The 67,428-nt window shown below is 37.2% G+C and overlaps 6 protein-coding genes across 12 annotated transcripts in view; 2 read left to right on the top strand and 4 right to left on the bottom strand.

Moving 5' to 3' along the window:
• Positions 1-217: 217 nt before the first annotated feature.
• Positions 218-11,664, top strand: LOC121246018 (chloride channel protein CLC-d-like). 2 transcript variants are annotated; one of them, XM_041143983.1, is made up of 23 exons: positions 218-713; positions 805-877; positions 1,959-2,180; positions 2,280-2,326; positions 2,414-2,512; positions 3,922-3,996; positions 5,128-5,216; positions 5,453-5,593; positions 5,669-5,739; positions 5,845-5,924; positions 6,049-6,198; positions 6,778-6,837; positions 6,935-7,009; positions 7,578-7,729; positions 8,502-8,637; positions 8,708-8,836; positions 9,043-9,120; positions 9,211-9,266; positions 9,380-9,466; positions 9,547-9,703; positions 9,806-9,907; positions 10,015-10,056; positions 11,342-11,664. In XM_041143983.1, the coding sequence occupies exons 1-23, from the start codon at positions 537-539 to the stop codon at positions 11,354-11,356; spliced, it is 2,313 nt and encodes a 770-aa protein (XP_040999917.1). In that variant the 5' UTR covers positions 218-536; the 3' UTR covers positions 11,357-11,664. The 2 variants fall into 2 exon arrangements, with proteins under 2 accessions (XP_040999917.1, XP_040999916.1); XM_041143982.1 differs by having other exon boundaries at positions 254-713; positions 10,015-10,061.
• A 1,360-nt stretch (positions 11,665-13,024) lies between these two features.
• Positions 13,025-14,789, bottom strand: LOC121246020 (mavicyanin-like). Its single transcript, XM_041143985.1, has 2 exons — positions 14,420-14,789; positions 13,025-13,598 (listed from the first exon to the last, which is right to left on the bottom strand). Exons 1-2 carry the CDS (start codon positions 14,586-14,588, stop codon positions 13,216-13,218), a joined length of 552 nt encoding a protein of 183 aa, XP_040999919.1. The 5' UTR covers positions 14,589-14,789; the 3' UTR covers positions 13,025-13,215.
• Positions 14,790-15,533: 744 nt separating this feature from the next.
• Positions 15,534-21,600, bottom strand: LOC121246019 (sugar transport protein 13-like). Its single transcript, XM_041143984.1, has 5 exons — positions 21,465-21,600; positions 20,140-20,465; positions 18,157-18,281; positions 16,562-16,853; positions 15,534-16,429 (listed from the first exon to the last, which is right to left on the bottom strand). Exons 1-5 carry the CDS (start codon positions 21,598-21,600, stop codon positions 15,737-15,739), a joined length of 1,572 nt encoding a protein of 523 aa, XP_040999918.1. The 3' UTR covers positions 15,534-15,736.
• Positions 21,601-26,514: 4,914 nt separating this feature from the next.
• Positions 26,515-26,955, bottom strand: LOC121247384 (uncharacterized mitochondrial protein AtMg00240-like). Its single transcript, XM_041145744.1, has one exon. It carries the CDS (start codon positions 26,953-26,955, stop codon positions 26,515-26,517), a length of 441 nt encoding a protein of 146 aa, XP_041001678.1.
• Positions 26,956-37,376: 10,421 nt separating this feature from the next.
• Positions 37,377-44,365, top strand: LOC121247189 (protein TIME FOR COFFEE-like). Of its 6 annotated transcripts, none has more exons than XM_041145543.1 (12): positions 37,377-37,788; positions 37,898-38,311; positions 38,440-38,615; positions 38,709-39,018; positions 39,146-39,557; positions 39,649-39,706; positions 39,809-39,907; positions 40,055-40,322; positions 40,432-40,498; positions 40,603-40,672; positions 40,762-41,133; positions 41,221-44,365. In XM_041145543.1, the coding sequence occupies exons 1-12, from the start codon at positions 37,692-37,694 to the stop codon at positions 43,711-43,713; spliced, it is 4,836 nt and encodes a 1,611-aa protein (XP_041001477.1). In that variant the 5' UTR covers positions 37,377-37,691; the 3' UTR covers positions 43,714-44,365. The 6 variants fall into 6 exon arrangements, with proteins under 6 accessions (XP_041001477.1, XP_041001479.1, XP_041001482.1 ...); XM_041145545.1 differs by having other exon boundaries at positions 38,712-39,018; XM_041145548.1 differs by having other exon boundaries at positions 38,712-39,018; positions 40,606-40,672.
• Positions 44,366-53,448: 9,083 nt separating this feature from the next.
• LOC121246674 (vacuole membrane protein KMS1-like) overlaps positions 53,449-67,428 on the bottom strand; it is a 14,109-nt gene continuing 129 nt past the window's right edge. The window contains exons 1-8 of the mRNA XM_041144906.1: positions 67,140-67,428; positions 66,054-66,268; positions 63,639-63,717; positions 63,031-63,330; positions 55,584-55,741; positions 54,989-55,105; positions 54,075-54,254; positions 53,449-53,943 (exon numbers count right to left, since the gene is read on the bottom strand). The exon at positions 67,140-67,428 is cut by the window's right edge and continues 129 nt beyond it. Of these exons, the coding sequence (XP_041000840.1) occupies positions 53,764-53,943; positions 54,075-54,254; positions 54,989-55,105; positions 55,584-55,741; positions 63,031-63,330; positions 63,639-63,717; positions 66,054-66,268; positions 67,140-67,197 (1,287 nt within the window). The 5' untranslated portion in view covers positions 67,198-67,428 and the 3' untranslated portion in view covers positions 53,449-53,763. The remainder of the gene's footprint in view (positions 53,944-54,074; positions 54,255-54,988; positions 55,106-55,583; positions 55,742-63,030; positions 63,331-63,638; positions 63,718-66,053; positions 66,269-67,139) is intronic.

Raw genomic sequence — 67,428 nt, forward strand, 5'->3', positions numbered from 1 at the left:
TTTACATTTTTTTAATATTAAAGTTTTTTTTTTAAGTTTGCGAGTTAACAGAGCAGCGAGGCCACGCCATCATCCACTGCCGCGAATTCACGTTATTGTGCTGAGTCATCGTCAAATGAACATGACAGACTACAGTTCTACCGGTCATCAGCGTGTTGGGGATGCGAATGCACGAACTTACTCTAAGCCTCGATGTACCCGACTGGGCCCGTGGTGCGCCCACCCCACTCCTTCGCTGCAAGGAAATGGCAAAGCTCGAACTCTCGAAGAAACAAATAGACAGAGACAGGGAAAGACTAGAGAGCGACAAACAGGGTTCAACGCTGCAGTCGGCAACAATTCTCAATTTCCCTCTCTCTTTTCTAAGCAATTTAATCTCAGTTTCAAGTAAAAGATTCTCAATCTCTGATCTGCTCCTCTTCGATTCTCGGGAATAACAGACTCGACTTCTTGAAGAAGACTTTGGAAATTAGATTCTAAGGGTGGTTTTTTTTTTTGTCAAACTTGGGTTTGGAATTGATACGGACCGTTAAATCATGCTCTCCAATCACCTGCAAAATGGGATCGAGACCGCGAAGATGGTTTGGTCTCGGATCCCGAACGCCGAGGAAGGTGACCGCGAGGACGCCGGGCTCTTGCGGAAGAGCGATGGGAGCAGCGTCGAGAGCCTTGAGTACGAAGTCGTCGAGAATCACGCTTATTGGGAAGAGCAGGTGGGGTTTCTGAGTTAGTTCAGACGTTGTGATTCGGTTCGTTTTCCCGAGTTGATTTCTGAGTTCAATTTGTGTGCTTTGCGATCTACAGGACCAGCGAGGGAAGCTTTTTCTCGTATATTATGTGGTGGTGAAGTGGTTCTTTGCTTTGCTCATTGGCATTGGTTAGCTCTCAATTAAGTTTTTGGTTCTATCTACATATTACTTGGATTGATTTTAACGAGGATTGAATTCCGATCACTGGTCTAATTATTTTCGCGGTAGTTAATATATTATTGATATAAGTGTCACTGCGCTGGAGATTTCTGTTTTTAGTTTAATGATGGTGAGTAAGGACCGAAGACACTTCGGATGAAACGCGTGTTATAATTGCAATTGGTGTTATCATGTAAATCGAAGCACTTCAGCCTGTAATCAGATTTCCATTGGTTCTAATAAGATTTATAAATGACGTTTTTTCCCAACACTATTTTCCAATCTGTATGGAACCAAAAGAAGAGAAGAAAAGGCACAAAATGTGCAGAGAGTTTTCACACGGGAGGAGCTGCCAAAACTGTGCAGAATCTTTCTGTAATTACATAAGGAATGTACAGTGCTCAGGTCCTCATATACACGTCCATCTCAACAAACTAACAGAAAAATATTCCTAGTATAGAATACAGCTCATCAGAAAAGGGACAGTATTTACAACAAATAAAACAACAATTAAATGTGTAGAGGAAAGAAACAAATGAATAAGTGATTATCCTTTTCCATTTCTTTGTGTTGTGACTGAGCAATCCGTATTTGGTGTTGCTTCATTCTGGGCTTGAGTAATTTGCTTGTGGGCTTTGACATCTTGAACTTGGGCTGGATGCATACGATGTAATACAATCAAAGCGTCAGCATTTGCTCTGTCAGCCAATGATAGAAAATGATATAATGGGTATTTAGGTTGGAAGAACAAAGATGGAAAGACCCCCCCCAAACACACACACACACACACACAACTCCCGCATTAGTTCAGAGTGAAATTCATGATGTTTTTCTAGTTTTTGAGTTATCATTTCATTTTGGCTTTTAGATTATCATGAGGGTATCAAAGCCAAGTGTATAGTTTTAGTTACTAGTGATGAATACCATGTTTGTTTGTTCCTTTTTTGTTCTTTTAATGTTTGTACATTCACTAGTGCAGAGCTATTCATATCTTTTGGCGTTCATCTGATATATTGGGCTATTTTTCTGATTTCCATTTTCATGTTCCAGGTACTGGATTAGCTGCCGTTTTCATAAATCTTTCTGTTGAGAACTTCGCTGGTTGGAAGTTTGCATTGACTTTCTCTATAATACAAAAATCATATGTGGCTGGGTTTATCGTCTATGTATTTATCAACCTAGTTTTAGTCTTGTCCTCTGTGTATATCATTACGCATTTCGCACCAGCTGCAGCTGGATCTGGAATTCCCGAAATCAAAGGTTATTTGAACGGTAAGCTGGGCCTGTCTCAATTTGCTTCTGAGATCTATTCATTAGTCAACTATCTCAATGTCATAAATGTTGACCATGCCATGTCATTCTAATGTACAGGAGTTGACATTCACGGGGTTCTTCTTTTCAGAACCTTGATTGGAAAGGTATGGTCTATCTTGGGATTCTCAGCTATTTGTTAAGGTTACACTTGATATATTTTTTGGTTGTGGTCTTCCCCTTGCAATTTACAGATATTTGGAAGCATTGGCTCAGTTGGAGGTGGTCTAGCTCTGGGCAAAGAAGGTCCTCTTGTTCATACTGGTGCTTGTATTGCTTCTTTGCTCGGACAAGTAAGCACATGTTCTACTCAATAAAGATTCTTATTTACTTAACCAAAAAAAAAAAAAAAGTAAGTACATGTTGCTGAGAATTAACTGCGTGTTGTAATTGGGCAGAACATTTTTCATTTTTTAATTTCTTTTGTGCCAATGAGCTTTTCTCAGATTGCACTTACTCCTATAGGAATGGGATAAGGGGTGAAGTTGTCGGTTTAAGATTCATTGGTGCATGTGTGACTTACCCATAAGAAATATAAATAAATTCTCATGTCCTCTCCCCACCCTCCCCCTTTTGTAGAAAAATAAATAGGGTTTCTATGGTCTAAATAAAAGATTAAAATTAAAAATATAATGCAAAAATACCATGGGTTACATGGTTGTAATATCATTTGAAAATTATTTGCCCAAGAGCCTCACATGAAGAAGAAAACCAAATTTTTTAATGGGCAGCTTATGGTCATTATCAAATCATATCTAATACATGGCTCTTGATTTTGTTGTCTGGGAGGAATTTCTCATGCCAACACCACACAGCTGTGGAATTAAGGCACCAAGTGATGGACTATCACTTCACTAGGAAGCTACATATATTACCATATAACTGTTTTGACTTTTTCAAATTATGTGTTCATTTTCATTCCCCCTTATGAGTTTTAAATCCGTATCCAACTCCTAATTTTGTTGCAACAGCTTGAAGGTCAAATTTTTAGCTTGGAAATTATTTGTCTGAGTGAATGGTCCTTTTCATTGATACAAGTCATCTGGCTGACTCGTTGGTATCAATATTGTATTTAGGGTTTAATGGGTTGCCTTTACTGTTATGGTTACTCAACCTAGCTTTGCCAACATGAGTCTTGGTTGGTTTTATAAGAGCTGCTCTGCATGATTTTTGATATCTAGACTTCCAGACATATTTGCTTCTGCAACTTGTTGTAGAAGAAAAGAACATTTTTAAACACAACCATTTGTCATGTATAGTTCTCTTAAGCTTATCGTTGTGTTGTGGTAAAAGATTGGCTTTTGGTATGCTTGAAACTTGGTGGAATGTGTGTTCATGATTTTCTTGTTTCCGTTTCTTCTTCCTAAATAGGTGTTACATCTTGTATACGCCCTTGTGTACTTGGGCTATGCCTATTCTTATTAATATAATCGTTTACTTATAAAAAAGAAAAAGAAAAAAAGAGTGTTGCTGGTCCTTAACAGTTAGGTCAGGAGTATGGGTAGATGGAAAAACTTACATTCTAAAACTTTGGTGGTGGTGTATGTTATCTTTCTATGGCTAATGCTAATAACCAAACCTGCTGGCTAGATTGACAAAAGGAAAAATCTTACCTAATGCATCTTAAAATCATGTGTTACAGAAGCCTTCGTCTTTTCCTTATGAGCTAAAATTTTCATTTTCTATGTTGTGTGTAATTCAGGGTGGATCCACCAAGTATCATCTAAGTTCAAGATGGTTGAATATTTTTAAGAGTGATCGAGATCGCCGTGATCTTGTGAGTGGCTTTCACCTTTATATTTGGTAGTCTGAACATCCATGCACGTCGTGATTTCCAAATTCAACCGAGTCTCTGGTATAAATATCATGCATTCTTGTTGATGATAGAAGAAAAGGAATTTTCTTTATTCTTGTCCAAAGAGTAGGAGATGGTATATTCTGGATTTGTGCTCTTGTCAGGGGTGTAACTTAACAATATTTTTTCATACTTCTTAGCATTTTTGTCCAGTGATGCTGTGCTTTGTCTAATTGCTTTTTGAGACAGCCATATTAATGATCTCAATGATTTATGTGAGTTTTATGGATATTATTGATATACCTTTGGATATTGCACTCTGAAATGTATTTGGATTGGGTTTACGAAAAGAGAGAGGTACTGCATGCCATAAGAAACATGAAACTTTTTCCAGTTCAAATTTCTCTAGATGTTTCCATTGTTAGGTTATCTCTGTGTTAATATTTATTACCATGGTTGTTTCCTGCATAACGCAGTAAGGTTTAGTAATGTTGGATATCAGGGATTTGCCAATGGAATGTGTGTTTGGATTATTCGTTGGTTAAAGGGGGGTACTACTGGAGGTAGGGAAGTGACTCGTTTGAATAATTCTATTTCTCTATCTGGATTTCAACTCCAAAATGATGGTACAAACTTTGATACTTCTCATTTATTTCATTGCAATCCATCAGTTTGGATGCATTATAGAATGTCAATTTTATAGCCCACTTCCCTCCCCCCAACCTTACAACCATTGGGCAGAAATCCAGTCCATAAGAAACCTTTTCTATCAAATGTAAAAGCTAGTCCTTTTTTAGAACTGATACCTTATTACAATGTACTTTGGCTTCATATGGGTGTATTCTACATGGTTTTCTGTGACAAACTGCTCCAAACAAATAATGATGTTGAAGTTTAACATTTTAACCCGATAATCCTATCTTTCCTTTCTCATAATCAATTGTGCATATATTAATTGGCAGTACTGCAACCTCTATTAGTTTTATGTTGACATGAAGACATTGTAACTCAATTGTCATCTTATTATTTCTCACTGTGATTTGATATTATCTGACTATAGAGATGGCATAGCTCTGAAGTTTGCTCATTTTATTTGTCTGATGTTTTGAAAAGGTTACGTGTGGGTGTGCAGCTGGAGTTGCTGCTGCTTTTAGGGCTCCAGTTGGTGGTGTATTATTTGCATTGGAAGAGGTTACATCTTGGTAAGAAGATCTTGTTCTTGATTGCATAAGTAATGTAGCATTAAGGGTATGTGTGGGCGGGGTGCCTGTTCATTTCTCATCTATTTCTTTGGACTCATTTTAAGTGCTTCAGCACCTGCATTGGTTACCTTGGAATGTGCTTCCTTCTATGCTCTTGCATGTTCCTTCTAGAAGTGGTTTGGTTTACACATTGATCTATGAGAACTTTTCAATTCACTTGCACCATATGATTGAAGGTGGAGGAGTCAACTCATGTGGCGTGTCTTTTTCACTTCTGCTGTTGTGGCTGTCGTGGTGCGTACTGCAATGGGGTGGTGTAAGAGTGGAAACTGTGGACATTTTGGCTCCGGTGGCTTCATTATATGGGACATATCAGGGTTAGGATCTAAGCTTCCTTTTGCTTCATATCTGCCTTGAGCTTTTGCTCCTTTTCTGACTGCTGCTTTTTTCAGTGGTCAAGAGGACTACTCTTTTGAGGAGTTGCTGCCAATGGCTGTTATCGGAGTTATTGGAGGTCTACTGGGTAAGGTTTTGCACTATGCATAATGCCCGAAATTTTTGCACTATGCTTGATACCCGAAATTTTCTTCATTAAGTTTTGGGTTCAATGTTGGGTCTTCTTTTACAGGAGCGTTGTTTAATCAGCTTACTCTTTATATATCTTATTGGCGCCGAAATCATTTACACAAGAAAGGGAACCGAGTCAAGGTAGGCTTGTAAGTAGCAGATATGGAACCTGCATGTTCTAAATGCACATGTTTGTTCTTCCAATTATGTACAGTTGTCTAACACTTGATTCGTACCATTCATCTCTCCCCAAAAAACAATGCAGATAATTGAGGCATGCCTTGTCTCCCTGATTACCTCCATTATTTCCTTTGGATTACCACTTCTAAGAAAATGCAGTCCATGCCCTGATTCAGATCCTGATTCCGGTTTAGAATGCCCAAGGCCTCCCGGAATGTATGGGAATTATGTAAATGTAAGATCTGAGGCTGGTTGTTACTATCATTTTGGATTACTTTTCTTGTGTTGGCTATATTTGCTTTTTTTTTTTATGCTTTTTTAGCTGCCATGTAATTCCATTTGTGGAGTTCTATAGCTAAGCATAAACTCCATTTCTCCATTTGATCCCACTGTTATAATCTTTTCTCTACTGATGAAACCTGAAGTATCAAACTATTACCTTCGGCCAAAGCTTAAAGTCTATTTGAAATTTTGACCTTAAGAAACCAGGCTGTGAAAGTTGCTGACTACATGTTTGTATAAATGTTTCACTTTCCCCCTTTTGGGGATACAAATGATTGCTCTCTTATTTTTCTAATACCACACCTGCCTCAACCAGTATTCTTTAAATGCTCTTTCTCACATGACCAATATTTTGCATGGAAGATAAAGAAAACATTTTGTTTTATTTCACAGATGGAATCTTCTTTTTTTAAGTTTTGAATACAAACCTTTTTTCCCCTCTTTTGTGGTGGTTTTGAATTTTTATAGTTCAGATATATGTTGTGGAAACTTGACATTAGCAAATTATTATCTTAATTTATGCCGTTTTCAGTTTTATTGCAGCAAGGAAAAGGAATACAATGACCTTGCAACTATTTTCTTCAATACGCAGGTTTTGTTGCTGAAAACTTTACCTCTTTAGCTTTACATGCTAGATTGCCATGGCGCCTCTTTGGTTTCTTATTTAAAGAAATATCTTTTTTTGGCAGGATGACGCCATAAGGAATTTGTTCAGTGCAAAAACCATTCATGAGTTCAGTGCCCAAAGTTTGCTGACCTTTTTGGTACTGCATTATCCTCGCAGCTTGTTGCGTAGTCTTTTGGACAAATATACTGCTCATGCACTGCCATATTTGGACTTTCTTACTTCATAGCATCTTGTTGTGATTAACTATGTTTAATCCTTATGGTTATGAAGTCCCAGTCTTTAAATTTTGAAAGCAAAGGTGTTTGCACCCCATCATTGGTTCAACAAATTTTAAGCACTTTTTTTGGCCGATGTAGTAGACAAGAAAATTTACTCTGTGTGTGCATATTCATATACAGGCAGTGTGCAATAAATACAGCAGGAAAGGGTTGCATTACCACTTGCTACCCTAAAGAAAGCTAGCTTTACAAAACTTAAGAAAATAAACATACCTGTTGAAAGATATTAGAAAAGCATATGGTTTTTAACAAATTCTTTGATGGTTATGGGGCCCTTTTCGCATGGCAGTTGAACCAGGACTTCTAATTAACATTTGAACCCAACTTTTAAAGTTCACATAATGCACGGAAATATATTGCTACTTTTCTGCATGTGTTATAAGTTTGTAGAATTTTCAGTTTTTACTTTCTTTTAATCCATTGCAGGTTATGTTTTATACCTTAGCTGTGGTGACATTTGGTACTGCTGTTCCAGCTGGTCAATTTGTTCCTGGAATAATGATAGGATCAACATATGGGCGTCTAGTCGGCATGTTTGTTGTTAACTTTTACAAGAAGCTCAGCATCGAAGAGGGAACGTGAGTAATATCATTTTTCTATCCTATGGAAATTTTGTATCAGATTCATATTTTACCTATAAAAAAGTACCAGATTCATATAATTGTTATTCAAGCTTTAGAATTCTTCTTTGCTTTACAATTGGTCTGTGAGTGAATGGGGAACTTAAATTTCTACTTGATTTCATCTTTCCTTCGTTTTCTTGTATTATTTAATTTTAGATAATAACTTTGGGCATTACTCATTTTATTTCATCCATGTACTTGGCCAATGCCCCCCCTCTCTGGTTTAGTTTTTTCTCTTTAGGAAATATTTTGTTTACTGGTAGTCAGAGAAAAAATCATTTTTATGTACAATATAATTCCCTTCTTATGTTGGTAGGGGACCATAAAAGGTTTTTACTTGCCTTGTGTTTGTTTGTATACATGGGTTTGACCAACTCTTTTGATGTTAAACATATCATGAAAGGAACTTCTATTTACTTTCGAAATTTTCTAGAGACCAGTTTTAGCTTTAGAAAACTGCCCTGAAGCACTGGGAAATGGGTTCCTTGTTTACCTATGATGAACTTTTGGATTGCTACCAACAATTGGCAAGAAAGAGTACATACCTTTTGTCTAGTCATTTCTAACGCATAACTATGTGCCCTCTTTTTCATATCTTTCTATCTGCACCTTGCCTACACTTTTTGGCTGTAAGAATAGTGGTTGCTATTGATATGGTACATGTTGTTACATGCTCAGTGCACCTTGTTTCTGATGTGCTTTGTGTAATTCTTTGTGGAGTTTCTAGATATGCTTTACTGGGAGCTGCTTCTTTTCTTGGAGGGTCAATGAGGATGACAGTGTCTCTATGCGTCATTATGGTTGAGATAACAAATAACTTGAAGCTTTTACCACTTATCATGCTTGTTCTTCTTATTTCAAAGGTATTTTTTAATGCTTGTCATTTTAGTAATAATTGCTCTGTGAAAGTACTTAAGAGTCTTCTCATGGCAGGCTGTTGGTGATGCGTTTAATGAAGGCCTATATGAAGAACAAGCACGACTTAGGGGTATTCCATTGCTGGAATCAAAACCCAAATATCAGATGCGGAAAATGACTGCGAAGGAGGCTTGCGGACAACGGGTTAATGCCATTTTATTGCTTTGGTTTTTCCTATTTACAAAGTGGATACATTTTTTCGAATTTGGCCACATTTTACATTGCAGAACACGTTTGGACATGGGTGCCCTGAAGTGTTCATGTCATACTTACCTTGAGATTTCTATTCTGTTACTTGTGTTGTTCATGCCATCATGAACTTACTTGGCACTGTTTTCGTACCTTTGAAGGTGGTGTCCTTCCCTCGCGTTGTTAAGGTTGCAGATATAGTTTCTATTTTACGGAGCAACAAACATAATGGTTTCCCTGTGAGCGCTTTTACTTTGCTCTCTATTCCTGTCTTTTAAAATAATGTTTTGGCCCTTTCTCAAGTATTTTTCAAACTTCGACTGACCCAGGTGATCGATCACACAAGGATTGGGGAAACACTTGTCATTGGACTTATGCCTCGCAGGTATCTCATATTGAGTTTGTTTTCTTTTTATATAAATAGTATCATTTCTTTCAGAAGAGGCATGAGTTTTGTTGAAAACAAAATAACATTTTCATGGTTGGTTCATGATGCAGTCATTTGTTGGTACTCCTGCAGTCAAAAGTAGATTTCCAACTTAGTCCTTTGCCCAGTGATCCTAGACCTGGATCCAGGCCTATCAGGTAGGTGGAGGTTTACCACAGTTTAGTCATGCCTTTTCTTCACTCTCTGTAAAGCTTTTGACGGCTCATCTAAACTCCAGGCACACTCCTAGTGAATTTGTCAAACCTGCTTCCAGTAAAGGAATATCTATAGAGGATATACATCTTAGTTCGGATGACTTGGAAATGTACATTGATCTTGCCCCATTTTTGAATCCATCTCCATACATTGTCCCTGAAGATATGTCTCTGACAAAGGTGATAATTCCAACTCTTCTGCATATGATTGTTTTGCTTGTACCTGTGCTACATCCATTTCTAATCTTATCAACCAAGTGTTGCATCTTCTTAATTGTGCAGGTATATAATCTTTTTCGCCAACTAGGTTTGAGACATATATTTGTTGTCCCTCGGCCATCTCGTGTGATTGGTTTGATTACCCGAAAGGATTTGTTGATTGAGGTATTGCTACCATGTTAGAACTTTTTATATTCTCCAATACATTAGGCATGTAATAATGGATATTGATGGATGCTAAAAAAACTGATATTTGATGGTATGCATGGCAGGATAGCGAGGAATCAGATACAGTGGAGCTCCAATCGACTAGTGTAAGGTCTCTATGATGCTTTACTCATGTTAGATAAACCAACTTTGATACTTGTGCGTTGGATAATCTAAAATTAATCCGTAAGGCCAGCTTAGTATTTTTATGTGGAAGTACAATTTGACCTTTAATTTTTGGAAGGTAACATATTGCCTATAAAAATGCGTTTAATTTCAGAGATAATATTTACTCATGTATGGTATATTAGATGTCTAACAGTGTATGCTGTGGAAGCAAGTAAGAAGACAAGTTCTTCCTACTGTTTTATATTTTGAGCTTTAGCACAAATTACACTGCAGTTCTTCTTTCATTTGTTCTGATGGGGTTATTTAACCGTCATCCCCTATTTAGATTTTACAGGACTAATAATATTTCCAAAATAAATTTTCTTTCTGGGAAGCCACCGGATAATTAGTCCTTTAAATGCTATTATTAGATACTGTTAGTGAGTTTGTCATTGATTTAATAGTATCAGGGGCTTGCACTTATGGGCTTTCTTAAGCACATAGCAATGTGCCTGCATGAATGTTTCTTTGATGAGCATAACTCAGATACCTTAATTTGTATATTTGTTGCTGTTCCTTCCCTAAATTCAGATTCTATTTTTTGTGTTTTAGCGTATTCCATCTTAAACAAAGATACAGCTGCAGAAATGGATTGGAACTAGAAAATAAGTCTTGATGTTTGGTGTACTGCAAGACGGCCCGGTTTGGATACAAAACCAATCTCAACTCATCTCATTTAACAATTACAACTTTTCCAAATTTTCACACAAAATATAATAAACAATTTAACTTTTTTCAAATCCCAAAACAATAATAATATTAAAAAATAATATTCTAACAATATTTTATTCAACTTTCATCTTAACTCATCTCATCTTAACTCACTATCCAAATGGCACCATAGTGAATATCTTTTCAAAATCTCTTATATTTAATGCTTCTGTTTGTAAACTGTACATTTCAATGGAAGTGAAGCTTCCAGTTTCTTTGAAAGTTTACATTTGGAATGAATCTTCAGATCTTGTGCATGTCAAATTATATTTTGCTTTCAAGCTTAAGTGTCAATGACCAATTTATATATTGTTCAGTTAAATCCTCTCTAGTGGAACTTACTGTCTGGCCTTGCACATAACAATCTGGTACTTGACTCGGCCATTTTGTTCCAACCCGTGCTGTCATTCTATTACTTGTAGAACTTTTTACCTGTATTTTCAAATCTGAACAGCAGTCTGTTGCTATTTATTTTCAATATTCTTAATCCTGTCTATAATCATCTGAATGCAGATCTCGGCATCGTGATAGAAGCATGTTGAGGAATGGAGATGCAGAAAGCCCACTCCTCAATGTTCTTCTTGTCCAAGGTCATACATCCAGCTGATGTTGATGTCCAGTCTCCCATGAATGCAATTCTTTTAGCCTAATCCATTCTTTCCTCCTGAAATCTATTTGTTTTCTTTCCATTTTGTCTTTGATCTATTGAGCTTAGGCGTGAAATTGTTAATTGAATATTCCCCCCCTTTGAGCATGGGGGGATCGCGTGTCACGCCATCTGAATTTTGTATTGCATACAACCAAGAAAAGGCATAATGACATGACGGATTAGAAGAGGAGCAAGCTTGTTCATATCAATCAAAATAACAAACTAATTGAGCAACTGTGGAACTGTAGAAGAAGATGAATTTGGCGCGATGAATATGAATATATGCACGACTGAAATCTGTAAGGGTTCGCTTGTCAGCTGCCCAGCCCTTACCGCTAGGCGTGATTGCTTGTTCATTCTTCTTTTTTTAACATTATAATCCATCGTCTTCCTCTGCCCCCTCCCTCCCTTCTCTTCATCTTCTCTTAGCTACTATCATTTTATTTTACATTTCATTCCTATCTCCTCTCCTATCCTCTTCCTTTTTCTTCTGTCTTTACATAAAATCTATTTCTACTGGATTACCTATTGCATTTATTACCAAAATCAACCTCTTGCTACGTCTATGACTCTAGCTTTTTCAAATGTGATGTTGTAGTTGCAGATCTGAACCCTTCAGATCCAAATTTTACATTTTTAGGTCTGAATCTTGCAAAATATACATGAACTTCTCTACTGCAAGCAATTCTTAAAACAAATGAAGATGAGATCTACCTTTATAACCTATAAAGATGGAGTAGTGATTATTGAGCTGTAAATGACCTCGAGATTGGCTCGATCAAGTTTGAGTTCAGTTCGATTCGATTCTTTAACGAGCACCTTTCTAATTAATTGCAGTTTTGATGCTTGGCAATGTCGTTGTTTCCATGATTAATTGCGGACAGGATGACCTCGTTCTTTTACTTCTTAATGCTGGACAATGCTGCTATATTGAACTAATAAATGAGAATTTCAAAGAAAAGAGGAGATTTTCCATAAATTTATGCTCGGACACGATTCTTTTTATGAAGATAAAAATAATTATTTCTATTAAATGCAGCATAAGTAGACTTGAATATGAGAGAACCACAACCTTCTAACAATTACTGATTGGAGAATGAGCTGATGGTGTTTATAAACTTATTTTTCACTTATTAAATAAGAGCATCTCCAACTCGCTCTCTCAAAACACCAATTTCTTTAAATTTTACCCTCATTTTGGATGTTGAGATCATTTCATCTCATCTTAATATTCAAATATCACTCAAATACAAATACTTTTTAATTTTAAATATTTAACTTTTTCATCTATTTATTATTAAATCATTAAAACTTTCCCGAGCTTCCAAAACAAAACGTAAAAAATAATTTAATTTTTTAAATCTCAAAATAAGAATAATATTAAAAAATTATATTATAACAATATTTTAATTTTATAATATTTTTGTTTAAACTTTTTTTCTATCTTTTTTCAAAGCCTCATAAAACATATTAACTCATATAATTTTACTACTATTTACATAATTTTTTTTTTATCTCTATCTCAATATCCAAACCATTGCAGTAATGAAATTTTTAAATTTTGTCAATTATCGAAACGTTTCGGAAATCTGTAAGCCATGTCTATATATTTTTTTTGAAATAGCCAATGAAATATCACTCTACCATCATGCCCTAAATAATTCCCGGAAAAGTCCCAAAACAACGTTATCCCCATAAATCCCACCAAAAAAAGGAGGGTTTAACTAGAAACCCCTGATTAAGCAGAGCCAAAAACCAAAAGAGCAACAACAGCCATAGCCATTAAACCAAACGATCCAAAGCCATCCTTCAAAGCACTGAATGGAACAGCCTTACTCGGAGAAGGAACGGGAATACGAGCGGGAGGAACTAGAGGAGAGACTAATGCTGATGGAGTTGGAGCGGTAGTTGAAAGATTGCGAGGCACATTAATGTCGACCTTCTGGCCAGCTTGGCAGTGGCCGGGGACGCCGCAGAAAAAGAAGTGGTGACCGCGCCTAGTGATCTTGATGGTGTCATTCCCAGTGGTGTAGGTGGCTAAAGGTGCTGACACATTACAAGCCCTATACATTGCATGCGTTACTCGCATCACGTTGTGGAATTGAGCGTTGTACTCAAAATCTGTCACAAAAAAATACCAACCAAGAAAACGCAACACTGTTACCAGTAATCCCTTTTCCAAGTATTTATTTTTTTTCTTTTTTTGTTAGTTTCTTGTTAAGTGTCCAGATGAAGTTTTCAACCTTTACCAAACATTCTGAGTGGACGTGGTGCCCTATTTTGATGGATACCGTGTAAACGCATTATTGAATGCAAAGTGAGAGTATTATCATGAAAGCGTGGAAAGGAATGTATGCGTGTGGGGGCCAAATGCCCATGATGCAGCATGGCCGACCTAATCATGTAGCCTCCTTCCGCATACGGATGGGTTCTTTGTTATAATGGCATGCAGTTATCCATTCTTTGTTTTGAGACGTCAATTCTAATGTGAGAGCAGTAAGTAGTCAGACAATGCCTACAAGATAACTTGATAAGAAATTGAGGCAATGGCCGGCTGGGAAACTCATCTTGCGATGAAAACTGCAGTAGGTTGGTTCCTTGAAGAGCCCCAAAGCACACTTTAACCAGAAAGAGAAGAATGAGGGAACTACAGATCGAGAAACCTCCCTGGCTTTTAAGAGTATTTTATGCTCATCTAATCTATAACCCAAAACAAATCCTTCTCTCGCCCAGAATGAGGCCAGAAGAGTAGAGCCACGGATTATGCTGGAAAACTCGGACCCTATTTGTGTGCAAATTAATGAACATCCAGGTAAATGGAGAATTAATTACACAATCCGAGAAGAATGCTGCATAACTCAATACCCCAAAAACTGCACACTACCCAGAATGAAAATGAAATGAAGTCAGCAACATGTATTTTAGATATGAAACAAACTTACGGATAATATCACCAACTCGAAAGGTCTTAGTAGCGGCCCACTGCTTGTAGTCAATATTACCAATGGTGGTCCAACCTGCCGAGTCCCCAACCTTGTACACAGCCGCATTGGATATATGTACCGCAGCCATCACCATGAGCAGAACGAAGCATTTCCCCGCCAAAGCCATGGCCTGGAGCCCTGGAAGAGAGTGAATACGTTTGGTGTTGGGTGGGTGGTGACAATTTGGAGAACTTTCTGTCTACGACCGTTTATAAATCTTTTGGACTACTGACTTGCTCTTAAGTGTTGGTGGTTGGAGCTTTAAGCAGAAAGTGTGTTTGGTCCTCTACATCTGTACTTTTTCTATTAATTATACGCTAAGCACCCTTTGCATATATATCTTGATTTGAAATAAAAGCTGTGAGAAAGAGATCAATATCATGAAAGCAAATTCTCAACAAAACTATACTCCCTAATTAAGAATCGATCCCTTTATTTTTTTTCCCAAACTTCATGTTAAAAAGGATTGAAATATAAGCAAAAAGGATTCATTCATGACTGATTTTTTTTTCCCTTTAAAATTATGTTTGGATCGGACTTGAATTAAAAGGGAAGAATGTTAGGGGCATATTGCAGGTGTGGTGGGTTGCGCATTAATTCGTCTTTCAATAGAAATTTGGAAGTTCCATCATGACACTGCCTACCCTACAATTTTATTTTGGTTGGGTACTCATATTGCTTTGTGCAGGGGAGAAGTACAGGCTTAATCTTTACAATTTCCTAATGAAAGTGTCACAATTAGCAAGCACGTGCATGCGTTTCATTATATATAAGGTCATTCCTGTCTGGTAGAAGTTGATCTCTAGCTCGCTTGCTTCTCAAGACAGTAATGTTCTCTGAACTATATCTCTCATGTGTACTGTGGGTTAATTAATGGATAATGACTTTTTTAGTATTAGAGACCATGAAGAGTTTACCATTAAAATTTGAAAAATTCTAGACATAAGTCTCGCACCACTTAAAAATATATGATTTTATTTTTTTACCCTCGTATTAGAGAATATGAGAGAATAATTCATCACCATGCGTAGCGGTAATAAGAATTTCACACGCGTGGGGAGCTACAGACTAGGGAAAGAAACACAAACACTCTCTTAAAGTTTTTACAATCATAACCTTCCAAAGGAACCTAATCGACATGGATATTGGCAACATGTATCTTTTGTACCCCTTCAATGTCCAGTGTCTAATGTTCTTGTATAGCAAGTTCCTCCTAATACAGTACTTTCTCTTTCTTTGCTTTTTGGTGGGTAAGGTAAGTATACTTCTCTAGTTTTACAGCTGATAAGAAGGATCAAATCCATTCTTGTACCCAATTTTCTTTTCACCATCTTCTTCATGGTCATCCATAAATCTCTTCCAAAGCCAGTGTTGCTTCCAGACTCTCTCTTTCATCTCTTCAATTGGGATGTTCTTCGTCTCCGGGAGCAGAAACAGCACGAAGCATGACATGATGAGAACCCAGCCGGAGAAGAAGAAGAAGATACCATACTTGAAATGGCAGAGCATTGAAAGGAATGCCTGTGCTATAACAAAAGTGAAAAGCAAGTTGATACACACAGTCACACTCTGCCCTGCAGAACGAGTCTCCAGTGGGAATGTCTCACTTGGGATCAGCCAACCCAGAGGCCCCCAAGACCATGCAAAAGCAGAAACAAAAGTGCACACCATGATAACAACTATAATTGCATAAGTTTTGTGGAGGTCTTCAGAGTGGTCCTTGACCTTGATTCCTAGAATGATTGCTATCACCACTTGAGAAAGGAACATCTGGACCCCAGCTTCCAATAAGAGCATTCGACGGCCAACTTTGTCCACCGAGTAGATGGATACAAGAGTGGAGAGGACATTCACAGCTCCTGTAATGACAGCTGAGTAGAGGGCAGCATCACTGCCAAATCCCACAGTTTTGAAGAGAACTGGAGCATAAAACATGATTGCATTGATGCCAGTGAATTGTTGGAAGATCTGTTGCATACATTCAATTCAAATTAGAGAACAATATATAGGATAATCAGATTTAACTTATCGACACCTATTGAGTATGATAATTGTTGTGACATTTATAAAGATGTGTAGAAAACAACGAGAGATGCTGACCTGCAAGGCTACGGCAATGACGAGCTGGGGCCTATTCCTGCGCTTAAGGAGATTCCTGAAGGGGTGCTTCACTTGTTTAGCCACACGGCTTGCCTCGACAAGCTCCAAGAACTCAGGCTCAATATTGTCAGTTCCCCTAATCTTTCTAAGCACAGCTTTTCCTTCGTCCAAGCGACCACGCTCGATCAGACTGTTGGGAGTGTCCACCACGAGGAGAGCCCCCACTGTAAGAAGACCTGCAGGAATGCCAGCCAAACCCAACGACAGCCTCCAACCCCATCCCCCTTTGATTCTGTACGTAGTTGCATAACAAAACATATATCAATGCTAGCTAGCTGGTTAATTAGCAACAAAGCCTACATGACTAGGAAACAAAACCTTATAAGATGATGACCAATATATCATATACTCTCTCCAAGCTAACATCTTCAATGAAATACTATGTTCAGGAATAAGAGTTTCATTTACCCTGTTTGAATACAGAAACATTCTCTGACATATCTTATATCATCATTACAATTTTTCTAAATTTTCATACGAAACATTATAAACAATTTAACTTTTTCAAATATCAAAATAATAATAATATTAAAAAATAATATTCTAACAATATTTTATTCAACTTATTTAAAACTATCTCATATCACTATCCAAACGAGCCTTTAGTATCCACAAATTTTCATATGCAAATTAATCTCGAGAAAAAATATATATATATATATATTTACAAAGCTTCATTTTTTATTCACTTAACACGTAAAAGCTAATTTCTACATTAGCTAATATTGGTGTTCTAACTTTTTCAAAATTGTAATCATGTATTTCCCAACAAGCAATATGTTAAGACACTGACTTCTACATATAACAAAAGTTTTCATAAAAGACATTATCCTCGTAATGAAAATAAAGTGAAAGGTCTAGAGAAGTGATCATAGTATACTCCGCTATACTAGTCATGATCAAGGGTTCTGAATAAATAAATTTTACGGGTCTTGTCGTGATCTTCAAAAATTTTTAAAAAAATAAAATAAAAAATCAATAGCCTTTTCTCTTCCTGCATTATTTATATGGTTGATAGAATATTAGACATATAATAGGGATTAGTAGGATTGGTAAGTTATCAATAATTGTTCAACAAATGGAACAGGTGTGCCCTCTTGAGTTCAAAACAAACACGTCATGTTCATTACTAACTGCATGCGCTGTGCCTGTAGGTGTATTGACCATATATATATATATATATGGGGGTATTTTGCAGCAATCCTCGATGTCTACGGTGAAAGGGATCTCTAGCTTTGACGAGTTTGCCGAGGAAGATCAGAATTCAAAATCACCTTAAAATTCCAGCATATATATATATATATATGCATGTTTGCTGGCCTTTCTAATACTGACATTTATATTAAATGAACTGATGATTTAAGCTAGCTGGGACAGTACGTTACCTTAATTAATTAGAACGGATTTAAAAGAAAAAACCTTTGTGTCTGGGAATTGATTTCTTTTGCATGCTGCCAAAACTCGAGTACTCTTGGCATTGTATATAGCTTAAAAAATTGGAGCCAAGGAATAGAAAATGAAGAATAGGAGCTTACTTAGCAGTGCCATAATTGACAAGGCTGGCGAAGAGAATGCCAATGGTCACATTAAGTTGGAATAATATGTTCAAACCTCCACGTATCCTCGTCGGTGCTATCTCCGAAAGAAACAATGGCACAGCCTGTCATATATCCAACAACTTTCAAGTTTAGATCACATTTCTATATTAAATCTTGCAAAAAAAAAATAGCCTTAATTTTTTTTAGAGAAATACTCTAGTTACAAAGAGATTATATAAAAGTAATCCCACAAACTGACGTGATTTGATGTGATTTATCAGATTATAAAATTATTTTTATTATAAAGTAGATCTAACGAATCAAATATAATCACGTCAATTTGTATAATTATTTTTGTATAATTTCTTTGTAGTTGTAGCAGTTCTCTTTTTTTTATATATGGCATGCATGCATACATATGGCTGATCATCATATTTTATTTTTAAATCAGTGTGTAGAATATATAATTTACATGACTTAAATAATAAGATTTAAATTTTAAAATTTATTTTTTAAATTAAATTATATAATGTAAACGCGCTCTACTTAATAGTTTCAGAATAAAGTTGTGTTTGGATGTTAAAGTGAGTTGAATTGAATTGAGTTGAGATGATAAAATATTGTTAGAATATTATTTTTTAATATTATTATTATTTTGAGATTTGAGAAAATTAAATTGTTTATTATATTTTATATTGAGATTTAAAAAAATTGTAATGATAAATTAAGATGAGTTGGGATGACTTATAGTTTCAAACGAAGCCTAAAATAAATCTAATTACGTACTTTCAATTGTCCAGCAGAAATTACTGTGCAGTACGCGGAGTCGTTCCGCCCCACAAAATCAAGTTGGGATATCTTTTGATTTTTTTTTTTTTTTTTTTTTTTTTTCCCACCCCATCATAATAACGAATGAATTTGGGATCTCACATGCATCATCTACACCTCCTCCAGACATATATAGGCCAATGAAATTAAGGACCAAGTAATTAATACAAAAGGATAAGATAAACTAAACAACAATATTGCAGTAGTACCACGTACCCCACACAAAAGCAAAGTCAATCAATTAGTTTAAAAAAGAGATCCAAAACATCACGTTATTCCACAAAAAGATAAATGAATTTTCCAAAAGAAAAATAATTCGAAAGCAGAAAGCCAAGATACAAAGAAAGTGGGTTTTTAGTCGGCTTTCTCTGGATGAATCCAAGAGACTTTATCATGACATTTTGATGTTTTCTCAAGCTAGCTAGCTAGCTAAGGCATGAAAAGATACAAGAGGCCTGTATCTGTCACATCTAAGAATTTCATGTGCGAGAATATTAAAAAAAACAAAACAAAAAGGGTCCAAAAAAATTGTGATTGATTATGCCGTTTGGTTAAAAAACAAAGCAGGTAACTCTCATAGCTTCCAATCAATGGTGATCTTGCATTGCAGTTCCTTCCCAGTTTCTAACCTATGGTTCTTGGGTCGTTTTCCCCAACAAAGCCTTTCGATCACTTCCTTTTCTCTCTTTACTTTTATATTTATATATTTCTCCTTCTGATCTTTGCATGGGAGATATTTTAATTATTTTTTTTACATATTTCACCAAATTAAGAAGAGAAATGTTATAGTTATTAAAAACATATATAAATAAATTCATAAATTAATATAATTTTATATAATATATTAGATCTATTTTATAATAAATATAGATTTACAATCTAACCTATCACACGAAATTATGTTATTTTGTAAAATTTATTTGTGTTTAGGGCTGGTTTGGTTACATAAAACTAAACTATCTCATCTCATCTAATTATTATAATTTTCTCAAACTCTCACACAAAATATAATAAACAATTTAATTTTTTAAATTTCAGAATAAAAATAATATTATACCTTTCAACAAAATATCTGATCATCTAAACTGCGTGACCATTCAAAGTAAAGATATATAAAAGTATTGCATCCAGGGGGATAAAATGAAAACAAACCTGATTAGCGAAGCCAACCCCACATCCAAGCATGATTCTACCAATAATGAGCATGGCAAGGTTTTGGGCAGCAGCGTTAAAGACAGTCCCAGCGATGAAGAAAAGACCAGCAATCAACATGGTTAGCCTTCGACCAAGCCTTCTGGTCGTGTAGGAAGCGAAGAAAGTCGAGGTTAAACCGGCCAGGTATAGCGATGATGTGAACAATTGTAGGCCCTGATTATCATATTTGCAGTAACTGCTATTGATCATGTTTGGATCCTTCGTTTTCCAATAAACCACCGGGAAGAATTTTTCCAAGAAGTCGGGCATGGACGTAACACCACCTTCATGATCATCATCATCAAATCGATCAGCCACCAGTAATTAAATTAATTAATAAAAAATTTACTGAACTTAATTTAAGGTAAGACAAACATAGATAATTAGCAGTAAATATTAATGTATCGAAAGATTTTTTTTATTGGTTTTTAAGTTCATTTACATCATTTTCACAGTACCAAAAAAAATATTGAAGAAATAATAATTAAGCAAGAGGAAATTAATTTTTAAATCGCCGATTATTAGGGTAATATAATGGCATAATTCGTAGAAAAAGTTTGCCGACATGGTGCACATGATTCGGACCCAGCTAGATTCTCTTGGTCATCACGCTCAGCTGGAAAGCCAAACAAAACCTATTGAGAGTTGGGTCTTCACGATGGTAGTTAAAACTTAAAGGCCGTGACGTACTCCTTAAAGTACCCTTATCTCCTTAATGAAGAACAAGAATACATTTTTTTTATTTTTTATTTTACTCATCATTTTTACATATTACATGTTATATATATATATATATATATATATATATATATTTTTTCTTATTAAATATATAATATATAGATGATGAGTAAAAGAATTCAATTAATTTAAAAAGAAATTCATAAATAAATAAATATATGTGGTGAGTGGAGATATATGATGAGTAGCAAACTTTTTTTTTTTCCCTTTTTGTTCCTTTTCTTGAGAAAATAAACATGATATGAGAAATATGTCAAAACTACATAGGAAGAACGTTAAAAGAACGAAAGCTTTTAGCTATTTTCATTATAAGAAATATATTTACATGTACAGATATATGAATCTATGATCATGAAAAGTACTAAGCTTCCTTGCCAAAATTGGAGACACCGAGACCAAAGCAATTCCTGTGTCTCGAAAGAAAATAAGCTAAAAAAACATCTTAATATCATATGCACGTGCATACTATAGAGAGAGAGAGAGAGAGAGAGAGAGAGAGAGAGTGAGTGAGTGAGTGCATGCGTCTCAAATATGAAATTACTTACCGGAAACACCAACATCGTAACCAAACATGAGGCCTCCGGTGGCGGCCATAACACAGGAGATGATAACAATAGGCGTGATCTTGGCCTCGAACTCGGTGCCTCCGCTGGACTGAACCGAGACCCCTCCCGCAGGCATGATTCCTATATATGTGAAAAAAGCACTCTGATATACAGGGAGAAGTTCAAGAAGAAGAAGAGAGTTTTGGATAATGTGTGTTTGGATTCGGGAAGGTTTTGTGTGTGTGTGTATATATATATATATATATAGGCGAACGATGGAGGAGGTGGGCTGTGAGATGAGATGAGTGGCAGCGCACGGGCACGAGGGAAATATGAAAAATCGATGGGATGATGTTAAGAGTGGGGCACCACTGCCAGATCTTTCCACACGTACTCTACTATTTCTATGGCCGAATGAGTTCTCACTTGACGGCTAGTCAACCGGGAGCGCGCTATAACTTCAATTTTAACAAGTTCTCTCTTCCATTTTACTTTGTATTTTAGTTGGCCGGTGACTTTGATATAAACCCAAAACATTTTAATTAAGAAAAATAAGGGGAAAAAAATTAAATATCGTGTAAACGAAAGAGAACTCCACTTCATCTGCGGGTCTCTAAACCATACTCTCAAGCAAATTGCGTGTGAGAATACGGCTTGCTTGCTTACTTACAAATATGACATCATGAGGATGACTGGATGATCATGAATTTCTAACCGAATGTAATTAAATCAAACTAGGAAAAAAAATATTGTAATTGTAGTGGACGGAGTGGCCATCAAATTATAAATGGGTCATGACTCATATATAATGACGATGGTCAAAGTCATGATTGGATTATAATCCACTCGGAAAATGGGAATTAGATAATCATGATTTGATGAGGAAATTTCAACTTAAAAAAGAAAGCAAAATCATGAGCAGTACGTACTTTCCAAGAAGCCAGCAAAAGCTTCTTATAAAATTAGAACCTGCAAGTAAAAGCCATGCAAGTTTATTTACTGGGAATGAGAAAATGGGAAATAAATTATTAGGTTTTGAAGAAACAACCAAATAATCATCATCAAAGCATGACCTTTAGTTTTAGCCTTGTTTCCAAATTCCCCCTTGTTTCCAAATTCCCCATGCACCATTAGTAGTGCTGAGTATTGTTATGGCTAGCGTCACTAAAATTAGTAATAATGACAATATAGTAATTTTTACCTACAATATTCATTTTGTTAGTTTTATTTTAAAATTTAAATTTGAAATTTTAAGTTTTATAATTTTTAGCATATCAATAACTGACACGTATAGAAGTAAATTTTTTACAAATTTTTCTTAAATATAAATAACATTTTTCATGACGATAATAATGAATGGAGACTATTCTCGTAATTAATATGGTTAACCCCTTAATTATGAACACAGCCTGAGTTTTTTTTTTTTTTTTTATCCCAAGTGAAAGTGCAGGAATCAGTTGAGCTCATATATATATATATATATATATATAAAGTAATGTTAGATACCTTTATGGTTATATAGCCGTTACATATTATTTTTGAAAAAAAAATAGGCTCAACATTCAAAAACTGTTTTTTTAATATAAATTTTATATTTATTTATTTATTTTTAATAAAAAAGCCAGTATTCAATGCTTACGTAATACGTACTATATCACTATAAATTATATTTATAGTGATGCTGATTCATTGATGAATGATACGGCCTAGTACCGAAATTCAAATTCAATGCGTGTAAAATGCATTTGTTGAAAATTGATTTAAAAAAATAATAAATAATTATTGGTTACCCAATTGAGCATCCAAGATTTGAGAGTGATCTGTCGTCCTGATCTTATAATTATTAAATATATAATATCTGCTTTATGGTCAATAAAAATGAATTAACCATGAGACGTCGGTAAGTGACACTGAATAAGCAACCAATAAATTAAATACCATAATTAGGAAGTACTACTTTATAGAATTATTATTGATAAAAAAATAAAAAAAATAAAAATTGGATGTGCACGTAAATCTTACATAAAGAAATTTTAATTTACATATTAACATGATTTAATATAATCTTTTAAATTATAAAATTATTTTTATTATAAAATAGATATAATACTGTGTATTATTCCTTATCTACATGGGGCGTCTTGATCCTGATCGTGAATTGTTTTTCTTATTTGGTTTCAATAACATTATCTTGACCAAATAAGAAATTAACAGTAAGTACACTTAACGAGGAAAAAGATGAAGTAGTACACTGTAAACTGAAATGCTTTTTTTCAGTATTCACTAGCAAAAAAAAGTCATTTTCCTCATAAAAAATGTAGCAGCAATCGAAAACCAATTTGAATGTTCCAACGTCCAACAATGGTTTCAATTCCAGATAGCTCGAAATTCTCAAACTTTTACTAAGATTCTTTTTTTCTTTGACCACAAAAGCAACCGAAATTGACTATATATCTAATTCCATGTCAAAAACAAGTACTGACAGTAGCTAGTGTTGGAGTTTGAGTCTAGATCCATTAATATTATGTTCTCTTTGGATAATATATATTTATATAAAAGATAACATGATCCGTTCAAGGTGGCCTTTGTTGGCGTTCACGAGAAAACGAAGAAGTCGTTTATGAAAGGAAAAACAGAAGAACTGATGTATGCACTCATGTGCAACCATCGCACATTTTCTAAAAAACAAAATTAGATAAATTTGATATCTACATGATTTTTTTTTTAAGTGAACTGAAGGAATATATAAATCTTGCACATTGAAATATTGTATCTAATATTACTATATTGACTCGTTAACAAAAAATTTATATATAGTCACTTTTACATACTCATTGCGCATTCCATTAATATACGTTACTTTTTTTTAAATATAAAATAATTGATTTGGTCAATCACATTAGTAAAGTGCGTAAAGAGTATGCAAACGTGATTATATATAACAAAACTCATTGGTTAAAAGGATTTTGATCAAGAGCTTTGCTACTCATTATCTCCATACATCCTACACCATACTTACTTTTTTTTTTTTTAAATCTTAGTTTTATTCTTCTTAAATTAATTGAATTCTTCTACTAATCATTTATACATCACACGTTTAGTAATTGAGGTAGAACAGTAATATATAACCCTTTTCCCTTTGTGAGAGAGAGAGAGAGAGTACTAATTCGTAGCGGTGATAATTGACTTTGGTAATTGATTCCTAGTGGTGATAATTGACTTTGGTAAAAGAAGTGTGTTACAGCTATAAAAAAATTACATAAAAATAATCTCATAAATTGACATAATTTCATATAATCCGTCATATCTGTTTTATAATTTGATAAATCATATGAAATTATATTAATTTATAAAATTATTTTTATATAATTATTTTGTAGTTATAGTATTTCTCTGGGTCAAAAAGCTCATTCGTGCATGGGAAACTTGGTTCAACTCATTCCCACAATGGATTAGACTTTAGCTGACTTTGGGCCTACGAGGCTGGATGGGGCCTCATGGAATGAGATGAGCCTCCCCTCCCCCACATACAAAAAGGCTTTTACATTCAGCTTCTTCCGTTTGTTAGCTTGGGAGAGCGATAATATCGATAAAATGTACTTGTTGAATAATACTAAATACAATTAGAAGGAGTACAAAGACTTCTAAAAAAATAGGACTTATAATTTTTTTTTAAAGAACTTGCACATGTTTGTACATCTTGGGCTTGCACTAATCATCTATTATTTTAGAGAGATGTTATTCAGTACTATCTTCTCAACTGTCACCCTTATCTTCCAAACATTTGATATCATATAGAGGAGGACGAGAGGATAATAATAAAAGAGTACAGCAAATAGCATTTCTCAATGTATTTGTTGGGAGTAAAATTTGCAACAGAATCCAAATAACAAAAGACCCATTTTTAGAACCCAAATCCAGAGAATAAGGTGGCCGAATATAACAGATATGCAAGTTATAATCTTACGAGTTCTCGTCATCCCGCCATGACATGTCCTATTGCTGGCAATGTAGGCAACAAACACCACTAGGGTAGGAGCCAGCCTCTTCACCTTGGGCAAGTACCCTGATCTAGTACTGGCGATATTAGAAGGGAGTGTTGGTCAGCATCACATAAAATGATCAATTGATTTGGAACGAGTTATGAACAAACTTCAAGAAAACGGGATAATAAATGCAGAAAAGTGATCATATAGATGATAGATCATCGGGTTCGCCTGCCTTCTCCAAAGTATACGTGACGAAATGGCGGTTACTAACTCTCCAAATAGAAAAACATTTTATACATCCCTCTCAATAGAAGGGATTCACAAGGGATAACTCCCACTCGACCCCTCCACCAACAAATCGTGTATAAATATTACCACCACCAAGTAAACGGGAGTAACTAGTTTTAAAGAGCTTACCATGTATCACCTTCAAAAAGATCCTAACTTACTGAAAGTCTGTTGTTTGATTGGCATAATCTGCAGTCTTCAAAATAAAAGTTTGGAGTTTGAATCCGCTCCTCCAAATGTATAAAAAAAAAAAAAAAAGAAATCCTAACTTAATATCAATAACTCAATACTTTTGTATTTCAGTGACTTAATTTTTACATTGAGATTGGTCTAAATAAATAGATACAAGGAACAAATTTGTCTAAGGGAACTAATTAAGTATGGTATGAATTTACAGTTACAAAATTAAAGGCTAATTATCCTAGAATCATGGTGGAGGAGATCTTGGCTTGATTTATGGAAGTGATCTGTCAATACACCCCTTCAAGTTGGCGCATGGAGGTCCGTAATGCCCAACTTACATAAGAAATGGTGGAAGAGATCATGGCCCAATGCTTTGGTGAAGATGTCAGCAACTTGCTCATGGGAGCTGGTGTGAATAGCGGTAAGGAGTCTGGACCGAATTTTATCACGAACAAGGTGACAATCAATCTCAATATGTTTAGTTGGCTCATGAAATACAGGATTGTGGGCAATGTGTAGAGCAGATTGATTGTCACAATAGAGGTTGATAGGCTCGAGGTGAGAGACACCAAGATCAGTGAGAAGCTGTTTCAACCAAGTGAGTTCGCAGGTGGTGACAGCCATGGCACGATATTCAGCTTCAGCGGAGGACCGGGCCACGGTTGTCTTTTTTTTGTACGCCAGGAGATGGGACTAGTGCCAAGCTGAACAAAGTAGCATGTGGTGGAGCGACAAGTGGTGGGGCAACTAGCCCAATCGGAATCAATATATGCAGTAACATGAAGAGTGTTGGAGGAGGAAAAGAAAATACCTTGTCCAGGACTGTCTTTGAGATAGCGAAGAACTCGAGTAGCAGCCTGCATGTGAGGATCACGAGGATCGTGCATGAATTGACTGAGAATGTTCATTGCAAAAACAATGTCAGGACGAGTGATAGTCAAGTATATGAGACGACCAACAAGGCGACAATAGGGAGAAGGATCAGAAAGAAGAGAGCTGTCGTGGTTGGTGAGCTTCAAGTTTTGTTTCATGGGAAGGAAGCGGTCCGAGCACCTACTTGTCCACTATCAGATAAGATTTCAATAGCATATTTGCGTTGGTTGAGAAAGATGCCTTGAGGTGATCGAGCAACTTCGAGACCAAGAAAATATTTGAGAGGATCGAGATCTTTGATTTTGAAGTATGTGGAGAGAACACGTTTGAAGACTTCAATTTGTGAGCGATCATTGCCGGCCACTAGAATATTGTCGACATAGAAAAAGAACAAGAGTGACACCGGTAGATGTAACCAAGGTGAATAGAGAATGGTCCGCTTGAGACTGAGAAAAACCTGCATCAAGAAGCATAGTAGTTAGTTTAAAAAACCAGTTGCGGGAGGCTTGTTTGAGGCCATAGAGGGATTTGCGGAGGCGACAAACGCGAGTCTCTCCTTTCGAACAATTGTCAGGAGGAGGAGTCATGTAGACTTCCTCATCAAGGTCGCCATGTAAGAAGGCGTTATTAACATCAAGTTGGTGAATGATACACTGCCGAGAAGCAGCAATAGCCAACAAACACCGAACGGTAGTCATTTTGGCTACAGGAGCAAAAGTCTCATGGTAGTCGAGACCTTCAACTTGGGTATAGCCTTTGGCGACTAACCGAGCTTTGTATCTTTCAACAGAGCCATCTGCTTTGAGCTTAGTTTTGAACACCCATTTGCAGCCAATGGGTTTCTTTCCAGGGGGAAGGGACTCAATCGTCCAAGTGTAATTATCTTCAAGAGCATGAAGTTCAACAGACATGGCGTCACGCTAATGGGCATGACGAGTAACAGCGGAATAAGAGGTAGGGTCAGCAGAAACAGTGAAAGCATTTAAAAAAATAAGATGAGAAGGTGAGAAACGAGAATAAGAAAGAAAAGCAGATAGAAGGTGTGCGGTACCTAAGGTCGATGCAGTAGGTGAGGATGCAGTGGGCTCATTGTGTATGGTCGGGCATATATAATCCTGAAGATATGCGGGTCGAGTAGTGGTACGATGAGGACGATAAGGAGGAGGAGGGGGAGAAAGAGAGGAATGAAAGGAGTCGGCAATAGTACAGGTAGTAGGAGAGGGTGGTAAGATGGGTTCAGGGATGAGGAGATGAAGAATAGGAAGAGATGTAGGTGAAGGGGGAGAAACATCCTGGAAAGGGAACTGATGTTCATGAAAAGTGACATCACGAGAATAAAAAACAACCTGAGTGTCGAGATTATAGAGTTTGTATGTTTTATGGGTGCTAGGATAACCAAGGAATATACACTTAGAGGCACGGGGAGAAAATTTGTCACGTGAAGCATGGAGAGTTTGGGCATAACAAAGGCAGCAAAAAACGCGTAAATGGGTATAGGTTGGAGGGATATCAAAGAGAAGTTCAAAAGGAGATTTATTTTGAAGAAGTCGACTGGGAGAGCGATTGATGAGATAGGTAGCGGTGAGTACACATTCACCCCAAAATTTCAAGGGTAAGTGAGCATGAAAACGCAGACTACGAGCAACATTCAGGAGGTGCCGATGTTTACGTTCCGCAACGCCATTTTGTTGTGAAGTTTCAACACAAGTACGTTCATGAAGAATGCCGTGATCATGAAGATAATTTTGAAATTTGTGGGAAAGAAGTTATTGACCATTATGAGTTCTAATAATTTTAACCGTGGTTTTGAATTGATTTTTGATAAGGGCAAAAAAATGCATGAGATAAGTGTGTGCTTTAGATTTATAGCGCATGAGATAGATCCAAGTAGTGCGAGAGAAATTATCAACAATGGTAAGAAAATAATGAGCACCACAAATAGAAGAAGTATGATAGCCACCCCAGATGTCGCAAAAAATTCTATTAAAAATCATAGTACTTTTATTAGCATAAATGGGAAAAGGTAGTCTAATGTGCTTAGAACGAGCACAAATATCACAATCAAAGATAACACATGGGTTATTGAAAAGACTAGGAATAATTAAGCGGGAAGGGTGATCTAGGCGTTAGTGCCATAATATCTTATTAGCAGTAGTCTGAGTGGAAAAGGCAGTAATGGGTTGGGGCCGCTACACATAAAGTCCATTGCAAAGCTCACCTGCTCCAATCAACCTCGTCGACTGTGGGTCCTGAAAAGAAACAGTAGAAGAGGAAAAAGAAATAATGCAAGAATTAGTATTTGTGAGTTTGGGAACAGAAAGGAGATTAAATAAGAAATGAGGGACAAAAAAAAATTATGTAAAATGAGGTGTTTGGCCAAATGACAAGTGCTGACACCCTCATTGTGTATTTTATGCCCATTTGGTAAAGTGACCTGCTGGTTATGAGAGAGGGGAGACAGGGTAGAAAAGAGGCGTTGGTCATGGCAGAGGTGGTCGTTGGCACCACTATCTACCACCCAATTGGAGCGACTGTCAAAGGGAAGGGGAGAAAAGACATTACCCATGAAGTTTGCAGGTGGAGGGCTCAATTGAAGCAGATCAAGGAGTTTTTGATACATATCATGGGTCAAACCAGGAAGTGGGGAAGAGGTGGAAACTTGATGGGCCATTGGCGCCGAGTTCGGTGGTGGTTTGTCGAGAAGAGACAGTTGCGGTTTGCCACGGGTGTTGCGACCTGCTGGGTACCCGATTACACGGCAACAACGGTCACGGGAGTGACCAACTTTGGCGCAGACGGTGCACTGCAGGGGCTGTTTCGTGGGTCCACCGGAGTGAGCGGCAAGGATGTGGACGCCGGTCGATGGTGGCTTGAGATGGAGAAGACGTTGCTGCTCCTCCTAAAAAAGAATGGAAAAATTTTTTGTGATGGGAGAAAGAGTTTCCATGGCTAAGATTTGGGTTCTGAATTGGGAAAAAAAATCATTGAGGTCAAGGAGAAATTGGTAAACTCTCTCATCTTCAGCTTGTGCTGCAATTGTTTGAGATCATTGGTTTGTTGTAAGTGACTGAGTTCATCCCAAATCTGTTTGATTTGGTTGTAGTAATCATGGACAGAGTGATTGTGTTGCTGCAAGGAGGATAGCTCGTGCTTGAGATGATAAATCCTGGCATTATTACCATGGTTCGACGATCAGTATGAAATTCAAGGGAGTTGGCTATGGAGGGACTGATGAAATTTAGGAGCCAGGTAAGAACCATGTCTTTAGTTTGGTTCCATTGTCTATAATCTGGAGAAGTAGTTTCGAGTGGGATAAGAGTGTCATCGTCAAAAACTAGTTTGTTCTTGGCGTTAAGGGCACGGGTCATGACTTTTTGACTTAAATTTTATATTGAGATTGGTCTAAATAAATAGATACGAGGAACAAATCTGTCTAAGGTAACTAATTAAATATGGTATGAATTTACAATTATAAAATTAAGGGCTAATTATCCTAAAATTATGGTGGATGAGATCTTAGCTTGATTTATAGAAGTGATATGTCAATACTTAATTTGTAAAGTGTCTCAAGCCGGCCCAGCCCAATTGAGTTTGAGGGTAGAGGTTCAGCAAAGAAGAAGCAATGATACTACTACAATCCTATATAGAATAAAGATTTGGAAATAAGAGTTTCTTCCTTTTTAAGGTGCACTGAACGTAAAACTTTCCCACTGTCAATATTGCATTAAAAACAAAAATGGCCGTGTTAGGTAATCTCTTGCTCTGGGTCTAAATTTCATCATTCTGCACATGCCTGACTCCGAATTTTCATAAAAAATTTGTCAGTAGTGTCTACATATTTCCGTTCTTGCATGTTTCTGTCTTCCATAGGGATTACTTTTGTTTTGTGATTTAAAAAATAATAAATAAAAAATTTATAGCTAAGATTTGCAATCTAAGGGCTGATGGCTCGAAAAGTAACACTTGTCACCATCCTACAACTCAACATCATGGCCATATGAAGCATCCATACACGTGATCTGAACCTAACGGCATCGTACGTACCACGTCATTATTTCAAGCAAAAAGGAAAACTTTGACATGTCTTGGTAAAATTTTGACGTCGTACTTCACTTTTATATATACACGTACCCATAGCGAATTTATCCTATATATAGATAGATAGGGGACCGATTTCCCAAAATGTTTTATCTAATTCCATTTGTGAATATTACAGATGAAAGAATTACCTTGTCATTAATTACCATTAGCATGTACCGGCTAAAGAATGTTATGGGTTGGTTTGGTTATGAAATTCACACGGGATAATATTTTTTATTAAAAATTAAATAAAATATTATTAGAATATAATTTTTTAATATAATTTTTATTTTAAAAAATAAAAAAGTTAAATTATTTATTATATTTTATATATAAGTTTAAAAAAATTATAATGATGAGATGAGATGAGATAAGATGTTCTGTCTATCCAAACTAAGGCTTAGAGTTTAGCAACAAAAATGTACTAAACCTTTTGAATTGTATTTCTTTGATCTTTAAATTTATATTTTTTAACTAATAATTTATGATTTCCAATTTTAAATAATGTTAGATACAGTTCTAGTATGTACAAGTTTCGTATGCTCGTTTTGAAAATAAGTGAGATCTACTATTAATAAATAATTTTTTCTTGAGTTTCAGATTCATCTACTTTTTTTTTAAAAAAAAAAAATACACGGAACTTACATATCTTAAAACTCTAAATATAATTTCTCAAAAAAAAAAAAAAAACGTAAATACAGTCTTGAAAAAGTGTTAAAAAACTATTTCTTCTAGTATGGTTCGTTTTTTGAACAATGAGCATGCGCCAGACTTACATTTTAGACTCTTACCCAGCATAGCATAGCATTATTTGTGTAAATATATGTATATACATTTGAATTTAAAAGCGGATAAAATTAAGAACAAGATCAAAGGTTGTTTGAGTTGCCCCAATATTTCGGTCTGACCAGTTAATATTATTGGTGATGTTGCCCTTCAAGCCAGGGAAAGCAAAAGTACTCTGCGAAGTGCAAGGCTGTGATCCTACGACCTATATGCATGGGAAAGGAATTAAGGAAGATAAAGTTTGTGCCCCTACTGACTCCATTTTCGTACGACTCTTACTTTGAAAAATAAAATGGGAAATGATATACTCAAAATATTTTATATAATATATTATATAATAATATGTTAAATAAGAAATATTTTTATAAAATATTTTATAAAAATAATATAATTTTATAAAAATATTATTTATTTAATACATTGTTGTATAATATATTATACAAAATGTTGTAAGAAAATCATTTTTCAAATAAAATTGTATGCCAAAGTAGCATTGATATTTCTGTACACCTACTCTATAATACATAGTCACGCTCTAGTGTCTACATTCAACAATATTTGAATAAGTGCTTAAAATTATTGACGTTTAATAATATCTTCTCAGATTCTACTGTTAATTATGCGTGTCCATTGAAATCCAGCCAAAATATGGCATGAAATTGATTATCCTCTCCAAAAATATTAATTTTCATTTTATTTTATGTCTATTTTATTACGTGTATTTTGATTTTTTTTTATTTTTATTTATGAACCTGGTTTATTTATTATTTTTGAATATTTATTTGGTGATTCTGCTTTTAATTGGTAATTTCTTACTTTCTAGGCGGCTCTGACAGGATAGATAGAAGTGGTTTCATTTTTGCTTGAATGCAGAGTACAGGGCATGCACCAAATCCAGGATAAGACATCATGCACCATAATACACCATAAAATTGGGGTCCCAGCCTTCAGGTACAACTCTAGTGGCATCATGATCCCCTATCTCATTTTCCTATCATGGCCATCATGATTATATCATCATAATCATTATACAACTGTATGGTGATCGTTATTCCCATACTAGTTTTACTCTTTAAACGAGTAATCTTGTATATATAATCATTGTGTTACAAATTTCGCATTAAAAGAAATTAAAATTTATTATTAAAAAAATAATATTTTTATTTAAATTTTCAATTTATCTATTTTTTTAAAAAAACTATAATTTATACATTTTAAAATTATAAATATCATTTCTCGACTACAATATATTTTTTTTATTTTATTTTTTTCCCATATATTGAACTATAATTCTTGACCTGACCTCACTTTCTTGGTGCAGCCTACTGTAGACTTGACCACAAGTAATTAATTGACCAGAATCGTTTAAATAATCGCAAAGGACTTGTTTAGTGATCCTTAATGGTATTCTTTGGGAAAACTAATGGCACTCACTATAAATCCTCGTGGATGTTAAATTCTGATTTGCATCCATCCATCCTTCCAATTACTTGCACTCTTTTTCATATTTGTCATTGAGTTCTAAAATCATAATCCGAATCCATTCATCTTGTATTTTGGTAGATAATCTGTATTTAGATTTGGATTTTAAAATCATCCATAATTTTCAAATCCAAGACTTTAAAACAAGTTTCAAAACTTGTTTATTTTGACACAAATTCAAATCCAAATTTTAATATATGACCCAAATAAGAAATTAAGATCTTAAAGTCCCGAATCCAAATCCATTCATCTTAGGCTTTGTTTGGAAAGTAAACCCATCTCAACTCATCATTATAATTTTTTCAAATCTCAATACAAAATATAATAAACAATTCAACTTTTTCAAATCTCAAAATAATAATAATAAAAAATAATAATATTCTAACAATATTTTATCATCTCAACTCAACTCAGTTTAACATTCAAACGCACTCTAAATATATTATCACTAAACAACTTTTGGTAAAGCATTTAATTACTGTGAATTGTCACTCTATATATGTATATGTATATGTATATGTATATTTTAAAGAAGTTTTATAGTCATAAATATCATATATACTTAAGAGTAATGCTATTCATCATCATAAATCTTATCATCTTCCTATTATCTTATGATATGGTATTAGATTATTATAAACTATTTATTATATTTCACTTGTGAATATATCATTTAATGTCATGTCATGAGATAATGAAAAAGAGATGAATAAATTTGTTCTATACTTAATAATAAAAATAATTTTATAATCTGAGTACATTAATTTATAAATTTATTTTTGTGATATCATTTTATAATTAAAATATTTATATACATATTAATTAGACTTTACGAAATTTTAAAATTATGGTAAAAAACAGCCAATGACTGTTTCCCACTCGTCCAAGAAAGAGGCCAAGAATCTCTATTCTGACACGAGAGAATAAATAACCCTAAATATTGCCACCTTGCACTTTTGCAAACGTCGCACGTGGGGTCTTCTCCACGTGGCTTATAACACGCTCGGCCCCATTAAAATTTTTATCGTCCGGAGAAATTTTATATAGAAAAAAAATAATTCTTTTGTCCATACTCATAGCAGTGGGTTGGATCTTGTGCTACTTCTAGTACAAGATAATCGTATTTTTTTAATCCCCTCCCTTTCTTTTTTATTTAAGTATGAAGAACTTGTCGTGAGCCATTACTACTAAATATGGGTTTTTTTAATGAATATAATAATATAACCAATAAACAAATATATATATATTTAAAAGATACATTAAAAATTTATTAACATGGCCATGTCAGGTAAAAAATAATCGAATTTCTAATAGAATAAATCAAACATGTCAGTATATTTTAAAAAGCAAATGGCTTTGTTTATATATGAATTTTGTTCTCAATATTTTTTAAAAAATAATATTTATAATCATGAAATATGTAAATATCACACAATTCTTTTAAAAAAATGAGTTTAAAAAGAGTAAGAGATATTTATGTACTACACGACTGTATATAGTATTACTTAATTTTTTTTTTTTTTAAAAATTACTTTTTGGCCGGAAATCATTAGAAAAGTAGCATTTATAGCAACTCTGATTATTAAAAAGAGACAATTAATTAACAAGGTGGAGATTTAAAAAAACAAATGCCCTTTATTGTCCGACACTATGGACCTTTCTCATTAACATTTTTTGTCTCCAATTTTTTTTAATTAATATATAAATGAATAATTATCGATACAGTTTTTGAATATATAAATTCAACACAATTATTTAAAAAAATAGTAAAATACAGCATTATAAAATAAATATTTTTCATGCAGATCTTGAATTTATCTATTTTTTTTTAAATGATAGTGCACATAACTTATATTATACAAATTATTATTATTATTATTATTAGATATTCTCAGGCATTTCAACCATTGGACTTGTAGGGATTTGTTAGGGTTTGGGTCCCACGTAAATTGCTCCTCAGCTTGTGACTACCGAGTCATTCTTTACATACAAAACACAGTACTAGAAATTTACAAATCGACCTTTAGATTATAATATTTCTTAGATGGGTTCTTTATCTCTTATCTCTCTGTAAATTTATTTAATTTATATAATAAATTAATCAGGATGCTATAAAATTAATACTTCTTAGCTGTTTAGCAAATATAGGTGCTTACAACTATATCGTTTATTAGTATTATCTTCCATTTAAGTTATATTTTAGTAAATAAAATATGTTTTTTAACTTACTTAATTTAATAATTTAGCACGATTCGAGCTACTTAATTATTATTTAATTTAATTAATTAAGTAGTTGTTGGAACTCAATTCTAGGCGAGAACAGTGGATGGTACTGCTCCTGTCGACGGCTAGGGTTAGGTTCTACGGTGAGAATAAAAGCCACGGAAGCCTGCGGTTGACGTAGCAAACTCCATGTACACGTGGCACATCTTATGGATTTCGTGATAGCGTGGTGATGTTTTTTTTTTCTTTATTTTGGGAGCCCCTTTTTGCCATAAGTTGCAAGGGAATGAAAACCCTCCTTGCAAGCGACAAAGGGAGGCAAAAGGGTTCGCCTTTATGGCGGGTCAACAATTTCCCCGTGGGCCACCTTCTCTGATGCAGACTCACTAGTGTCTCCCAAATCTAGCTATTTTTTTTTTATGGGTCAAATTGAGTTTATTTTAAGTTTTATTTATATTTTAACATTTAAATATTTAAAATATATTATAAAATATTTATTTTAAGTTTTCCTTACATTTTAACTAATATTTTTTTATCTATAAATTATCTTGAAAAATCCATTGCAACTTTAAAATTGAGAGCTAATTACTGAAAGAGTAATATTATATATAAGTTTTAAATAGATAAATCTCATATAAGTCTTTTATAAAATAATAGATCTTACTAATAAATAATAATTTTTTTTATACTTTTTTAAGATGGAGTCTACTTTTTTATAAAAATTTATATAAAATTTGTCTATTTGAAACTTATACAAATCATTTCTCTTACTTATGAAAAGAACTTATAATAATTTTAATAATCTATTTTGTAATATATAAAAGAATATCGATAATCTAAAAAGATTAAAATATATATTTTACCGGCAACTTTTTTGAGTGGCATCGTAAATTTCCCTTTCCTCGGTAATAAAAGATATTTACTGGCTTGTGAGAGGAAAGTGGGAAGGGAAGCCAATCAGAAGATGCAAGGTGAGGAATAAAGCAAAAGACCAGATTAAAACGTGTCTTTTTCATGGGTTGACACGTAAAGACAATGACGTTGCCACGCTTTACAATTTTATGGAGCCCAGTAGTACTACTAAAATACAAATGTGAACTCCGCCTTAAGCGCGTGGAGTACAACCAGGAACACAGGGGGGACCCACACCTCTAGGAAGTTCCGTGACCGTGACTCGAGTTCTCTCCCAATCTTGGCCGTCGGATGTGATAAGCCAACGGCTGAGATCAACAAGGAGGGCCACTTGGTTCGGTGCCACACTGCCAGCACGGACTTTGCTCGATCGTTGGAATCTGGTCCCGGTGGTGGGTTCTTATGCTTAATAGAGTCTGTCTCCACTTAGGATAAATCGAACGGCAGATAAAACTCATGCCACAGGGTAATGGTTAAATATGGTACGTCCGATGGCAATTTGTATCCTTTCCAGGTGGTCCCACGAGTCAATTTCTCTGAAAATATTTTTGTGATTCAATAATAAATAAACATCCTTAATAACTGTGAACGGGGGAAGTGGGAACCGGAAAAAAGAATTTTGACCGGTTGGGGGGAACGATATTTTCTGCGGTCACCTAGATTCCTTGTGAACGTCATATTGCTTTTACCAAGGTCTCTCTGGAACCGGCGACAACCGGTCACGACATCTCATGGGGAAATTCCAGCCCCTTCCCATAAAAGTGTTTTTCGTTCTAAATTTATTATTATAATTATTATTTGGTTTAAAATATTCATACCAAATCGGTAGTGAAGTTAAAAGTAAAACATGGAAGCTTGGAGAGGAAGAAATGACATTGACACGTGGCAGTAATAGAGGAAAATGTTTAAGCGCCTTCCGAGAGAAATGAGTTGGACGATGGAGATTATGCCATGTTGGTTTTAGCGACTTAGAACCGCTGGATATGTTGCAGAGTGAACGGCTAAGATGGAAGTATGTAGTGCTGTGTGTGAATCCTGGTCGTCGACGGGGATCTGTAGTGGGTTTGGCTGAGAGTGAAATAGCGAGATGATGATATGAGATTAGACCACAAAGTGAAGACAGAAAGGTTGGGAAGAGAGAGAGGAGAGGGGCAACGGAGAGTGGGAGCACACAGAGAGAGTGAAAGAAGAAAGATAAACGAAAACTGAGATTTTTCTCTGCCTCCGCTAATACGTGGATGAGACAGATCTTCGACTCTAGTGAATAGGCTTACCGCCGGAGAAGCTCGCTACCTGAAATTTTCACTGGCCGCAACTCCATTTTCGGAGAATTATGGTCGGTTTCTCTTGATGAGCTACTGGATTAATCTTTTGGATGTAGCTGATTTGACAAAAGCAGATCGAAGCAGAGATGGATAGGAATAGAGAACAGAGAAGGGCAACCATGGCGGCTACGAATGGTTTATCCAGGCGTAGGCATAGAAATAGCAGTCTCAGAGACTCCCCAGGTGTGTAAATTTCTATTAGATCTAACGCTTCTCACCAATAACCACTTCTTCGACTTTGTTTTCGCTGATTTTTAGTGGCTTTTTGTCTTTTGTGGTGCACGTTTTGCAGAGGAAGACGGGCCGGTGGAGCTGCAAGAGACAGCGAGGCTAAGAGATCGAGGAAGCGGAAAGAAAGATCGTGATCGGGACCGGGACCGTGACCGTGACCGAGACCGCGATAGGGATAGGCTGAGCCGGAGCAAGAGGAGAAGAGGCGATAGATTATTGCACGGGACCAACAGAGATGATGGTGGCGAGGACAGCTCGGAGGAGAGCGTGAATGACGAAGAAGAAGACGAGGATGACGACGGAGCCGCGTCCATCAGGATGCTTCCGCCGAACCCCGCACCGTTATCTTCGTCAACATCGATACCCAATCATCGGAAGAGCTTTCCTCCTCCGGCCAAAGTTTTTAGAGCAGCGCCGACTTGGAAGGCCGCCGACGAGATGATTGGCGTTTCGGTTCCAAGAAAAGCACGGTCAGGTAAGCTGTGGAGGAGAAGGATAGCGTTCTGGATTTTACCATGTTTTTGCTGAAAAATCTTCGACTTTGTGGATATCCGATTTTGATGTTTGTTTTGTTTTGTTTTGTTCTGATTTTTTTTTTTCCAGCATCTACGAAGAGGTCGCACGAATGTTGGGCGGGTAGCGGCAGCGTTGGTGCGGAGCAAATTAACCGGCAGGCTTCAACATCGCCGGTGAGACCAGGCCTAGTTTCAATGGCGGCGGCCGCGTCGCCGCCTCCGGCCTCTCCGTCTTCTTCCAATGCTTCGGGGCGGAAGAAGATGGTGAGTCCTGGTTTTGCAATCTTTAATTTCAATTCCATATGTATGTTTTCCTTTAAGTTTGTGGTTAAGTAACGAGGTTCTCTGCTGTTGTAGAAGCCCAATGGACCGAAACTGCGGCCGCCGAAATCGTCTTCCAAGCCTTCGTCGTCAGCTCAGGATGAGATCGAGATAGAGATAGCCGAGGTGTTGTACGGAATGGGGAGGCAGCCCCAGGGCCATCTCAAGCAGGAAATCTTGGCAACCGATTCTCTAAAGTTCGAACCCAGAGACGCCAATAGATCCTTCTGTGACGCCAAACCAATGGTCTCATCGCCGATTTCGAGCTCAACGTCTGCTGTACCTCAGTCATCGTCCATTTTGCCTCAGAATTCTAGCTCTTCTATCACTCCAATGTCCACCGTCGGTGGGTAGTATGGACCTTTAGGGCTCACTGATATTTTATTTCTTCAGTACTAATTTTCATTGTTTTTGCAAGGCTGAAATTCTGTTTTTCCTCGACTGACAAAATTGGTGTCTTTGACTCATAACAGTAGCACCAAAGAGGAAAAAACCGCGACCGGTCAAGTACGACGACGAGAACTCTTCGATTTTCACGGTCAGGAGCAGTCCCATTTCGTCCACCACGAAAGCCGAGACTGATAAGCCGACGAACATTGAAACTTCATTATCCTCTAACTTGGAGAAGAACTCGGGATCCACAGCTGAAAATGGTGGACTTTCGTACGATTTGGCCAATCCCGAAGCTGTTCCGGCCTCCGATGCGCAACGGGAGTTGACTGTTAAGCAGGAAAGCAATTATACATCGGATTCGAAGCTTTTGACCGAAGAGTCGGAGGATAAGGATGTGAGGGTGAGTAAGGAGGATCCTTGTCAGACGCCCAGGAAGGAATCTCCTGTGCTTAGATTGGATGATAATCGAGAAGATGCGATGGCGAATAAAGCGTGAGCATCTCAGATTTTTTTTTTTTCTTCTTTAGAACTTGTCAATTAAGCTGTGAAATGATATCTGATTGATTTTGGCGGGTTTGTGCAGGAATTCGACGATCTCTGAGATTGAGGGCCACAAAGAAAAGTTGCAGATAGATCTGATGGTAATGATCTTGTTGACGGCCTCCTCTCCTTGAGTCTTCACCAAAATTTTAATCCCATTTTAAATTAGTTTTTTCTTTTACTGAGTTGGGTTGGATTTGCAGGCTCCTCCCCCACTTCCGTTGAGAGCATCATCGGAAAGAGACAGTGAGACTGAGTTTGTGGCCGTAGATCCTAAATCTATGGTCGCAAATGCGGATACGGTGAGTGGGCCAGCCTGTGTCGCTTTTATCATTTTCCTCTCCCCCCCTCTCTCTCTCTCTCTCTCTCTCTCTCTCTCTTTCTCTGTGGTATTTATTGTTTTGGGCAGAATTTCATATATTAACGTTTTGATCTAATTGGATGTGCAGGAAATTAAGACGGAAGATGAGAAGGCTGTTAAAATAGGAAAGGAAGAGGCCGTGAATGTAGAAAACGAAAGGGCGAAAACTGTGGCAGCGGTAGAAACTGAATCTCAAAAGCCGGTTGTTGGGCATGAGAGGAACATCGACCTCCAGCTGGACTTGGAGAAGACCGATAGAGATAGCGGTACCGCTAGTGTAAGCGGCGACAACAAGGTACACCATCATGTTCAGAAACACCACCACCAGCAGTCACAGCATGCCACCGAAAGATCTGGTACTTCACCTTATATTTTCTCTTTGCTTTACTGTTCTCCTGGAACATCCTCATGGCATAATTGGGTTTCTGATTTTAATTTATTTTTCTCGTCTTGTCTGTCTGGCAGCCCAAACGAGCTCTCTACCTTTGCCAATGCCTGTTCCTGGCTGGCCGGGCGGTCTTCCTCCCATGGGGTACGCTCGGGTTAATTTGTTTGTGGTCCTTGATCTTTCGGTTATTCGCGGTATGCCAGTGCTTTTGATAATCTTCTCCGGGGAAATGACACTTTTCTCTTCAGCAGATATATGGCACCTCTGCAGGGAGTTCTATCCGTGGATGGGAGCACCGTATCTCCTGCTGCTATACAAGTGAGTCTGTACTTCTTGGGTTATGTTTTTGGATATTCAATTCCACCTTTTTTTTTTTTTGGTGCTAATGAAGTTTCCAACTTTTGCAGCCACCACAGTTGCTTTTTGCTCAACCTAGGCCTAAGAGGTGTGCAACGCATTATTACATTGCTCGGAATATAATGTATCACCAGCAACTTGCGAGGATGAATCCTTTCTGGCCTGCAGCAGCTGGGTCTGCATCACTCTATGGCGCCAAGCCCGGCAATCTTAATTTGGCGCCTTCAGCAGAATTGCATGGAAACATTCCTGGTAGGGGTGTGAACGCCGCCCAAGACAAGGGGCAGGGTATTGCTGTGTATCCTGGTCATACCGGGAAGGATAAAGGTTCTCAAGCAGCAGCCAACATTGTGGATGCTGGCCAGAGAAAGCAAATGTTGATTCAGCAAGCTATGCCTCCTGGAGCACCAAGTAATATCTTGGTACGTTTATGTTTTGTGTACTTGCTATACAATTGTTTTTGCAACTTTTGTTCATAGTTTCTGAGTTTGTTGTGTATTGAATTGCAGCATACCCCTGCTTTCATTTTCCCCCTGACTCAGCAGCAGCCTGCAGGGGCAGCTGCTCCTGTCCGATCTGGCCCTGTAAAGTCTCCCGTTGCTGGTAGTGTTGCTTCGTCAAGTGCATCTAGTTCTGCTCCAGTGAGTGCCCCAGCAACTGCGGCAGCTCCAGCAATGAGCTTCAACTACCCAAGTATGCCTGGAAACGAAACTCAGTATTTGGCAATTTTGCAGAACAATGCTTATACATTTCCACTTCCTGCTCATGTTGGAGCACCGCCAGCTTATAGAGGAACCCATGCACAGGCAATGCCATTCTTCAATGGGTCCTTCTATTCTTCTCAAATGCTCCATCCTGCACAAATTCATCATCATCATCAGCAGCAGCAGCAGCAGCAGCAGCAACAGCAACCACCTGCTCAGTCACAGCAAAGCCTACAACAAACTCATCAGAATGCAAGCATTGGCAGTGGTTCCTCAACTTCTCAGAAGCAGTTGCAGAATCAGCAGCAGAGAGCACATGGGAATGGCGTCAATGGTGGCAGTGGAACTTTACAAGGCTTTCCTGCCCCCAAAAACCAATCTTCACAGCTGCAGCAGCAGCGGCAGCATTTACCTCACCAGCCTCGCCAACTTGAGTCTGAGATGGGTGGGGAAGATAGCCCGTCAACTGCCGATAGCCGTGTTACTCGTGCAAACATTGCTGATAGCCGTCTTTATAGCCAAAATTTTGCAGTACCGATGCACCCTCCAAACTTTGCTTTAATGAACCCTGCAGCAATGGGCAGTGCTGGTGTTACAAGCGGTGGCAGTACTGAGAAAAAACAGCAGCAGCAGCCACAACAGCCGGGCTCAAAGCCGGGAGTGGAACCTCTACCCTCTCAAGCTTTTGCAATGTCTTTTGCTTCCATTAATGGTGCTACTAGCAGTCCTGCACTGGGCATTACATCGATTGCCCAGAGTCAAGCTTTTCTTCAGAGCCTTGGATGGCAGCCATCCACGGGGAGGGGAGACTCACCCTCCGCTGAGATGTCAAGGCAAGGTTATCAGATTATGGCTGTCGCCACTCAAGTGGCACAGCAGAAGAAAAATTTCCGTGCTTCTGAAGAAGGGAAAACTGGAGGCGGTGATTCTTCTAATGTGGAAGAAGAAAGAAAGGCCATGCCGGGAAAGGTTCCAGTGCCAGTTGGACAGTCTATTGCCTTCTCCAGGCAAGATTTGACTGATACCTCAGTTAACGCCGTAAAGGGTAACAATGTTGTTGATAGTTCAGCTCGAGCTCTTAATCTGGGGTCTGCTCCTGGCAGGAGTTCGGGTCCTGTTATGCCTGCTGCTATCAGCACCGTCAATGCTCCTGGTTCCCAACAGCAACTGCACCGGAATCAGCAGATGCTACAACTTCAGAAGCAGAATCAATTCGCTGTAGCAGCAGCAGCCACTGCTGCTCGAAGCAAAGCTCCAGCGAGTAATGGAAGTGTTTATTCAGATCACCTCCCTTCACCATCTTCTATGGCCGCGAAGTTTACTAACGCACTCTCTTCTTTTCCCCAAAACCTTGTCCAAACGACCAACAACACCCCAGCTCAGTCTCCTCAGTGGAAGAATCCTATACGTACAACTACTTCACAAGTTCCTTCTCCGTCTGTATCCTCTTCAACCTCCTCATCCCTTAAAAACCTTACTCAACAGCAAGGTAGAAACCAACAAAGCCACACGCAAATTTCTTTTGGAGCTAGTGCAAAACCATCAACAATAGCACAAGGGCAACAACCTTCCAACGGCAACCAGTCCGCATCTCCTCAGGTAATGGTTGGTTCACCCACAACTTCCTCGATGTCAAAGGGTGCTGGTGGAAGCCCAAGGACTACTGCTTCCTCTTCCACAGCCAACAAAGCTGGCCCAGGTTCTATGCTGTCATCAATGCAGGCCAAGGACTCACCATCGGTGCCCATGCGAAAGTCATCGCCAGTTGGGGGGAGGAATGTTCCTTCAATCCTTGGAAATTCCCATGTTGCCTCTACCTCGGGCAATTCAACTAAGCCTCAATTGCTACAACAGCAGCCACAGCAGTTACCAAAGCAAACAATGCAGCAAGCCCAGCTTTTCTTCTCTAATCCCTACATGCAAGCACCAACCGGCACAACCTCTGCATCATCTGCTGGTGGCTATTATCTTCAAAGAAACCGCCGTGAGCAACAGCAGCAGTCACAGGGGTCATCGGGTACATCCTCAACTGGGATGTTGTCGTTGTGCCCTCCAGTTACACTCGCGAACATTAACACCTCTAATCCTGCAAAGGCAGTTGCTGCTGCTACAGCTGCTAGCCACATGAAAGGTGGCGGTTTACCCTCGCAGGGTATCCTCCACGTTACCCAGTTTGGTGCTGCACAGTCCTCCGGGAATCAGCATCAGCTTCTACCCTCTGGCTTCTCCTATGTTCATGCTATTCCCACACCAGTTCAGGTGAAGCCAGCAGAGCAGAAGCAACCTGCTGGTGAGTGAAACTTCCCTTGGTGCTTTACATTGCAACGCCCCATATGGGAGAAGTGAGCGTGAATTATGAAAAAATGTTCAATCTGAGGCTTAGTTTGTGCGAAGGAGGTTTCTTGCTTAAGTTCATTTGCATACCTTCTCTCAGCCTGAGAAGAAATGGAAGATGGTAACATTCGAGGAATCACGGCTGTGGAAGGCAATGCCCAGAGTCGAACCCACAATTTTGGGTAGTTGAGCCGAGTGGGGAAGATGGTTCCATGTTGCATTTGCTCGGGATGTATGTCTATTCATGTGTGCACACTTCTTGTTCATATTTTGACGGGATTGATCCTGGATTATAATTAGAAATTTATATTGATTCTGATTGGGATGATGACATTGGAGGATGCTCTGGGGAAAAGTAGGGGTGGATCGATGTTTCATTTCGTTGGAAAGACGAGGGAGAAATGGCGTGGAAGATGGAGAGGAAGGCAAGACCAACTCTTTCTCTTCTTTTGGGGCTGTAATGGAGTTTCCGTTTTGCTTTAAGATTATTTCCGTTTGTTTCTCGGGTATTAGTTTTCCAGGGAAACCAGCAAAACAGTAATCTTTTTGACGTGTATATATATGTCTGGCACATAAAACAGTAGTCCTCAATTTTTTATTTAAATCTTTGAGCCAATCTTTGTTGTCTTGCATGTGATGCTGCTGCTGCTGCTGCTGCTCTTCTATATCTGAAACCTTTATTCCCTTTATGCGCTCACGACGATGCTATTTTTCTTAACCCATGTGCGCGTGAGAGAAAGAGACACGTCTATTTGCGGAGCTGTCAACAATGGAAAGAAGATACCAAGAAATTTGTGACCTTTGCCGCTGGCTTTGTTATATATTATATTAGAAAAAAAAAAAGATAAGTGCACAGTGAAAAAGTTGTTTCGTATTTGAATGAATAAGCTCCATTTTGGAGTCTTGCTTGGCTTTATATGGAGAGTTGGGCGTGGGCCATACTCTTTCTTTCCAGTCTGCATAGTGTAGTATTTGGATAACTACTATACTCCCTTTGAAAAAAAACAAGTAGGTTGTTGGAAAAGGCCTCCCTCCTCTTTGTTGTCAGCATCGTACACGTGGCTCATACACATTTTTGCAGGTGTAATATGACTTAATTCTTTGGATTGAAATATTATTCCCTAATTATTTTACAGACTAATTAAAATATATAACATCGGTCTAAACTCAAAAGTCCACTTCCAATTTTGCTGTTCCTGGTGGTGGTCCAACGTCGAAGTTACAGTTCTCAGATTTTGGACCCCACTCTCCTCCCTAACTCAGATCGGTTTGGACTTGTACCTTCCAGAACACCACTCAAAGTAAAAAGGACTGACTGATCTTCTGACATCCTCTGCCTTTATCCTTTGTAAATAAAAGATGTTCTGCTTAAGCATTTATCTTCAACCGCACACGTGTTTGCCCTCTCCTCTAATTTCCATTCCATTTACTGTCCAGTGTTTGAAGAAAAAGGGCAGCAGCCTCGGTTCATGAACATAAAGAGTTGCATAGAATCATTGATCCAAGAAAATTAAATTGCTCAACTTGATGGAATATGGAGGCAATGAGAGTATTGGGACGGTTCCAACTTCCAAGTCACATGAGATCTTCCACTTTGATTTCGATTTCTCATTCTCTTTCGCTTTTGATGATCAGAAAGACAAAATGTAAATATTTTTTTTTTCTTTCTTTCTTTATGTTGCTTTTCGTTTTCTTTTTCCCTATCTTTTTCATGAAGAGGGACCCACAAAGGGAATCGATTTTTACGAAATGGGCATGGGGCATGGCTTTGTCAACACATTAGTCTAATATAATATTCAAGCAATTCAAAAATGGATGAACACATCTGAAGTAGTCAGGTTATATCACTTGGTGTTGACCCCACAATCACCGCCTATGGCCCCAACATGCCAACAAACTCCATATATATACCCACCTCCATTTTTCCTGTTCCCAACTTTTAAACCACCTTATACGATATTGCTGGTGGTCCAGGCCGGCCGTCACTCCAATAATGTTTTGAGGATTCATATATATATATATATATATATATCTCCTGATCAGTTTGATACTTTGGATGATAAAACTTCTTTTAATTATTAATTTATAGTTACAACAACATCACTATTAATCTATTTGCAAATCTGTTACACATCAAATACACTCCAACACATCATTCAAGATAAACAAATATTTGTATTTTTTAAATTTTCTAATGACCGACATGCAGGTTATAGAGTATATATGTGACCTAATTGGAGGGCCCCTCGGGGGATTCAGTGATCTTTAGGCAAATCTGTCGAGGTATGGGTGGGGGCATTTGTTCCCGGTGGACATTGATCAAATGATGCGATTGGAGAAGATAACAAGGGAGCAAAAGCCTTGCCAACAGTCAATGTTTTTTTCATGAAAACGAAAGGCTATGTTAGCTAGGGAGCTCCATGCATGCGCAATATGTCAATTTTTAATTATTATTATTATTATTTTTTTTTTGGGTCTCTAATTGTTTATATTATGGTAGTTGAGAAATGTCAAATCTCGTAAATTTCAATATTTATATTGTGGCCCCTCCCCATGAAGTCATGAAAGTTCCCTTACAACCGGTCTATGGCGATTTATGATTCGTAAACTGGCTTTTTCAAATGAAATTATCTGAGAAAAATTGAATTGGCGAGGGAGAACCTGATCAGCACAATTCATCACCTTGTTATCAAACAAACGCCAAAAAAAAAAAAAAAAAAAAAATCCTCGAGCAGTCTAATTAAAAGCACACAAGATGATCATGAGAATACAGAGAAGATCAGAAAGAGCTAAAAACGCGGACATGTCTTCACTGTTCAAAAAATCTTAATTAGAACGCAGTTCATCGAAGAACATACCATCAAAAGTTGAGAAAACGCTTAGTATATACAGGAAGTAGTGTAGTATTCCCCATCATATATCCATGGGCGCATACATCCTCAATACCCAACGCTGCCATTGCCAATCATTGCATCTTTTCATCATCGATGTCAGTCCATTCGTCGATCCTCCATGCCTTCTTTCTGATCCTAAGTACTCTTGATCGATGTTGGAAATAGAGCTCAACAGAATTGCACTCTGTCGTTTTACTTCGCTGGTCGGAACTAGATTGCCTGGGGGTGACCGGAAGTGTCCGGTAGCTAGCAGAGTCTGTGGAACAAGCTCTGCCTACACCCTCTTCCTTTCAACGTCCTAGTGATGACGACGACTGACTGACTGACTGACTGACTTAAATTCCTCAAGAGTAAATGGCTCTATAGGGAAGGGATTTATTGTTGGGTGAGCTCCATCTACTCCTTTAATTAACTGATGAAATCCGGCAAACATCTTGTCAATGTCAGAGGTTTTAATTCTTCTTTTCACCACTACTATACTTTTTGAACGGTAGCTGGATAAACTATTATTCTTATTCTTATTTTTTTAGTTAATCGACATCTTTTTTTCAAAAATAATTAAACTAAAAAATCACTTAAATTACACCACATTAATAAATAAACTAAAATTAAAAAATAATATTATATTTTTATCAGCATTGTTGTTTGAGCGACTCTTGAGCCTTGATGGAAAATTCTATTTTATTTTTTTTTTAAGATTTTTATGTAACAGCACTTGACTTTTACCTTATCTTTTTGGGCTTTTGGGGCCCAACCATTGATAAAGAGAAAGAAGTGGAAGGGACCCAACTCCCCCACCTAATTTGGTTTTAAATCAAAGGAAGTTAATGAATTGCACTTTGATGTGTCTTTTCAAACTTAAATTAGACAGGCGGGAAACTTTTATTTGGTTTCCTTACTCCTTGTCTATGTTCAACTAATGCGATCAATAAATTAGACAGGAGGAAACGATTTCAAGGTTGTTGCCAATTAATTACTCCTATTTTATTTTATTTTTATTTTTTAAGGTGAAAAAGAATAAATAAATAGAGTAATATTAAAGATAGTTTGAAATTGTGTAAAATTTTTTTTAATCTCTTTTAAAAAGAGTTCATCGTTAAAAAGAATATTTTTTTATATAAATTTTAGAATTTTTTATAAGAGTGTGCAGAATTTAAATATAATTTCTCAAATAAATATATATATATATATATTTTTTGTTTTACCACCATCCAAGCATTTACCAGCCAAAAAGTCCAAATTGGAGAAGCGTGGGTGGTGGGGAAAAGGTCGTAGGGCCGACATTTACATAACTGTGTCCAGAAAGCTGACAACAATGTTGCAAACAAGATCACAACCAGAAGATGGGGTCCACCCCCATCACCCACGTCAATTGTGTCGGTCCTTTCCAAAATCCCACGAGCCCCCTCACCACGCCGACACGTGTCTTTACGTCTGCCACGTTTTCCTTTCACTTTGGCTTTACCCACAATATTTTTATAAAATAACATTATTTTATATAAATAAAAAAAATTATATATATAAAAAGATAGATTATTTAATAAAAACAAGGAGTCAGAAAGCATTTTTAGATCTTATGCCATTGACCGAATATTGTAAAAACAAAACCCATCCGAAAAAACTGGAATTTCTAATATATTTTCTATGAATAAATCATAAGATTGCATTTTATGTAATTTTAATTTATGTTTTTATTATTCTATTCTAATAAATATATATTCGGCGCCGCCCACTATTTAAGATGGGGCCCACTACGACGTTGTTGGAGGATTAGCTGTCACAGTATGTCAGTATGAGCCTATGAATGACCCGATGTTGGGAATTTTGACTCATATCTATCAAAATCCAACCCGAAATCTATCAAATTTATCCGATGTGACAGTCGGGTAAGTTTTGGAGGGACAATAGAAGCTACGCTAGACTAATCTCGTCTACTTTAAATTTGTACGCTTTATATATGATTTGTGTTTTTTAATAATAGATCATGTAATAAATAAATAAAATCAATTTAATTCATTTTTAGATCCAACTAATTTCAAGTGAAAATAGTTTTCTTTATTTATGGACTTTCTATTATCTAAACAAAATAAAATCCAATGTGGTACCCATATTTCAACATAAAATCAAAAGTTTTATTTATTTATTTTCATTTATTTCTATGATAAAATAGATTTAATTTTAATATTTTTCACAATTATTATGATTAGAATATTATAGAGTTTATTAAGTTATTAGCTGATATAAGCCTGTGCAAAACAACCGAGAACCCAGCGGATCCAATGAGAGTGAACTGACCCAACCCGAACCGAATTTACCGGATTGTTATCTAATGACCCAATTAGGAACGAGTTTTATTGTCTCGGATGTCAATCCGTCCGATAAAATTGCGAGAAACACGGCTTAAAGAAGAGTATGATGTAATAAAGAAAAGGCAAAAAATTTTTTTTATTCCCGTGAAAAGTTCATGGGGGCTACACCCTTCACCTCAATTTCTGATACCCTGCAAATATTTCCTTAGACTCAACCGCAAAGCAAATTGAAGCCTTCGTCTTCGTTCACTGTGGGCTAGAGTGGTTACTTCAATCATTTTGCTGACCAAGTTGAAGCTCTCGTCTTCGTTCTCCTCAATGATGGGCAAATGTGTGTGTGTTTAGATTCAATTCCCAGCTAGCATCCACCCAAAAACAGCTAGAGGGGAGGTTATTGAGTGTGTCTGACGTTTGTTATGACATCTTGAGGGAGGGGAGATGAGAGTGGGTCACTAGGCATTGCAGAGAAGAGTGTGGAGAGATTCTTTTGAAGCTACGATGTGAAGGTTAGGGATGAGCTTTGAGAAACTCCAAATGCAGCACGTTGATGATGGCAATAGTGATGTTTTCGTTTCTCTTTTTCTCTCTTTACTTTTATTTTTTCATTTGTTTTTCTTCTCCAAATATTATTTTTAAATTAATAACATTCCTAAGTCCCAACTTAGTTTCAAAAATGGTGGCTTGAAATGCAGAAAAAGTCTCTGCTAGCAGTTCATCCGGATATAAATCCCAATATTAGGATTGATGTTACCCCACCATATTGGAAAAATCAGAATCTTTTAGGGGGGGGGGGGGGGGGGGGGGAAAAAAGAAAAAGTCTAAACACCAAGTTGTCTTACTTGTCCCTGATCTCTTCCTTTCCTTGTTCTTTCGATCTTCATCCTCATGCTTACAACAATTTATCTAGCCATTCATTTTCAGTTTTAAAGAATTATTTTCTTCCATTTTCTCATCTTTTTATACATATAGTTAAAGGAAGATGTCCGATGTAGTGTCGTTCGCCTCATCAACGCCTACACTCTACCCTTTTTAACTTCTATTGGTTGGATCTACCACCTCATAAAAAATATAAATAAATAACTAACACATGTATCCCACACGTATTCACTAATGCATATGGCACAAATGAGACAATCCAGTAGCAACATATTTTCTTTTCTTGTTAAGAAACAATCCTTAAATTTTCTTTTCTATGGAGTTTCTTGAGAAAGGGGTAATGAATATCTCTATGGGATGTTGAGGGATATTCCCATCTCTGACCCTAGCCTGGGTAGGATATTGAAGCCCATCTCAGCCCGAATTGCTCTCCACCGATGGGTTCAAGAATCACCAATGAAACTCGGCCTACAGATTTTACTAGAGTAGGAGAACAGACAGCAAGTGAACAGAGATCACAAACAACCCTCCATTCCTTGATGATGCGGAAGGGAAGTAACTACACCAATTGTCTGTCGTCAAGACGCCACCTGGAGAGCTACACTGCATTAGCGTCACCACCTCAAAAGCCACGTTGCATTAAAGACCGCGGCCTGGCAACTATGATAATGACGCTTACCTTTGACACAGGGTATGAAATGTTTTATTGATACTTCGTATAAAAGCCAGACTCCATGTTAGAATAATTTCTAGGTACATTCTAATTCTATTGTAATTCTCCAAGAAGAAAAAGTGACTTTGTCATCAGAGACTCCCCATACCACCACAGAGACAAAAGCACCACCGAGCTCACCTTTATTTCTATGGTTTCAAGTAAAAGGATTCCAACCCGGATTGCTGTAACTTGGCTTAGGTATACGACGTACTTCATCAACTGGATGTTTCAAAACTACAAACTATGGTACACCTTGAATTGATCGGGGTCACCAATTATAGCTTCTCAATCCGCCATATAAACTATATCAAAACAGCACTTTCGGTGGTCACTTCTTTGGTTAGTAAAAAAAATATGATGGAGAGCAATTCATTGAACCCATGATATCATTATTTTTTCTAACTCTTTTTCACAAAAAACACGTTTATTGCAAACTTATAATTAGAATGTTTAACTGAACTCTCCACTCCCTTATTTTATATAAATTACACAAAAAGGGGGTCCACAACATTATATGAAAGGAAAGTGCGTGTGATAATTTTTCCTTGATGAGTTGACAAAATATACCTATCTTAAGATTAGACAATCATGTTCGTATTTTGTAGAGTTCCACACTCCCCGAGGCCATCTGAACATAAAGAGTCGTGCTGCGACGGTGTAGCACGAGATATTTCACCATAGCCAAATGATTTTTTCTTTTCCTTTTATTTTTATATTTTTTTCATACGTTATTTTTAAAAATATTTATTTAATCATTAAATAAAAATAAATAAATAAATAATCAATCAGTAGCCACCGTCCGTGGCTTTTGTCTATAGCTGTAGTTTTAAGGGTGTGTTTGGCAAGCGAGAGTATTTGAGATACTTTCATTACTATTTTTTATTTTATTATTATTTTTTATTTATTTTTTTACTATTCATTATTTTTTACCTACTTTTTAATATTTTATTATTACTTTTTCATTACTTTTTCACTGCTATTCACAAACATTCTCAACACTTCTCAGGTATTCTCACTACTCAAATCAAACTTTAATCTTGAACAATGTGAACATAATTCTTTGAAATGTTTTTTTCATCAGTCATTTTTTATTATTCTATACTTCATATTTTATAAAAAAAATTATAAATATAGAGTATGAAAATAAATAGTAACTGATGCATAAAATTTATCTAATTATTTTCCTATTCATAGAGCAGTAATAAGAATTGTAAATATTTTGTATTCTTTTTTAAAAAATGTAATCTATTAATTAAAAATAAATTTGTTATATAAATCTTAAATTTATTCATTTTTTTTTAAAAGAATGCAGAAAATTTACACATTTTATAATTACAAATATAATTTCTATGATTGAATAGGCTATTCGAGTTTCTTGAAAAGATTTCATAGGGAATAAAACACAATATGTGATTATTTTTATGATTCACAACCATAATATTGTCTGTAATACATTATCCTTTTTAATATATTATGAAAAATACTATTTGAATTGATAATTTTGATCCATAAAAGTAATTGATTGAGATTTTTATTTTTTAGTTTTTTACTTTATAATCAAAAAAGTAATTATTAATGAATTGATATATATATTTTATTTTTTAAAATTATTTAAATATATATAAAAATGATTGAAATAAAAGAAAAAAAAATACATTCACACTTATTCAATAGGTTTTATCGGTCCTTCATCGGTTCCTCTAGCTGCTTCCATGTATTATTACGAGATTATCAAGGACTGCTCGACAAATAAAAAACATGAAAATGTGAAATGTATCGTTTTTCTAACTCTATTATTCCTTTAATTAAACTCATTGAACCTACTTTTTCCTTCTATTTTCTTGACGTGCCTTTGTCAAATCAAACTTTAAAAAAAAATAAAAAAAATGGTTTTACCTCCAAAAAATCAAAGCATTATTTTATATGAAAATGGATCTTAGACCTAATTATATATATTTGGGTTGAGATTTGATATTATATGGCATTCCTGTGGTTAATGTATTCACGACCGCCAAGAAATCTATGGCGTTGGATATGCCCATGAGAGTTTAGTGCTTCTTCTATATATAATAATAAATATCAACGAACCTCAAATTTATTTTATTTATATAATTACTGCACACCCATCATCACCTGTGGCCTATGATTAATTCATTAATTAATTATTTTTATTTTCATTTTTCTAAGACATCATCAAAAGCTTGCTTTACTTTGAAATCACCTCGTTATTTTATTCTGTACTAATCATTTCTTTAATCAGTGGCAATCTTTCTCTTTCTCGATTTTACTCATAACATTATTGAGGGGGCAATTTGATTATTTAATCGAACTCATTCGTCGCCATGATGAACTGAAACCATCAGTGTGTGTGTATATATATATATACACATACACCCAAATAAATAATTGAGTATTATTGTATTTCGGATGTTTGAGTTTTATCTGTTCAATAAATTTAGATAAGTGTTGGAGTCGCAAGAGATTTTACAAAAATAAACTCATATATTAATGTGATTTTATGTAATAAATTATATTTATTATATAATAAAAACAAGTTTATAATGATGCACCACATCAAACCATAATCAAACTCAAATCTCGAACTTAGCGGGGGGACACATACTTCAATGCTCCATGAAGATAAGTTATTAGGGTTCAATGCACCACTTTTATTCCCTATCCTCTAGATGCCATTATGCATCCACTAGCCAACTTGTTTAGTGGAGAATCCTTGACTGAATCCTCATTTCTTGTACCGAGTAATCTTTTTTAAGCAACTTCTATGGGGAGTACTTCTTCCATGAGCATCTATCTTTAAACTACCTTTTAAATAATAAACCACTTCAGAGGACAGCTAAGATCACTGAAGGGGAATGGTGTGAGTGTCAAAGATATAACAGAGATGTTTTAAAACCTCAACTGTTAATGAGCTTTATATAATCTGTGCTTGCATTGCAAAAGAATAATAAGATTCCAGTTTCTAATTTCATCAGAAGTCCACAATGGGCTAAAAATTACCCAAAACAATGCTTCCCCCAGCATAAAACAGGGAAATAAACCTGCAGATTTTACTTCTTGTCCATTGTTTTCCTAATTCTATACAGGCTTCTAATAGGGGCTTCCGATGTAGAGTTTTTGTGTGGACGTCACATATTGCCTTGTTGAAAATTCCATAAGTTCTACTTGTAGGGGACACCAAGGCAGCCACTTCATTTGGGTATTAAGTGATGGATTCAATTTGGGTAGATGACCTGTTTGTCGATGCAGCTACCTCATTTTCCTGTTGTTTCTTCAGATAACTTTGGGCAGTTGCTGTCACAAACTTGACCAAGAAGTTCATGAGCATGAGCCACACAACGGTATTCCAGATTGAAGCAAGTGAGAAGTCCCATTTCTTTACCTGGGAACGTTTTACAATAAATTATACAGAAAAAATGAGGTTAGATGTCTTTACACAAATGATGATGTGAGGCTCTGACGTCAAAACCTTGCCAAAATTAGATGGATGCCTCATATGCCATGGCTGAATACCTTAATATTTGAGGCCACAGGAGGAGGTGCTGTTAGATACTTGGCTTTGACAGCATTGAGTTTGACAACAAGGCCAGGCAAGACAGAAGCAAAACCAGGAATAAGGCTCAGTAACCATATCAATTCGTTTTCAATCCAGTTGAGGAGTTGATTATTGCAAACTGAGATGACAAAAACCGTCTGCAGAAAAAGATAAAAAATAAATAAAAGCCAAAACAGATTAGGGCTTATGAAATTAACACCATACACACATATTCTGATGATGATGAACCTTGGAGACCGTGCAAATGATACATGTTTTTTATCCGGTTTAACTCTGGACCCACGCAATGCACTCACACCATACGGATTAGGGAAATCATCGACTTTTCAACGATGGGATGTGACCCTTGGATATAGTTTGCACCCAAGAGTTCAATCGTTAGATCTGGTGGGATCATATCCCCAAAACCAATGCCCTTACGACTTGAGCCAACCCCTAGGGGTTTATATATGTATATGTATGTGTGAACGAATGCATGCAAGCATGAAATATATTTTCCTCTGCCATACTTCATTAACAGATTAATATATCTATGCATATATATGGCAGTCTGACTATCCAACTGTTGTAAACGATGTGAACAACGCAATTGGCAAGGCCATAGGAAAATACTAAAAGCAAAATGAAACAAATTACAAACTAAAAGTTTGGGGGGTGAGACAAAACACAAAATTCTCATCTCATCTCATCTCATCTCATCATTACACCTTTTTCAAATCCCCGTACAAAATATAATAAACAATTCAACTTTTTCAAATCCTAAAACAATAATAATATTAAAAAATAATATTTTAAACTTTCATCTAAAACCAAAAATTCTCATCTCACCCCCCAAACCAGCCTGATCCGCAGAATTTGAGAATTCACAAACCTGTATGTGAGTTTTAATAATTGCCTTTCCAATCAATGTGGCAAGAAAAAACTTCCAAAATGAAATCCCAAATTGTCCACACATAATTCCAGCAAGGTCAAATAGAGGATTTGGTACCTGAAAAATACTAGAGTTAATTGGCAGCATACATAATAAAAAAACAACACTGTTGCCATTGAAGAATGCACATCACATGAAAAGTTATGAGAACCGGAACTGTCAAAATTAGAGAAAAGAACTGTCTATGATAAGCATTGCCAATGACATATACTGCGTTATATTATTTAAAATACAAGAAAAATATAATATAATTTCATATTGAACTTGGGAGCTCATAAAAATTTACAAATGAAAGTAATTGTCAGCACAGAACGTACAGGTTCAGGTTTTAGAAATTCAGGGCCTGTTGAGGTATTAAAGGGTTTACATTCCACAAGGGTTGAGAGTCCACTATCTATTCAAAATTCTTTTAAGGGATTCTTAGTGAAAAAAAAAGGAAAACAAATTATTATACAGTGTTGCATATTAAAAGGTTCCAATAAGGCGAGGTATATAAAGTATTCAAGTAACAAAGTTGGAGAAACTCCAAACTAACCGATGCGAGAACTAAAATTGTAAAGAAGTTCAAGTGCTGCGAGTGTGATAAAAGCCAGTGTTTGATTTGATTTAGTCGACTAGCAATGAATCCTTTGCCTTCAGTTGGGGAGGCATCCAATTCTTGCATAGCCTCCAATTTGCTACCTGATATGCTTGCTGCATTAAGTGGTATATTAGTAAGAGGTAGATTAGTATATGTGCAAAGTAATATCATCAATCGAAAGTATAGTCTTATCCTACGAATGCTAATGTTGATCCTTAACAACACATCAAGCATGATTGGCATATTTGTTTAGGTTGCTAAGGAAGTGCTGATGTTATAGAACTATTATTAGCTGGTGCTGTAGTATATGAGAATGTAGCATGCCTAACCTTATAAAAAGGGGGGTTGTAATGCTGTTACTTTTTTATTTAAACTTGCAATAAAATGCATCATTATAAGGCCCAGTGAAACTGAAAAAGAAAAAAGCCCATGGGCTGCTCAATAAGTACAATCAAGGTTTTAACTTTGACTCAAAATTAACCTAGGGGTTGGCTCAATTGAAAAAGGCCTTGGGCTTGGGGTATTGCCGCCCCCAACGTCTCGGTCTAAGGTTCAAATCCCCTTGAGTGCAAACAATCTCTAGGAGCCATCGGACTGAGATTTTTCCCTTGAATTACCCAACGTGCAGTTGCAGGAAACTCCTTGCTGAGGGCCTGTGTAATCCCGGGATTGGTCGGGACATTGTTCCCGGACACCCGGTGCCAATAAAAAAAAAAAATTATTCTTTCTTCACTAATATTTCATTTTAATAAGAAGAATATATGGATATACGCAGAAAAGTTCATTTTCTAGTGTTTTGTTGGTCAGGAGTTTTTGAGTTGTTCCCCAGGAAAACCCTTATTTTTTCTCTCCCTATACACTAGAGAAAAAAAATGTTGTCTCTCCGTTGGTGTTTCTTCTACTAACGGTGGTTGAGACCAGTTGTGCTTTTAGCTCAGTTTTTTCAGTTTCTTTATGAGTACTTGTGTTGTGATGGGGTCTAGTAGGAATGTTATTATTGATAAAAAATGTTTTGAGTTCAAGAAGATGAATGCAAGGTGGTGGAGAATCACTGAGAGCAGCTATTGTGTTGCGAATCACATTTTCATTGATCAAGCCTCGTTGGGATGGCTGACTGTCACGGTGAAGGAAGGTATTGCTTTTGAGGGGCCCTTGGGTTTCCTCAGATGCCGTAGAAATGGTTCTCAAGTATTGGTGGTGCAAAGGCAGCGTAACTCTATGGGAGCTTTTTCACCCTATTGGAATTTGGGCAAGAGAAACAACAAGGCCTACTAGTGATACTGGAAGGGAGGAAAGGGGTAGGTTGGAGGAATTTTGGTGAGTTGTTGAAGGAAATTTTTGCAACTTCCTCTGTTTTGGGAGGGAATAACAGAGGGAGCCGCACATGGAGGTCTCCTCCTTCGCCGGGGGGGGAACCAAGTTTTTTCTTCGTACAGAGAGGCCTTGTCTCGAGCTCCAAAACCTGCAGAGGGGTCAGGCGCTACTTCCACTTTGGTGAAAGCACGGCTCTGTGGAGACGCAAGTCTGGGTAGGCATTTGTTGGGGCCAAGTTTGGAAACTTTGCTGCATGCTTTGGCTGAGATGGAGATGCAAGTGGGGTATTTGCATATGAATATGCGAATTTTAAAACGATGCGTTGAGGGATTGCAGATGGAAAAGGCTTTTGAAATGGGCCAAGGAGATGTTGAGGTTGGCAAGACTTTTAATGGGATCAAATCTGTAGATGAGTTTCATGGGGTAAAGGGAAAATGTGTGGCTGTTGGTGGGCCTCAACCGCAGGTTTGTTCTCAAGTGGTCCAGTGGCCCAACTCGCAGGCCCAGGCTTCGAAACCTGCATGGAGACGTAGGGCTGCAAACAGCGAAGCCCCATCGTCGTCGTGTGGGCCTCATCCTCCACCGTTCGCGGTGGCTCAGGGGTTGATGTCGTTGTCTGGGGTGGTGGTGGGTTCGCCAGTGAGGTCTGGGGTGCCGGAGTTGGCGTCGGTAGGGATTACAGTTGTTGAGCCTAACCTATGTAATGTCGTGAGCTGCTCTTCATCGCCAAAAGCTACATAGAATCAGTCGTGTGATAAGTGGACGATGGTGTGGGATTGTCGGTGAGGTATGGGGTTGATGGGAGTGCGTCGGCAGAGTCTAGAGAAACAAATTCGGGTCTGTGCAGTGTTGTGAAGCACATTTCAGTGCCGTTAAGTGTCTTGCTAGACTCCACACCGGTACAGAAAGCTTCGCTGGTCACTGTTGATCATCATGATGAGTCGGTATAGCCACCCCGACGGGAGGAGGTTGAGGTTGGCGAGTTGGTAGAGGAGCTGGTTGAGGATGGGTCGATGAGTGATGATCTCCCATCGCCGTCGTGTGGGTTGTCATTGGAGATTGCACAATCCCAATCGTGTGTGGTGGTTGGAGGCCCAGGTATGCTCCCTGTGCAGGCAGTCTTGCAGGAGCGTGGCATCTCGTTTCAGGGGTCTACGCTAGGCACTATACCATTGGAGATGGTTGTTGTTGAGGAGACTAAGAAGTGATTTGGATTCAGAGATGGGTTGAGATGATTTGTGAATAGTAGAATAAAAGTTGAATTATTTATTATATTTTGTGTAGGAATTTAAGAAAGTTGTTTTAAGATTTAAAAAAGTTGAATTGTTTATTATATTTTGTGTGTGAATTTGAGAAAGTTGTAATGATGAAATGAGATGAGTTGAGGTAGATTTTGAATGCAAACGAGGCCTAAGTCTAGGAATGAGTTCGAAGAATGTGGTTATGAAAATTTGGTGGTATCCAGTGGTGAACTAGATCTAGTATGTGGTTTGGAACTGGCTTTATTAGCTCCAGTTTGTCCTGGTGAGGAGGGGTCCGTTCTAACTCTTCTATGTACACTCCCTCCCAGCTCTAAATTTGGGTATTGTCCGTCAAATTGGGTTTTCAAGAAGGTAGAGGAGATTCAAGCTGTTATTGGGGTTTCTTTTGGAGGTTACGAAGAACAATTCAAGGCTCTTCTCGTAGCACTTGAAGCTAGCCATTCGAAATCAGCTTCAAAGCAGGATAGGAAACTTAGACAGCTAATTTGTTCCATTAATTATGATGTGAAGGAAGGGAGTGACGGAAGGGATAGATCGAAAAGGAGCAAAGTATGTTCTTATGAAGCCTAAGATTTTATCATGGAATGTACGGGGACTCAATGATCGCAATAAATGCCTTCGTATCAAATCATTATTGCAGATGTGGAAGGGTAATGTTATATGTTTTCAAGAAACAAAGTTGCAATTCATTGATAAAAGAATGGTGCGAAGTTTATGGGGGTGCTCACACGTGGGTCGGACTTATTTGGCTTCTTTGGGAGCCTCAGTGGAGTGTTACTAATGTGGGATAAAAGAGTGGTTGAGGCGATTGAGGAGTGTATTGAAGATTTCTCGGTTGCGACTTTATTAAAAAATGTGGCTGATGGATGGGAATGGACATTTGTAGGTTCTTATGGTCCTAACGTGGACGGGGATAGGAGAAGGTTATGGGAGGAGTTGGTGGGCCTATATTCCTTATGGGACGTGCTGTGGTGTATGGGAGGTGATTTTAACATTACTCACTTTCCTAGCGAATAATCAGGGCTGTATCGAAATTTTGTGGCCATGGAGGAATTCTCCGAGTTCATCTTTTATTTGGATCTCATGGATCTCCCCCTGGTAGGGGACGAGTACACTTGGTCAAACGGGTGGGTTTGGTCGAGATTGAATAGATTCCTTGTCTCTCCTTCGTGGGAAGCCCACTATCCGGAAGTAAGTCAGAAACGGCTAGCTCGAGTAAGTTCAAATCATTTTCCTATCCTTTTAGATTGTGGGGGTATTCACAGGGGTCGCCGGTATTTCAAGTTTGAAAACATATGGCTAACAGCAGATGGGTTTGTAGAGATGGTGCGTGCTTGGTGGTCATCATATCAGTTTATTGGTACTCCAAGTTTCATTCTTGCAGGTAAGTTGAAGGCTCTAAAGCAAGACTTGAAGAAGTGGAACTTGGAAGTTTTTGGTCACATTGACAATCAGAAGTCTACACTATTGGAGGAACTGCAAGAGCTAGAGGGTAAAGAATTATTGGGAGATACATCGAAGGAGGTGTTATTGAGGAAGGACATGATTATGACAAACTTGGAAAGGGTTTTGTTGTCAAATGAGATATTATGGCGTAAAAAATCTAGAGCCCTTTAGTTGAAAGAAAGTGATAGGTGCACGAAATTCTTTCATAAAGTGGTTAATTCACATCGATGTAACAATGCTATTAAGTCGCTTCAATTAGGCTCATAGGTGCTATCTTCTCCGACGGAGCTAGAAAATCATATTGTACATTATTATGAGACCATTTTCACATAATCGAGTTCTTGGAGGCCGAAGCTTGATGCCTTGCCTTTTGAGGCAATTGACTCGCAGAGTACGAGTGTTTTGGAGAGACCCTTCGTTGAAGAAGAAATTTACAAGGTCATCTCTGGTATGGCTAAGGATAAAGCGCCGGGTCCGGATGGTTTTTCTATGGGTTACTTTCAAACTTGTTGGGACATTGTCAAATGTGATGTTATGCAAGTTTTTAGTGAATTTCACTCATTTCAAAAGTTTGAAAAATCCCTTAATGCGACCTTTATTGCTCCAAGAAACACAAGGCTTCGACGATTGAGGACTTTCGTCCAATAAGCCTGGTTAGTAGCGTTTATAAGATTATTTCAAAGGTTCTTGCCAACCGGCTTAGTCTGGTGTTGAAACTTATTATTTCCAAGTCTCAGAACGCTTTTATTCATGAGACAAATTCTTGATTCAGTACTCGTTGCAAATGAGTGCTTGGATTATAGACTACGAGAAGGAGGTTTAGGTGTTCTCTGCAAGCTTGACATGGATAAGGTATATGATCATGTAAACTGGGAATTCCTCTTATACCTGCTTGAGAGGTGTGGCTTTGGGGATAGGTGGATTTCATGGATGCGTCATTGTATTTCAACCGCCCGATTTTCAGTTCTAGTTAATGGCACACCAGCTGGTTTTTTTTTATAGTTCGCAGGGATTGCGGCAAGGAGATCCTCTATCTCCTCTTCTATTTGTTATAGTTATGGAGGCTCTAAGTAGGATGGTGCAGGCTGCTGTTGGGGGAGGGTACTTATCTGGTTTTCAGGTGGGTAATGACTCTGGTGGCCCTATTATCATCTCACACCTTTTCGCAGATGATACTTTAGTCTTTTGTGAAGCAAATAATAGCCAGATCCAAACTCTACATGCATTGTTACTTTGCTTTGAAGCAGTGTCAGATGGTTCCTGTGGGTGTTGTTTCTAATATCCTCAGTTTAGCAAGCCTTTTGAATTGTAAGGTGTCCTCTTTCCCTATAAAATATCTGGGTCTTCCGTTGGGTGCAACTTTCAAGAATAGAGCTTATATAGGAAGGGTTGTGGAGAAGATAGAGAAAATGTTGGCTGGTTGGAAACGGGTGTATTTATCAAAAGGGGGCCGCCTCCCCCTTTTTGGCTGGTTAAAGTACTCTCACTAACCTCCCCACATATTTTTTATCCTTGTTTCTTTTGCCTGTAAGAGTGGTGAACAGAATGGAGAAACTCTTTAGGGCATTCTTATGGGGAGGCATGGGGGAGGAGAAGAAATTTCATCTAGTTAGATGGAAGACAGTTTGTGCCTCAGTTGTGAATGGGGGGTTGAGCGTATGTAAGAACCTTTAACAGAGCTCTATTGGGGAAATGGCTTTGGAGATATCACTTAGAAAGAGGTTCATTGTGGAAGGAAATTATTGACACGAGATATGGTCTCGCTTGGGGTGGTTGGTGCTCTAACGAAGTGAGAGGGGGTTATAGTGTGGGTTTATGGAAGTTTATAAGGAAGGAGTGGCCATGCTTTGCAAATCAAATTCGCTTTGTAGTTGGGGAGGGCAATCGAATCAGTTTTTAACGAGACGTGTGGTGTGGAGATCATGCATTGGAAATGGCTTTTCCGGCCCTATATCGTATAGCAGTTAATAGGGAGGCTTCGGTGGCGGATGTGTAGTTATTTTCTCATGGCTCGCATCAGTGGAATATTCTTTTTAATAGGAATTTTCATGACTAGGAATTATCTATTGTTTCAGACTTTTTCTCAGCCTGCTATATTCCAAGGGGACTCCTATAGCACAACGAGATAAATTGAAGTGGAGGTCTAATAATCACAAGATATGTACAGTTAAGGCGTATTATAACATCTTGACAACACAAGATCATACTCCGTTCCCTTGGAAGAAGATTTGGAGGTCTCACATGCCTTCCAAAGTAGCTTTTTTTGTGTGGAATGCCGCTCTTGGGAAGATCTTGACTACGGAAAACTTGAGGAAGAGAGGATGTGTAGTGATAGGTTTGTGTTACTTGTGTAAAAAGAATGGAAAATCTGTGGACCATCTCTTATTTCACTGTGAGGTAACAAGGGTGTTGTGGGATGAGATCTTTCAAAGGGTTGATGTTGCTTGGGTTATGCCCATGAAGGTGATGGATTTGTTGGGTTGTTGGAGAAAGATACATGGATGTTATCAAGTGGCAACGGTATGGAAGATGTTTCCATTGTGCATCATGTGGTGTATTTTGACGGAAATGAATGTGCGCTGCTTTAAAGATAAGGAACGCACATTGGCCGAGTTGAAGACTTTTGTGCTACACACCTTAATGTGTTGGTTTTCTGCTATTGTATTGCATGGGGATAATGTTCATGATTTATTGTCTTTAATTTATCGCTCTTAGAATGTATTTGGGTGTCTTTCTGTATACTTCCTGTGTACATGGGCTAAACCTATTTCATTCATATATATAATATTTATCTCTTACTTATCAACAAAAAAAAAAAAAAAAAGATATAGGCAGAAGATAACAAATGAGCATCAGGTTAGGTATACTTTATTAGTAGTCAAACTACAATCCTTCCACCGCAATCTAATCCATGTACTTAGGTTTTATAGGGTTTACAAAAGTTATATAGGCTTAAGAGAATCCTAGGACATAAATAACATTGACATCCTCATGTTCACAATAATTTTTTCATCTAGGCAATCCTCATTTTCACAAAGTCAATAATACATCTGCCTCGAATAAACCCCCCTCCCTCTCTCATGAGGTCCAACCCACAGAAATTATAATTAGTCCCAAAAGTATTATTTAAGTAGGAATATGTTTTTTTTTTTTTTTATAAGTAAGAATTTTTATTAATCCACGTAAAATGGCAATGCCCAAGTACACAAGAAGTATACAAGAAAAAGCCTAGTTACAAACTACACGCTACGGAAAGTAGCATAAAAGTCATTAAAGTTTCAGTAGGAATATATACTAGCTCAAAACAAAGTAGGGAGATATATTAGTCTCAGAAATCTCAGTTCAGTAGGAAAATATAACAAAAGCTATATTCCTCATACCTGCCCTTGAGATGAAGTATGGAGGAAGCTCTCCAATAGCAGTCCCAAGACCCCATAGAACAGCCTCAATCTGAACCTGTGGCAATATGCTGCTAAGTGGAACACGCAAACCATGTAATGATGGGAACAATGGGGGCCCGAATTCAGAGCAATCCTTATCAAGCCATGAAGGACCGTTTTTCAACTGAATAGTATCATAAGGGGCACTTTTTAAATCCACGCGTCCACACTGCATTGCTTTTATGGTGAACAGTGCAATATGGGGCCCCAAATAAAGGACAAAAGTATGCAAACCAGATCCTGAAGAAAAACAAACGGAATAAACATTGATTTTACAATTTCAGGGTTCATACATTACACAGGCCTGGTCAAGACATTTCAAACTAAGATGTTTCTAGAAAGAATAATGGAAAAAAATACTTCCTCAAGTTATATACTACCTACATATTTTCAAACAAATATAAAAAAACCAATTCATTTTTTCCTAGTTCATAACATAATACCTATGATAACTAACAAAATTTGCCTCCTAAGATCAATTATTTACATGAGCACAAAACTCATCTGACCACTAACACACACGACCTTCAAGAATTTTTTTTCCTTACCAAGCCCAATCGAAGATGCAACTCCAAGAGAAATCCACCATAGTCCAAACCGGATATATTTAGAAAGCTCCTCAACGTGCTGCAGAAACATGAGTCAACATCAATTTATCTGAGTGACAAAACAACATGAAGACAAATGCCAAGAAAAGAATAAAAGCTAAATAATCAACAATAAAATGCTAAAATTGAACTCAAATGGAATCCACCATCCTGTTCGCAGAAAGGGATAAACTTTAACCTTATTACAACCAAAAACCTTAAAATATTGCTAGGAAACTGATTACAGGTCAGAACTATAATAATTATATGCAATTTAAGTTGGTAACGAGACATTTAGAACTAATAGCACATACAGGATGGTGTCAGGAAGTCAACATTTTAATCGCAACAGGGAGCTTTATAGTTCCCTGGGATACAAATGAGCCAGATATTCACAAATGGGATATGAACCACATTTAGGTGGTCTTTTTGACGTAAACATTTTTTATGGGGAACTTTTCAGCATTTTCTGATACTTGGTTTAAGAATAAAGTATTGGCAAACAGAAAGTGATTTCCAAATCAAAGAAAGTTAACCCATTGTGGGTGCAACATGACTTCCTGAAACAGCAAAAAACTTTTTTTCCTTGGTCCATCTCTTTCCCTCCCAACTCGCCATATGGGGGTTGAGTCATCACAATGCACTGGATGGTGACAAGGCTGACCATGTACTTTGGTCTGCGTAAATTGCATTCATGCACTCACACACAAGAACATACTAGTCTCTCAACTCCTTGGTCAGTGCACTGACTTCAGTCTAGTCTTAGACGCAAGTGCAGTGGCAACATTTAACTGGATTTCCCCAACCAGGTCATCACCGTAGCCAGCAGACAGCAGCTCCTCATTGACAGGGAGAGATTATGCATGGAGGAAAAGGCAGTTTCCTAAAGAAAGGTGGAGCTTCTGCTTGGTGGCTCGGTTTCTAGTGGCCTTCTTGCTCTGAGATTAGGAGGCTTCATCCTCATAGTTGTTTTTGTTGTTATGGCTGGTTTTTTTACATCAAAGAAATAAGAGGATAAGAAGGTGGACAAGAGAGGGTTACAGAAGGTTGTATTTGTGTCAGAGAGAGGAGTGCAGGTGGAGGAGAACGATCTTCTGTACGGTACGAAAGTGTTTTTGACATCATTTCCAATATTTTTAAAAACATTTAAAAACCAGCAATTTTCCCCAAAAATAGTTTCCACTGAAACGATTGGAAACTATTTTTGGGGCGGGAAACCTTTTGTGCAAAACAAGCATAGCCTTATAAATCCCTGCTTATTTTCTTGTAATATTTGCCTATTAAAAAAAAGGGTATAGCCTTACAAAGATTCTGTCATCCACTCACAAACAATAATGTGCTACCAAAAAATGGAGCTGCTAAGATAAAGAAAAACCAACAGTAAAGCACAGGTAGTGCCCATTACAGTCTCCCCCTTTTGAAAAAGCTTTTCCCCCCAAAACTGCTCCCCTGCCCCCAACTCTCTAGACGAAGGGAAAAGCCTCCTCCCCCATCTTTAAATCCAAAATCCCCTCCTTCCTCTTCCCCTTTCTCCTCTATCTTTGGTCCTTCTCTCCCATTTTTTCCATTTTTCCCCCTTTCTTCTTAGGTGTTTGCAAGCTAGATCTACTACTTTCAGACCACCACCAACCATTCAACCATTGCACCCCATATTGATGGAACCGTTGCCTCTCCACCTCCAAGCTCCATTGATCTGTGGTCCCTTTCAATTGATGTGTGGCTGTCGCATGCCATTGCTAATGCGTGTGACTATCATACTCTACCTCTGTACCTCTGTTTACGACATGCTCGGCCACTTTAAGACTAGGTTTTGGAATCTGAGCCCCTTTTGGCTGATCATTGGTTTGTTTTCCAACATTTTTCCTTTATTTCTTTTTCGTACCCCTTTTATCCAGAAGGAAAAAAAACCCCTAATTTCCCAGGTACCAGCATGAAACCCGACCTAGCGGCACCTCAAAGGAACTTCTTCCTTTGAGAGACAGCCTTATGTCATCTCTTTGCATGAAGAAGAAATTTGTTCTTACTTTTTTTTTCCTATGATAGTGAGAATAAGGGCGTGGAAAACTCTACCAGATGGTCTGAAGCAGTCAAATCCAATGCAACATTAGTTGTTGCGGTTATACACAGCACCGCAAACTCAGTAGGATTGCATAAAAAACCACCCTTTATGAAAGTTCCATCCTTGGTTCTGTTGAGAAACATGGATCTGGACCAAAATTTTGGCTCTATTGCCCTTCTTTTATTTTTAATTTGATATAATGTACTTGTTGTATGGGAAGTTTTTTAGGACTCTCTACCTCCTCGTTTTGTATACTTATTTTTAATAAATTCAATGTTACTCATTAAAAAAACAACGGTAATGCAAAAGCTAGATACCTTCTCATGAGGGCCATCAATGGCTATAACAAGAATTCCGATAGCCACTGCCACTGTGCTCAAAAGCATTAGCCATCCACCTTTTGCTAACAGATATAATAGTGACCGCTTAACATATTGAACAATAGCCAAAATGAAAAACTTCAAAGTTTTTATAGGTTGTGCACTGAGTGTCAGATTTTCAACTTCCTGTAGATGCTGCCTCTCATGGAGTTCTGCAAAATTCAACAACTCTTATCAGCTAATAAATTCATGATAAATACCAATATTGGTCTTAGAAAATAACAAAGCAATATCTACTCTAAGAACAACAATTGTGGGGTTGGGTGGGGGGGGAGGGGGGGGGGGGGGGGGGGGGGTTGGGAGGGGAGACAACAAAATCCATCCCCGTAACTAATTTCACCCCTAAGGAATAACTCATTCCATCGGCAAAGCTGCAAGGCATGGTAGATATACAACACATGGATCTCCAAGATGGAAACTTTAATTGAAAAAAAGTTCGTAGAGAATCTCTCCTATATAATTTGATAAAATAGTTCCTAACACAATACCATTGCATATTACACACTCGTGAACCGGAAACCCACTGAAACGCGGATTTCCAAAGCGATGGAATTGCTTTTTGTTCACCATCACGGAAAAAAAAAAGAAAAAAGATTGAAAAAAAAAATAAAGTAATATAAATTTTGAGCATTTCGGTAATCAAAGTCCAAGTCACGTTTTGATCTAGGAATCAGCTCGAAACCTCTTCTGGGTATCACCCACTAATATTTACGCTAATTCGGATAGACAAAATTCTTACGGATCCAACAAATTTCAAACCTAAGTTTTTACAGCAAAATCTCCGACCTAATCCACATAAAGAAACTGAATAAAAGAAAACAAAATAGGTTTTTTTTTTTTTTTTTGTTTTTGGTAAAATCAGCAGGCTAGAATATATGAAAGCAATGATTCGAAATACATAAAAAAATTCAAATATACAGATCAAAAGTAAAAGTTTCAAATCAAAAGAAGGAAACTTTAGAGAAAATCCAGTAGAAACGATAACAATCAACAATGAGAAAAATAAGAATCAGAATCGCCTGCCTGAGATCGCCACGTCGTCACGTCGAGAGGGAGAGGAAGGAGATGATCGTGAACCCATTACTCTGACATGCCAGAATCGAAACACCCGATTCGGCTATATTAATATCTGAAAAAGGTGAAATAATTTCTGCAGGGGCGAGGTCTTTTTTTCTCTTTGTGCGTATGTGTATGATTGGTTGCAAAAAATGGGGGCATGAATCAATTGCCGGAATTCGAAATGCCAAACATATCGGTTTAGAATTTTTTTTCTCTTTCTTTCTTTCTGGTATTTGAAATATGCTAAACAAAA

Source organism: Juglans microcarpa x Juglans regia, chromosome 1S (assembly GCF_004785595.1).
Source record: "Juglans microcarpa x Juglans regia isolate MS1-56 chromosome 1S, Jm3101_v1.0, whole genome shotgun sequence".
Taxonomy (NCBI): Eukaryota; Viridiplantae; Streptophyta; class Magnoliopsida; order Fagales; family Juglandaceae; genus Juglans; species Juglans microcarpa x Juglans regia.

What these genes read in the sequence shown, in the direction of transcription:
- LOC121246018 (XM_041143982.1), top strand. Translation starts at nt 537, where the DNA reads ATGCTCTCCAATCACCTGCAAAATGGGATCGAGACCGCGAAGATGGTT. An exon ending in TTGCTTCTTTGCTCGGACAA is followed by an intron (nt 2,513 to 3,921) that starts GTAAGCACATGT and finishes TGTGTAATTCAG; the next exon opens with GGTGGATCCACCAAGTATCA. An exon ending in ATTATATGGGACATATCAGG is followed by an intron (nt 5,594 to 5,668) that starts GTTAGGATCTAA and finishes TGCTTTTTTCAG; the next exon opens with TGGTCAAGAGGACTACTCTT.
- LOC121246020 (XM_041143985.1), bottom strand. Translation starts at nt 14,588, where the DNA reads ATGGCTTTGGCGGGGAAATGCTTCGTTCTGCTCATGGTGATGGCTGCG. An exon ending in TCGAGTTGGTGATATTATCC is followed by an intron (nt 13,599 to 14,419) that starts GTAAGTTTGTTT and finishes TTTTTGTGACAG; the next exon opens with ATTTTGAGTACAACGCTCAA.
- LOC121246019 (XM_041143984.1), bottom strand. Translation starts at nt 21,600, where the DNA reads ATGCCTGCGGGAGGGGTCTCGGTTCAGTCCAGCGGAGGCACCGAGTTC. An exon ending in GGGTTGGCTTCGCTAATCAG is followed by an intron (nt 18,282 to 20,139) that starts GTTTGTTTTCAT and finishes GATATATGACAG; the next exon opens with GCTGTGCCATTGTTTCTTTC. An exon ending in GTCAATTATGGCACTGCTAA is followed by an intron (nt 16,854 to 18,156) that starts GTAAGCTCCTAT and finishes AACTACGTACAG; the next exon opens with AATCAAAGGGGGATGGGGTT.
- LOC121247384 (XM_041145744.1), bottom strand. Translation starts at nt 26,955, where the DNA reads ATGAAACAAAACTTGAAGCTCACCAACCACGACAGCTCTCTTCTTTCT.
- LOC121247189 (XM_041145543.1), top strand. Translation starts at nt 37,692, where the DNA reads ATGGATAGGAATAGAGAACAGAGAAGGGCAACCATGGCGGCTACGAAT. An exon ending in CACTCCAATGTCCACCGTCG is followed by an intron (nt 39,019 to 39,145) that starts GTGGGTAGTATG and finishes GACTCATAACAG; the next exon opens with TAGCACCAAAGAGGAAAAAA. An exon ending in GCATGCCACCGAAAGATCTG is followed by an intron (nt 40,323 to 40,431) that starts GTACTTCACCTT and finishes TCTGTCTGGCAG; the next exon opens with CCCAAACGAGCTCTCTACCT.